At 29.3% G+C, this 70,942-nt stretch overlaps 1 protein-coding gene across 2 annotated transcripts; it reads right to left on the minus strand.

The window, feature by feature from the left end:
- Positions 1–13,422: 13,422 nt before the first annotated feature.
- XRCC1 (DNA repair protein XRCC1) lies at positions 13,423–42,552 on the minus strand. Of its 2 annotated transcripts, XM_087149914.1 has the most exons (14): positions 42,372–42,552; positions 39,990–40,187; positions 36,613–36,771; positions 34,971–35,057; positions 34,649–34,763; positions 33,353–33,429; positions 30,322–30,589; positions 27,494–27,653; positions 25,711–25,827; positions 24,339–24,445; positions 23,029–23,218; positions 20,297–20,539; positions 17,702–17,777; positions 13,423–13,763 (listed from the first exon to the last, which is right to left on the minus strand). In XM_087149914.1, exons 1-14 carry the CDS (start codon positions 42,420–42,422, stop codon positions 13,650–13,652), a joined length of 1,962 nt encoding a protein of 653 aa, XP_087006040.1. In that variant the 5' UTR covers positions 42,423–42,552; the 3' UTR covers positions 13,423–13,649. The 2 variants fall into 2 exon arrangements, with proteins under 2 accessions (XP_087006040.1, XP_087006041.1); XM_087149915.1 differs by lacking the exon at positions 39,990–40,187 and having other exon boundaries at positions 42,372–42,549.
- Positions 42,553–70,942: the final 28,390 nt, after the last annotated feature.

The raw sequence follows: 70,942 nt of genomic DNA on the forward strand, positions 1-70,942 counted from the left end.
TAGCTATTATAATAATAATTTATTATAATTGTTATAGTTAATTATGATTATTAATTATTATAATTGTTATAATTAATTATGATGATTAATTATTATATTTAGTTATTATAATAATAATTTATTATAATTAGTTATTGTAATAATAATTTATTAATTAGCATATTTGAGGTGAACTCTTTGAATCATTAATATAGGTCTTTAGTAAGTAAAAAGCCGATCATTAAAACAAAAATCGTTCAGAGTGATGTTTTAAAAAAACCAGTTATACGTATTTTATAAGCAATGGAAAATGAGAGAATCATTTTTTATAAAGAAATATGTCAGTATTTTTTGCATATTTACTTTCTTGTTTGTTAACAATAGCATTTAGATTATTTTATATGTACTGATGCTATCCAAAAAAAAAACTATGTAATTAATGTTATTAATCTACAATAATTTCGAAAATTTAGAACCAGAATAGAAGCTTTATGTTCATAAATTACTAAATGAGTTTCGAAACGTCAATACCGTACCATACCGTACAATTTCATACACATCATATGTAACTGATGAATTGGTTACTGGATAAAAGCTATTAATCAACGTAAATGGCCGCTCTTAGACTAAACTTTTATGAAGTTATGGAACGAATAATTAATTCCATTGAAACCAATTTCGTATTCACACTAGAAATTAGATATTTTATTCCATTATAACATCTAAACAGTTTTGTTAGAATCCATTAATGCGTTCAATTATTCTTCATTCAGATGCTTTCATTTGTTCCAATTATTATTGTAAACGTAAAATTGGACAGGAGATTAATAGCGTTGTTTACTAAAGCAAATAGGGTCCATTAATTAGATTAAGAAAATGACGCATTTCTATATTGAATGAAAATATTAATTGTGAAATAAATTAAATATTTGTAGTATTTCAGCTTTTTTTTTATTTATCCGTGGTTTTATATTTTACTTCAATCATACTTGTAATTTAACTGACAAAATTTGACTTATGAAATATGCTGGAATTAGATTTTTTTTATTATTAAATTGAAAATCGATTTCAAAATTTAAAAAAATGCTACATTATAAGCGCTTTTTTCGAAAAAAATTATACCGAAAATTGAGAAATAAATAAATGCCTTTTAAGACGAGCTTGAATAGAAAAGATAGTTTTGTATCTAATAATTTACAAAATTTTTCTTTGGTTCAACTTTTCTCCCAAAAAAAATCTTTTTTTTTTAATTTTGAAATATATAGAGCTACTTTGCCATATAAATTTGATTTAGAGGGTTTTAAATATATTTTTAATGCTCAAACGCATATAAAAGCTCACTTATGAAATTAAGTAGATAATATGGTATTTTATAATATTTAGTGAGTACGTGACAGTTATGAAATAACTGTTTTCGTAAATGCTTATATGTCTGATTAAACCTTGCACTTATATCAGTTTACTTTTTTACTTTAATAATTGAAAAGACATGCATATTGAAAAGATACATTGTTCAAGCTCATAAAAATAAGCTTAAATCTACAATGATTCGTTGACTATATCTCTTTTCAACGAGATAAAAATATCTTGCCAAATCTAAAAAAAATATTTCATTTTTCATAATGGTCGTTAAACAGCCGATCCAATTTTGAGCTTATGACTACCAATGTTCCAACTCCTTAGCCTTGTAATTTTGAATTGACTCCAGAAGACAAAAGTACTCTTGAATCAAGTATTGAACCTAACCCGCATATGGAAAACCACGAACATCTTACGGTTAGCCTGATGGCAAGGGGACTCTAACCTATAATCCGTCTACCACTGAAGATATTTTACGTCAGTACTGTGGTCGATGAGAGCTGGATGCGAAATTTGTTTCGACAAGCCATCGTTGGGATTCGAATCCGGTTCACCTAATTGGAACGCTCTATCCCCTGAGCCACCACGACTCATACATACACTAATTCTTAAAATAAAATGTGTAAGTAAATCAGACAAGCGAGTTAACAGAGAGAATATTAAGTATTCAAACTAGGCTTAACAGAACCGGAGCGAATATAAATTTAATATTATAAAATTAAATAATACAGTTTACAGAGACTTGAAGATTAATATATAAATATCCTTAATACACATCTAAAAACATACGTACGGTACGCCAAAAAGAAACTGACCACCCTGAATAACTTTTGATTTAATGATAGGATCATCACGTTCTAGGACTCAAACTTAATGGTTCGAGGGAGTGACCTTGAATATGCTATATAATTTGTGCAAAGTTACGAAATCAGACACAAAAACGTACTTTCTCTTAATAGATATAGCTTTTTTTCCGGCGGATTCGGAATTTTCAAACGCAAAATATAAGTGATATCTGGGTAATATAGTCTCCATAATTCGGACCGGAGAGTGGTTCAAAGTTTGGACCCCTTAGTGTTAATTTTACTTTTTGCATATTTAGACATCTGGAGAACTGTTTAAGAAAATTATTGCACACAATAATAAAATTTGTTCAAAGATAATTCTAACGCAAAAAATAAATTTTAGTAAATATTAATTATTTTTGTATTTTATTTAAATAATAGCCGAAAATTTTTGAATTGTAAGGCACATAATTTTTTACATCATTTTAAAGTATCTGAAAGAAGTATCTGAGTATTTTAAAGTATCTGAGTGAAATCGATCGAATAGTTTCTGAGAAATCGAATTTTAAATACACGACTTTTTTAAAATATGATTTCCTAGGAATTATTCAACCGATTTCGATCAAATTTTGTATTTTACTATGTAAAATACTTAAGAATGAAGCAAAACATTGTGTTCACAAACAATTCAAAATTTTTATCGCCTATTATAAAATTTAATAATAAATATTTGCTGAAATTTATTTTTTGCGTGGAATTATCTTTGGGTGAACGAATTTTACAATTGTGCGCAAAAATTTCTTAATTTAATTAAAATGTTCTCGAGATAGGGCAAAATAAGAAAAAAGTTAAAGTTAACATTAAGGGGTTCAAACTTTGGTCCGCTCTCCTGATCAAGCAATGGGAACCATATTTCCCAGATTGCGGCTGCCCCTTTATTTTGGGCTCAGGAATCCGAATCCGTCGAAAAAAAGGTATGTTTATTCAGATAAAGTACGTTTTTGTGTCTGATTTCGTTACTTAAAATATCGTCTGAACTAATTATTTAGCATATTTAAGGGTCCCCCTCTCAAACCTTTAAGATTGAATCCTAGAAAGTGAAGATCTAAAGTTATTCATTTTGCTCTGTTTTTTTGGGGGGTGGGTACCTACTTTTAACGGAGAACTTTAATTTTTGCGGATGAAAAGCAACATTGAAGATAGTATCGATTGTAAACAATTGCATCGAAATCAAAACGCGCCAACATGGGAGTTTTCGGATGGGAAAATATTTAACGTATGGTGTGAAGGCGATTGATCTTAGGGTAAACTTTTTGCGTATTTGATACTTTCGGCTTTCGAACACCCTTTAAATTTTGTAGGAAAGTTAGATTTGGTGCTTACTTGAAAAAACTTTTTCTTCATTCAATTTTTAGTGTTGCTTAACATCAAATTCGAAGATATATTGGACCACAATTTTCACAATATTATGACCTTCATATCGTTTCGCTTTTTCTTTTTTTTCCTTTTTTTTTTTTTTTTTTTACTATATTACTACATAACTCCGTTTTTAGATCTATTACAAATCTTCCTACTGCATTAGCGCTTATTGTTTATACAAAAAAAAATTTTAACCGGTTTTTTTTTAACAGTTACTTTTTCTGTTGACGTCATTACTTCCTCTATTTACTTTTCTTTTCTATTTTGTATTTATTTTAGTAAATTGTGCTTGAAATTTAAGCTATTTGTGTTTACCTTTTATCTTTATATTCACTCCAACGTCATCCCTTTCATTTGCTTTCGTCCTATCATAAACATGAGTCTGAATCCAGTATGTTTTTGTAGCATATGTTCGATAAATCTCCTGGAGAGAAAAAATCGCTAAAATCCTTTAAACGGGCAATCTACAGTAAGTGTCTTTTCAGCGAAAACTACTTTTCAAAAACACTCCTGCATTTCGATGCATTCTATCCGTGCAAATAGTTCTCACTTTCGAACATTTTTGTCCACTGATAAATTGCAAGGCGTAAAGAGAGACCATATTTGGAGACATTGACATGATTTGCCTCTAAAAGGTTTTTCCTGCATGATTTTCTGTGTTTTCCGGAAATTCTTTTCTGGATAATATATTGGTTAAGGCATTTAGATTTTTTTTTCTCATTTCCCCGCCCGTTTTAAACAGGAATTGTTGAAGAAAATACGGGCATGTGAATTTTCAGAAATTCAAACTTGTGAAAGTGAAAATTCATTCTTTTAAATAATTTTTAGCTTTGAGATCAGCGGATAGAGCACTCGCCTCTCAATGAGGGTTCCCGGGTTCAAATCCCAGCGATGGCTGGTCAATGTGAATTCTGAACCCACCTCGCACCAACCACAGTGTTAACGTAAAATATCCTTCAAGTGGTAGACGAGAGTGTCCTTGCTGCCTGGCTAACCGTGGGAGGTTTTCTTGGTTTTCCTCTCCGTGTAATGCAAATGCGGATTCGTTTCATCAAAAGGTCTTCCAATGCTAGTTTCTCCTAGTGCTTGATCTTGGAGTTCCAGTATCTTTTGGATTGGATTCAAAATTACAAGGCTACAGAGTTGTACATTGATAGTTCTAAGCTCAGAATTGGGTGGGCTGATAATTGAGTCGGCAAACGGATAATTTTTGAGCTATTTTCATTGGTTTCGGAAAGCTTCAAGTGATACAAATAATTGTCTTCAAGTGATATTAAGAAAAGGTTACAGCCAAGGTAGAAAATACTGAAAATGGTGTACATGGCGTTTTTAGGCAAAGAATGAAATACGGAAATCATTCTATCTTTCGCCCAGGCATCATGTTCCGTGGCATATGCGTAGTATCACGGTTTTGCTCATGTGAATCACAGAAAGAAAATAACACATTTTTTTCACCATTTTCATTTTTTTTAAATAAAATATTAATAATTTGACGACAAAATGAAAATAATCTGTATTCAATCAGTAATTTTTTTTTTAATGAAACGCAAACTTTACTCGGCCGGGATAGCCTGATCGGAAGGGCGCAGGGCCCATATATGAGAGTTCGTGGGTTCGAACCCCGCCGGCCGATGACTCCCCGTGTAGACTGATGCACGTTAAATCTGTTGAGTCGCAAAAGTCCTCCATGTTCCCCCCATAACAAATCAATACCTCTGGAGGTACTGGATTGGAGATCGATCGTTCTTTGATTCAGGTCAAAATTACAATCTGTGGATGAATGAATGGATGTATGAATGGGTCTGCCCTATAAGCGGGTGCGACGCATGGTGTGTCAGAAGTCGAATTCTTGGCCATAGATGGCGCCACTGAAAAGAAGAAACGCACACTCTGCCTTAAATTTGCTGGGTTTCACCAAGCAGGCTTGCTAGTGTGGCAAGTCGCATTAGAAACAACAATAACAAACTTTACTTTAACGTGCTTATTTCGAAATAATCAATAATATCCGATTAGGTCTTGGACTATGGGTAGTCACACGATTGACACTCGTTATTCAGATATCAGTAGGACAGATTCGTAGAACACTCCTTCAGGGTCATCATATTAGGTGGATCAGTTGCTCCTACAATAAGGACAGATAGTACAGAGAATAAAAGAACAGCCATGCCTCGCCTGGGACAGAGAGCCCATGACCTTTCTGATGTAAGGTCAGTTCCCTGACCACTACACCGTCCTGTCGGCCAGATACAAGAAGTTTATTTGCAATTGACACTTAAAACATTTTTAAAAAGTAATACGTCGATTCCCACAAAAATTTCAAATTGCATTACTTTTTGTTTATGAAGATATATTATTTTTTATGGTTTATAAACCAGAAAGAAAGAACGAAAAAGTTGTCGTGTGACGCTTTTTTAAAAGACCTATAAGAATTTATTTTACGTATTCAATGGTGAATGCATCAAAAGTCAAAGATAAAATTTTTAATGTAAACTAATACGAAAAAAAATTATGCAAAATTAAAAAGGAACATCGATTTCCTAAAACATTGTGTATTGGTAAATAATTTAAAGGAAAATAACAAAGCAAAAAATGAAATATGGAATTATTTTTTTAAATTATTTCATATTAACTTTTCGAAAAATTTTGACTTTAAAAGATTTATTATTTAAAAAAAATCGTGAACTTTCAAGCTAGCAAACTGCCCAAACAATTTTCGAGAGTTTTTTTTGAAATGACACTAATTATACGGGACTAGCAAGAAATATTTCTTCACGTAAAAATACCAAAAATAATAATAAACTTTAAAAAAATAACGTTTTAAAAATTTCAAGATCTTATAAATAAATTATATAGATTCTCGTATGATAATGAATTGTAATAACATCTTCTCACCACTTGATTAGGATTTCTAAAAACGAGAACAAAATACTTAAACACGAATTAAGTGTGTCTTTTCTTTTTTTTTTTTAATTTTGTTGTTTGACTCAACATTGTTGATAAAAATAAGGCCAAGATATTTATTGTAGACATGAAATTCATATAATTAGATTTTCAATGAATCGCACAAAAAAAAAAGACTTTGTCTAGCATCGATAAAAATAAAAACATCAATCAAAAAAAAAATAATAAACATGCATGTTATGTTGTAATTTTTAAGTATGAGATTAAAAAAATTAAATGAAAGACAAAGTACTTTTTGTACTAACCTGTCATCGTACCAAAATACATAATTTATAAATCTGGCAAATACTTTTCGGTGTGCGAACTCACTATCTTTTTTGGGAGATTTTTCTCTTGGTTGTAATTGGTCGCAATTATTATGTAAGTTTTCATTTCTTTTAAAATTTGTTACCTGAACTAAAAAAAAAAGGCCAGAATCAAGTTGTTGTTTTTTTTATGACTATTATTTGTTTTTAAAAAATGCCAAATAGGAGAGCGGGTTGTTAAATGTCGTTGGATGGAAAAATTGCTTCCGGTACTCATCATACATTTCTTATTGACTTTATTTTCAACGGTAGGGGGCAGTATTTGCAAAAGGTTGCTTTAACTTCCGATAGAAAATTCCCTAGTATTGCTTCTTTTTTTCCCCTATTTTTTTAATACCATCTTTTGACTTATTTTTGAATATAATTGTTTTCGAAGGCGAAAAATTCGTTTGCAAGTGGCGACTGTAGTTCCGTTTTTGAGTGAAATATGCATCGAAATACTAATTTATCTAAAATTAAGATGTTTTAACTCCCAAAAAACCCATAATGGAGTAATGTAATAAAGAGTAAAAGAAATAGTCACATTCTTTTATGACGTCAGAGTAGGACAGCAAGACTTCTAGTAGGATTTGCTTGTTTTTTTAAGATGGATGGTGAATCTGTAGTTTCTGTTTGCAGTCTTTTTTAAACTATAGAGAATGTTTTAAACGTTTTCTTTTATTTAAAATTTTACATTAATTCTCATAACAAGTACTTTTTTATATCTCTTTTTATATAATACCAGATTCCGCGTTAAGCATTCTCCTCCTCGCCAAATGCGATAAAATCGTAAATTCGGCACAAAAAATTGTGTAATGGCGAAAGAATTGGCCAATACTTTTTCTAACTCGATCCTGAAAAAGAAGTCAAAAGGAATTTCTCTGAACAAATCCTTTTTTTTAAAAAAATAATTCTATTGCAATAATTTCCGTTAGAAACGTCGCATAACCAATTAGAATTATATTAAGTCCTGATAATGTAAGCATTATGCAACTACAGAGATTATGTAAACATGATACAAACTACCGTAAACTACCGATGATTACGTTCGTTGCTGGATCACGCGATATCAAGTGACAAAATTCTTTCTTGTAGTTTGTGTCACTAAAACAGATTAAGTGGCAGCAAGATGCATATTATCATCCAACTATTTTTGCAAAAAATATGTTTTCACGTGACAATAACATAAAGTTGCTTCATTTTTATCCTTACATTAATGCTCTAGTCTAAGAAGTGATCAAAAATTAACCCCAACCTCTGGTACCTTGAAATTTGGATAATACTTATGATATTTGGCTAATTTACTGACAAATAATTTGAAGTCCTTAACACGGGCCCTGGAATACCTAGGCAATTTATTGGTTGCCTTAAGTTTTTAGGAAGCATGAATTATGAACATTTTTATGTACTTCATTACATAGAAATTGTATATTATGTCTAGGCATTATATAAAATGACAAATGTTCTTTAAGGATAGTAAGAAAAAAAAGGGGGCCAAATAAGGTAATAAAGACGGTCACACATTAGGTTTAACAAATGTAGACTAATCACAAAAATAAATTTTTTTAAAAATTACGAAAAATTTTCATAACGAGGCCTGTAATAAATGTTCAAGACAATGTGATAACATGGAAAGACATTCCCTAGAATAACAAGGCATTTAATAAAACATTTGATAATAAAAAATAATTGTTATTCCATAGAATGCCTTAGCATAATATGCAATGCCTATGGAAAAGACATAAAACTTCTCCTACATTGCCTAAAAACTACAAGCATTCTATAAATGACATAGATATTCTATAGAATATAGGTGTTTCAGATAGTGAAAATAGTATGAAGAACTGGGTGAATGAAGGTTTTAACTGGCATTTTAATGAGATTGAGTAAATTAATTTAAAGTTCATACGTCCACAATATAAAATAAAGATTATACCTTGCATACTTGATTTTCTTTCTTATCTATAAGCTTTCAAACGGCGAAATTTATAAACCCCTAACATCATTTAAATTAATCTCTTTCTTGGCGTTTTGATTTTGCTAGAATAGATTTGTGTAAAGTTGTTCATCGAGGGTTTCTTGCCAAAAGCACTTGAGACATTCTTCCACTCCAAAAACATTCAATGATTGTCAACTTAGTGCCGACATCCAATGAGATTTAAAAACTTCGTTGAATAAATTGATGTTGCATAATTAAATATGATAAAAACAAGATCTTTCCCCAAGAAATTTTAACTTTTCTCAAAAATGTCGCTTCGGACCTATAACCACAAAGCAATTCATATATATAAAGCATTAAATGCTGACAGGTAAATATAATAATAATACCTCACTAGATGGAAAATAAAAATTCCTCCATACCGAAATAATCCTTTAAAAACCCGATATAAAAAAAAAAGTTGTGATAGTTCGAAAAACAAAGATAAGCCATTTTTTCAAAACTATAACGGTACCGTTTCATTTTGCGAACGCACTATCCTCACATTCCAGGCAAAAGATATTTTTTCAAACGATTTCTTTTGTTTCCGATTCATCGCTCAATTCTTTGCACTGAGGCGAATTTCCTTTTTATCACAGTTTTCGTGGAACTTTTTCAAAGAACAAAATGGCTCAAGTAAGAAAATCTTCTCTTCCCCATGTTATGTAAGCACTCTTGTCGGAAATGATTTCCTTCAAAGTATTTTCACCTTTTGAAAATATTTTCACTTTTAAAAGAATTTCCGTCTTAGAAAATATTGAGCTTTTGATGTATCATGTAACACCAGGGGGGAAAAAATGTTGTTTGAAATATCTGACTCTGAAGTGTTTTTTTTTTTTTATCATTATTATATCTTACTTGGAAATCACGAATTTTCATTCTTCAGTGGCTCTTTGCTTTCGGCGAAGGTCATATAAAAAATAGTTCTGTTGAAAAAACTTATTTTTGATTTAAAAATAATTCAATAACAAACGCTTCATTAACTTGTTTCCATGAATTTTATATATCTTCAGTAACCTTTATCAACCCTCTACCTGGGTTGAGTTTTTACAGGAAAAACTAGACTTTACAGGACATAACAAAACCAGGTTTTAGCTATAAAAATCATTGGGAAAATTGCAAGAAACTAGTAAATTTTGTTAGTCTCTGTTCATTTCCTGGCAGGTAGTGTTTTACTATTTTTAACTTATAACTATATATTTATTTTTAGTAATATAAGTTACAAGTAATATAAGTTACTTCGTAGTTATGCATATTATATGCAACTTATAATGGTCCGATTAATATATTCAAAAGCCTTTTATAGGTACTAAAATAAGCTGTTTAGGTTTAAATATATACTTATATTTGTGAAGAAAAAAAACATACAACAGGGCAAATATAAATAACTCTTAATTAATTTCTTGTATTCTTTACTACTTGCTTCAACATTTGTTTTTAAATGTAAAATTACAATTGAATTATAACTAACACTTAATAGATTAATACACAAATGTTTTAATTTAGCAGGCCAAAAGTTAAATAATTCCTTTATTCATTAGTATGTGGTAAACGTTATGAAAAGGTATCTATGGAAAAATATTTTAGAGCATTGGTACTTAAAATGTACTTTAAATATTCGAAGCCTTAAATTTAGATTTCTTTTTCTTAGATTTATAGAAGTGGCAGAAATAGTAATTTTTTAAGGTAATAAAAACCTTGGGAAGAACATTCTTTAAAAAGATTGTAAATTAGTGAAAAAAATAAGTTTTTCTCATCACTGTTAAGACTACCGAGACGAGAAAAAAAAAATTCTTTTCAGATTTTTTATGTTGATAAAAAAACTCAAAATTTTTTCTCAAAAAATAATTAGCAAAATTTAAGCAATTTCTGCATTAAGACAAAGTGATCGAAAATTTCTATGTATTTATGATGTGTATTTACAAATTTTAATATCGCTATATATTGTCAAACATATGGATGTTTAATAATATAACACGATATTTTTCCAATTTGATTTAAATTATTTGTACATAGGTCAATTGTGCTCACAGTAATATATTCAATAACCATCTTTCTGTATAATATTCGCGATATTATCTTTTTGATATATGTTGTCTATATTAACAGCGATACTATCGCATAAAATTATAGTTATTAATCATCGCGATATTTTTTTCAATAAATATTGTTATAGTCAATGATCGCGAAATTGATACACCTATGGATGTTATCGGTAGCAGATGGCCTGCGTGTAAACCAGACTAGGGTATTTGTCTTACATGTTTTATAACCGTAAGTGTATGACACTGATGTTCAACTCCATAACCTTGTTAGTTTGAACCCAATCCAGAAGACAAGAGAACTCTTGGAACATGTATTGGGAGAAATTTGCTTTCTTGGAAGACTTTTTGATGAAACTAACTTGCATTTACGTTAGATGGCGAGGAGAACCATGAAACGACACGGTTTGCCAAACGACAAGGGGGCTCTAACCCATGATGTCTACCACTGAGGATATTTTATTTCAGCACTGTGGTCGAGGCATGCCGGGTGAGGAATTCGTATTGATCAGTCATCGTTGGGATTCGAGCCTGGGTCACATCATTTGGTCTTACATTTTGATGAACTTGACTTCAAAGTCCCTATAGCCTTCACAAATTTGCATTTAAAAAAATTCCGTTATAGTGCGCTGACAGTAACTCCACGAAGATAAAAAAAAATGAGCTACAAGAGAGATCCTCTTCGCCCCACATTTTTTAGTCAATAGATTTAACTTAATTTTGTCAGAAAAAGGAAATAAATCTAACTTGACTTATTTTCGTCTGCAAGACGAAGAAGTTTCTGCTAAATTTTGATTGACGATTAATTCTGTTAGTAGCGGTCAGAAAACGATTGAAACCCATTATCTAATCTGACGGAAAACCGTGGAGCTGCTGAGAGCTCTAGCTAATCTGAAAAAAGTAGAAATACAGATTGAAAGATTTTATCCTCGTAGTTACGAAAGTATGTAAATGAAATGTAGTACCGTTACAAAAACTATTTAGATATCAAAACGGATATTATACAGGGATGAGAGTAGTCAGAAAGCAAAAAAGAGGAAATCCCAGAATATGTAGAAGCTACGACATCCAAACTTCTGACCAAAAAAGGTGCGATTTTTAAACCATGTTAGCATAAATTCCGATGATTAATTTTAAAACTGTATGAATATGAATCACATAAATATGAATCGCATGCATGATTTTAAAATTGTGTGAATAAGTATTGTAATATTTGATTTTAAATTGAGAGAATATGAATCCCGATATGTGGCTCTTAAATCACTTGAATATGAAACTCTATATCGAATTTAAAAAATGCGAAAATAGAAATCATGATGCATAATTTTTAAATCGCGTAAATACCAATCACAATGTCTAAGTTTGAAATAACGTATAAATACGAAAATCGCTGTTTGATATTAAAACAAATCACGACATTGGATTTTAAACTCCAATGCGTGAATATGAGTCGTGACATAGAGTTTTAAAAACGCGTAAATACAAATCGCAGTATTGGGTTTTTAAATCTTGTGAATAAGAATCGCAATGTACGATATTTAAATCACGAAAAAAAAAACCAAACTTTTAGAGAATCGGATTTTTTTGATAAAAAGGCTGAAATTCGAGAGACAAAAACGAAAAAAGCGGAAATCCGCTAAAAAGCGGAAAAATCTCAACCCTGATTATAATAAAGATATCATAGGGAGCAATTTCAATTATTTTGGAACAGTTTAAAGCAGCATTTTTAGACTTTTGAAATTGTTCGAATAAAAAATTTAATTTTCCTAGAATTAACTGAAAATCAAAATTTTTCCCCGAAAAGTAGAGTAGATTATGCATCAAAATTAACAAAAATGTTCTTTTTCGGGCAACTTAAGTACAATATTTGAAAACATTCCTTTTTTGTGGGATTAAACAGCAGTTTACAAAAGATGTTACCTAGAGTTCCGTGAAAGGGTCAAAAGGGTCCTGACAGTTAGGACATTTCTTGCAAACCAGTAGTGTTTTCTGAAACCTGTAATTATATTTATATCAACCAAAAATCCATATTTTATTTTATATTTTATTTTTTTGGTGAAATTATTTAAGAAAAAAGCCAATAAAAAAACAGCAAAATTTATATTTAAAAAAATTCCACAATTTATTGAATAAATTACGAAAAAGATAAGAAGTTATAAAAGATTACATTAGTTTTTTTAAATAAAATAACCAGCTTTTATTGCTCTACCAGTGAAAAAAAAGAAAAAACTTTGATCTCCACATAGAGCATGCGCCTCCCAATGAGATGATCCAAATTCAAATCCCAGCGGAGGCTGGTTGATAAGAATTCTGCTCCTGGCTTGCACCGATTATAGGGCAGATGTAAAGGTTCTCAGTGGCAGATGAATCATGGGTTAGAATCCCCTTGCCGTCAAAGTAACCGTGTGAGATGTTCCCTTATATGTAATGCAAATGCAGGTTAGTTCTCTCAATAAGTTCTCTATGAAGACTAGTTTGTCACTATGTTTGATCCAGGAGTTCCCTTGTCTTCTTAATTGGGTTCAAAATTACAACGCTACAGAGTTGAACATTATAATCGTAAACTCAGAATTGGGTTGGTAATAAATTAAATCTTACTGAAAGGAGACAATGAGTTGAACTTTCAGAAACATTTTTTTTTATTTATTTAGTAGTAGAACATTTTATTCAGATACAATTTTTACAATATTAAAAATTATACTTATTCAATAAGTTCAATTTACATACACAAAATAATTACATTTAATGACTAAAATTTACAAATCAATTGAAAAAAATTTGTACGATAAATATTTACATAGTGCAAATGTATATATAACAAATGATTTGAAGAAAATGTAACTCATGAATCAGGTATAATTATGTAAGGCTGATAAGGAACAAGTTTTTCTTTTTCGTGACATTTGAAGATCCATTCAGGTTTTACAAATATCAAATCCTCATTTTCTGCTAAGGCCTGCAACCAAAAGAAACTTTTTAATAAATTTTTATTGGATAGCTCAATTTATGAGAAAAAGCAAATTAACTTTTATATAAAGAAGGTAATGTATGTACAAGGTTTAGAAGCTTGCTTGATTGTTCAATTTTGAAGCTTGCCTGACATTTCAATTTTGACAACAGTAAACCTATTCACTGCAACTTTGAACCAGGCTATCTAAGCAAACAGGCATTTATAAAGGGTTTGGCAAACAAATCATCTAGTCATCGACAGGATTAGAACATTATTTACAAATTGTAACGGCAGTTAACTTTCAAAACTCTGATTAAACATCAATGCTGGGGCAGGCAAAAACAAAACCCACCACATTTAAGTAAAACATTTAATATTTTAAAATTTTTTCTTTCATCAATTTTGATGGGGCATTTGATGTTTGAATTCACTCACCTTCATGGAACTGGCATCAAAAAAGAAAAAAGAAGACAATGTTTCCTAGCTCGTACCCCCCAAACAGCACTGGTACCAGAGTACCTGTCCAGGAGGTGCACTCAACATTCAGTGTGATCGCAAGGAACAGACGGCACTTACCAGGCTTATCAGCCGCCACCTTAAGTCCCTTTCTTTCGAGGGTAGTGTTAAAATCTACTCAAACTGCTCCAGGTGCCACAACATGCAAGCTTCTCATCAACATATCCTGAACTGTCTTGGTCTGGACAAAAGGGACATTCTGAATAACCCACTTTTGGTGGCCGACTTCCTCCAGGTCATGAATTTCATGGACATTGTTTAGCCCTGCTAACTTTGGGGATAAGGAAGAAGAAGATGTTTGCAAACTGGGAAGATCAGAATGCTAAATATTTATGATTATCAAAGTTATAAACTAATACAATATTTTATTAAAGTAAAAATCTGTTGTCATCAATACTTGGTTTTTAGTCACATTCCTACGAATTCATAATTTTTTCAGTGCCCTTTTTTGTCTTATTCAGGGGTGATTGTGAGCCCAACTCAAAATATTAGTCTTTGTAAATTTAAATCATTGCTATTTTCAAAACATGAAATTCAAAATAAAGTTTACTAAAATCACTAATTACTCTTATTATTATTAAACACATAACTACAATAATAATAAATAAATGAATAATTAAAAAAAACAATCAATTGGAAAAAGTATGCTTCATCTACAAATAAATTGTATGTTTGATTCAATATTTATGAGGCGCAGTCATACCTATGCACGCACTAGTAATAGTATAAATAAATAAATTCATAAAATAATCGACTGCAGAAACAATTTCTAATAAAAAGGAAAAAGTTAGTGCTAAGCGATATTCTATTGACTAAAAAAAATAATTAAAGACGGATCTGTTTATACTGCAGGCAGGTTGCCAACAAAGAAGGAGAAAGTCTTTCGAAAAAAATATCAAAGATAAATAAACAGAATAAAGTTTAAATAAAAAATATCATTTGACAATATAAGTTCTTAACATAACTTGAAATGCCTGGACCTTGGAACTCCGGAAACCTCTAGATCGTAGTTAAAGAAAAATCCGGAAATTCGGATTTTTTCCGAAGCACAATCATCTCTGAACTTATTACTCTATGGGGTGTCTATATTTTGAATTGAAACTATGTAAGAATAAGAATTACTATAGAAGAATAAGTGAGACTAATATAATCAAGCAATGTAATAATAATTTTTAAAAATAAGCAAATTAGACAAAATTACCTATTTTAGAAAATAACTTTTCGTAAGTTAAGTATATTTATTCACTAAAATGGTTTTTTGCAGATTAACAAACAAAAAGAGACTCAAGCTGTTTGAAGAGCTGAATGGGTGAAGGTTTTAAGCTCCATTTTCATACATTTGAGTAAATCAGCTTTTTTAGGTTTGTGTCAAAAATAAGAAATAAAGATGATACCATATCTTTATTTCCTGTGAGTATGATTTCAATTGGCAAGATCTAAAATATTAATTTATTCCCAGTGGGTGTTTCAATTTACAACGAAAAAAAAAACATCTTATGCTTAAAAAGATTTTCACTGAGTGCCTTTATTCATTAAGATCTGGGAAATTTAAAGACTTGCATCAACAAATCAATGTCCCATAGTCAAATTTAGATTTAAATGAAATTGGTTCAATATTTTTCTTAGTTATATAAAAATTCAAAAATGAAAAGTTCCAGAAAAATAAAAATACAACCTATTTTGGATTTTTTATGATTATTTCTAAGCTTAAAATGGTGTAAAAATATTTATTTTTAAATTTAATGATAAATACAATTTTAGCCGCCTTTCTGACTACAAACTGAACTATTTTTTTTATAAAAAAAATTTCTTTCGCCATGTTTTAAAGATCAGCAAATTAATCACGAAAGTTAACTGCAATCACAGGGCAGACACAAAAAAATCTTAAAATATAATCATAATTTATTTAATAAACACTTATTATAGACTTATTTATTGAAATTCTATGGTATTTTAATTGATTTGTGAAAATATTTGCTTATACGGAACACTGTCTTATTATACATTAGTTTCTTAGATAATTGGGTTTACTTTTCTCCATAAATAATGATTATACAGTTGAAATACTTTTATTTTCTTAAAGATACTGGGGTACCTTATAGTTTGTCTATGGAAAGAACTTCCCTCACCACATAGTCCAAGGCCATTTGCTGCCATGGAAACAGGAAATAGTGCATTTTAAGGAAGGGAGCTTCTCTCATCTTAGATTCCCTTTCTTTCGCAGACACCAAACAAAGCCTCTCTTAAATATTGCCCTAACACCCCTTATTGAAATAGTTAAACCTCATAACTATAATCCTCGTCCCTGATCTAGACAAATGACGAGCCCTTTGGCAGAATTTTTTCAGGCCTCCTGCAACAAAACTATCTAGCACTCATATCCTTCTGCAAGATAGTTTCAATAATAACAAAGATGTATGTTATTGATTTAAATTAACAAAAAATGCTGTGTTTACAAAAAAAAAATTTTTTTTCATTCAATATATAATATTTTTTTATTCTTATATTATGGGCGATATTATAGCATTTTGTTGGGGAGAAAACCGCACTAATTCCTTTGCATTTCGAAAATCATCACATTAAAAAAATATAATCTAAAATCATGAAACCCTTAGCTGTAATTACTGAAAAACAAATTGACGACGAAGTCACTCGAATTGGACTCTTCAAATTTAAGTTCGTGTTTCATTTCAAGATTTGATTGTTGCAATAAATAATATCGGATTTTAAAAACTATATGTAAGTCAAAAGCAATAATTGCCGAAAAAAATGATAGAAGTGTTGCCTTAAAAAGTAAATACTCGAATGCACGATTCGAATTTCCCATATAGTCTGAAATATATCAGGATAATTAAAAAACCATGTGAAAATCAATAACTGCCAAAAATATAATCGAACTTCTCTATGGATTTATGATACTATCGGCGTAAATTGAAGGCCACAATAAGTGATTATTTAATTGCGCAATTCAAATTTTACACGTACATTTCTGCAGAAATGAAAACAAAATTTTTTCTTCCTAAAAGAAAAATCTTTCTGCAAGAATGCTGTAACGTTCTGTGACAATGTCGCTGCGATTCTGCCACAAGGATGACGAGGGGGAATTCTTTCTATAAGAAAAGGTACCTTATACCCAAACCTACCTGGGGTACTGGAATACTCACCAAAATACCTTCAATCATGTTAGATATGCAGTTCTATTGATACATTTCTATATAGCTAACAGTGAGATGATTAAGTAAGGACTTAAATTGAATTAAATTATAAAAAGTCAAAAATAATCAACACTTTCAGTGAGTTATTTTTTTGAATTACAGAACAATAAAAAATGAGGAACATTCAAATTCAGAATAAAATACATGCATTATATCATTAGTCTATATTAGATTAAGATTTAATTAAAATGATAAATTATCAATGTATCTTACCTCTTCAAAGTTTGAGTCCCACTTTGACTCAGTTATGACATATTTGACAGAATCACTCATATAATCTTCAATTTTTCTAAAATTAGAAGAATTTGAAATCAAACAAAAAGATAATGTATTTTTATAATTCAATACTTTATCAAGATTTCAAATACAGTGAAGGAATAAAAGTGCAAAAATATTGAAAAAATAAATTAAATAAAATTTATAAAAATAGTTAAATTATCTAAAAGGGAAACTTTTCATTACTTTATAACAAAAAATAGATTATCAAAATACTAATATGCTTAGTTTCGTAAAAAAAAAAAATAAATAAATAAATAATACAGTAGAGAACCATTTATCCGGTATCCAGATAACCGGGAAACCAGAAAACCGGGAAAAATTTTGCTTGATTTTCCCGCCATTTTAAACTAGAACGAAAAAAGCGGAAATTGGACTCATCCTTGAAGTTGAGTAGAGGAAAATGTAAGGAAGGGGAAATTTTTTTTCCCCTTTTACCCAGAGAAACGTCATTTCCTCCGTGACCTTGAAGGCAGGGAAGGGAGGAATGTTTTATTTTTTCCTTTAGGCCGTCAATCAAACTCAAGGGTGTGGCATGCTGATTTCGTTTTCTGCTTGATTTACGAGGGGGGTGGGGAAAATGCATTGCATGCATATCAGTGAACAGAAAAAGAAAAGAGAAAAATATATTTATTTGACGTCGACTAATAAAAGTAAAATCTTTTTCTTTTGAATAAATTCTCATTCTTTGGAAGTGCGGTATCAATTGCAAGTTTTTCTTGGTGTGGAATCACATCTGCTGTAATTAAAAATCTTGTTTTTATCAACAAAAAAAATAAAATAAAAGGAGAATTGTTTATTAATTTAAACATAGGATTATTTTATGAAGCAAATTGCAGTTTTGTTTTTCTGATTCCACTACGTTTGATTTTTTTTCTTTTCGCTTTAAATTTCGCACTCAATAAATTAATTCTTTTTATTCAATAAATTTTATCATTAGGTTTTTTTTTTTGAATTCCGTTGATCTTGCCTTGTTCCGGGTTTTAATATTTATGCTAGTGCCTTTTTTAACTATCGTTTCGGTTCGATAATTTTCAAGTGTTTTTATTTAGATTAATAAGTTTTCTTTTTATTTTATCGTTTCCCCCCGTATAATTAGGTATGAAATATATTGCGTTATTTAATCATTTGTTTTGTTTATATTATTTAATTTAGGAATTCTAATTATTTTTAAAAAATAAATATGAGAATTTTGTATTTTTTAAACTTGATTTTCTTGTCTAAACTTGCAAATTTTTTTATTCTTTTAAATGTTATATTTCTACCATTTTTTTTTTCTTTTTAAAGTTAGGAGTACCTTTCTTTTTTCTCTTACTTTATGCATTACACTTTTTCCTTGTACTTCGGGTTCGATAAAACATCGATTAACGACACTTTTTGGTCGATCCAGAAAACCGGGAAATTCAGATATCCGGGATAGCGATGGTCCCGAGCATCCCGGATAATTGGTTCTCTACTGTATATACTGATCCTAACAACTATGAGAATGTTGGCATACGACAGATTTTTTACTCCCACAATTACATTTGTATGTATTAACGACTGAAATTTGAAAAAAATTAAAGCAATTTTTTTAAAATTTATGAAAAAAAGATTTATTCTAGGTAGGATTTTATAAACAGTTCAAATGCATGTAGCTTCGGAAAAAAAATTTCTACCTCTAGGTAGCATGAAAAGCATGCACTTACCAGGGAAGTACACATACGATAAATTCCTATTGAAAATTTTAAAAATTACATTGTAGCTCTATTCCAGCTGATGACTTGGTTTAATTTTCATTTTTTAATACTGAAATTTGGGCTATATTTTTTTTTTTCCATTTCTTCTTTAACAAAAACTTTTTTAATTACTCACTTTCTAAAGTAAAGTTGTTTTTTCCCCACTGAAGAAGCTTTAAGTATAAAGTACTTCATTAAAATTTATAAATGTTTTTACTTTAAATCTTATTTATTTTAATAACAAAGGAAAAGTAGATATTTTTCAGAAAGAAAATGGATATTATTATTTTGTTTGTTCTTCATTCAAAAAAACATTTTTCAGTCATTAAAAAAAAGTTAAAATTAATAAATTTTAAAAAAATCAGTTAAAATAATAAGTTAATAAAAATTTGTAATTTAAAAAATTGGAAGATTTCACACAAAAATATAAAAAAAGTTTGTGTATTTACATTTAAAATAAATAAACACATTTTTCAGTATTAAGAATGAAAATTGAAAAACGTCATACGTTAGGACAGAACCATAGTTCTTATAACTATGAGTCAAACATCTTAACAATTCAGGCAAGCATGCTCACCTTTTTTATGTACTTATAACTTTAATAAATTAACTAAAAATTTGAAGCATCACATCTGCAAATTTTTTTCTTACCATATGTTTTAGACACTGCTAGTTAAATTAAGCTTTGTTTTATTTCGAAGTGAATTATACAGATGTGTACTTCCCTTGTTAGCAGAAATTGCTTAAAAATAACATTTTAAAACAATGATTAATACATATTTGAGTAAACAAAGTAGTGTTTAACCTTACTTACCCATTATAGGCAGTTATATATCGCGTCAAATCGTGCGATTTAGACTGAGAAAAATTTCCAAACAAATAAAAATGTTTTGCTTTAAATAGATTTGGTAGTTGAGGCAAAGGTAAATGTGAAGTATCAGGTTTTGTCTGTAGAAGTGACCCTGACTCTTCATCTGACTCAAGACAGTCATCTCCTTCAAGACTGATAACCTCTGGAGAAAACTTTTCATTTTTTTGTTTTATTTCTTTTTCGATTCTGAAATCATAATAATGAAAGATATGAACAAAAAAAAATTTGATCAAAAATGCTTTAAAACATTTCATAAAATGAAGTACTTTTAAAACTAAAAAACACAATACAAAATCTGCAAAACAAATTACTCGAGCTAAAAATAAAGGAAAACTTTTTTATGAACTTGAACAGATTTGCAATTACTAACTTAAATCATGCAAACTACAAATTTGCAATAAAAATACAAAATTTTAAAAAAAAATTATTATTATTATAATGGAAAAAATATTATAATAAAAATATTATATGCAGGGTATCTGCTACATAATATCAGTGATAGGTATATATACTATACAGTATATATTATAAATACTATAGAGATTTTCAAATTCATGACTTTTCATGACTAATTCAAAGAATTTCTCATTTTCTCCGACAAAAACACAACAATAAATTTAAAAAAGCATTATAATAGCATTGATTGAAATGATAGGTATAACCAAAACTGTTATAACCCGCATCTTCATATTTATAGATTTTAAATTTAAAAAATAGAGCAATGAAAGAGTTGAAGCAATAAACTAGCTGAAAAAAATACAAAAGTAAATAATTTTTCTTCTTTTTTTCTGCAGAATTATATTCTACAGATACTTTTCTTGATTTATCGGAAAGGAAAGAAATACTCCTGATTTCCTGTTCTCATTTCGGAATTAAAAAATTCACCAATGGCTGGCTTGCTTCAGCTAGAATTTTAAATTGATAAAATAAAAAAAATTTAAAATAACAAAAATTCTGAAATCACAGAAGTTTAAAAGTTACTTTAGAAATTATGTTTTTTCCTTCATTTTTTGAAAGAACAGTAATTATTAAAGAACATGATAAAAACATTTTATATTTTAATCAAATATGACTGTGATTGGGGATTTTGTTAGAAATTCAGATATTTGAAACACCATGAAATTGGAGGGGAGGGGGTAAAATCCATTTCGAAAATTAGACTTTTTGGCGGCCTACATCCATGAATTTCCTTGACTTTTTTTTAAAAAATAGTTAAAATCATGACATTTCATAACTATTTTTGCTCAATACCAAAATTCATGACTTTTCATAACTTTCCAGGTGCGGGGATACCCTGTATATAATAAAATATTACATAATAAAAAATATTATAATTATTATAATCATACTATATTAATTAAATACTATATTATAATAAAAACTATAATACTATATTATAAAAAACTATAATACTATATAATAAAAAACTAATACTATATTATAAAAAACTATAATACTATATAGTAATAAAAAATATAATATATAATGGGAGAGATAAAAAAATATAACAATCACGTAATAAGATGGTTATTATGATACAATTCTTAATTACAAAAAAAGTTAATAATTAAACTATAGCAATGGGCTATCAGGGGCCTAACAGTTGAGTAGAAAACATTTGCCAACACTCACCTTTTTTAACATTTCAGTTTAGAGTTTTGAGGTGATATTTTAACGCCTTATTTGAAAACAATTTTTTTCCAAATATATAAAATAATGTGCGACAGAAAATTACTATAGAAGTACAAATTAAAAGCTTTTATAGAACCATTCACTATTGATATTACTTTCATTTTTTTCACTATATATGCATCAATTTTCTGACTTATTTTCTAATAAAAAGTTTTCAGACTACCCAGAATAACAATTACAAGCAACAATGTCAATATATTAGTAAGGACCCAGATGAGAAAAATATTTGGGCAAAAAAGATTACTTTTTATGGCTTAAAATTTAAGTTAAGTTAATAAATATGAATACAAAATCACAATTATTCCTAAATAATATCTGATTGCACTATACAATAGCTATAATTAACAAACATATAGACTACAAATAAAATAAGTTTTGCATTATTTCCTATGTTTTTAAAAAATTTGAAACAAAAGACCATTTTTCATTAACCATTTACAAATATCGCCTTAAAGTCAAAGTATAAATTAAAATTCCAATTAAAAAAATTATACTTCAAATGATTATTTAAACATAACAGTACATACATTTTTATTAAGTTTCAAATAAAAGCCTTTTCCAGACCTAAAATTGTTGTTTCAGCAGAATTAATCTCATGACACATTTGAATTTCAAAACTTACAAATTTGTGAAAAGTTGAACAGAATAAAGCCAATGTTAAGTAAAAACAATAATGACTATTTTTTTTAAATGTACTGAAGAAATTTAATTTTTTTCAGGCTTTTGGTAAACATATTTATTTTTTTCAGAATAAAATCTAAATTTTTAATCCAATAATAAAACCCCCAAGTTTTTCAAGTTCACTAAATTTACTCAGGGGAGCAACCTGTTAGGTGAAACAAAAAAAAATTAGGTTTAAGTGCATAGTTAAGCAATTATTAAAAATGCTAAAAAGGTACTAAATCATATAATTACTAAATTTGGAGAAAAATTAGTGTTTGTGTTTATTTAATGTCCCTCAATATAGAAAATATACAACTCACTTTCGAATTTCATCTTCAGTATCACCTCCAGAATCTTCTTCTTTGTCAGTATCAGCTAAATAGTCTTCAATAGCATCCTCATCCTCAGTCTCACTCTCATCATATTCATCCGTAAGGACTCTTTTACTATTTGTTTTATCTGCTTTTTTTGGAGCAGGGGATGGCAATGGGCTGTTTGTTTTAGCAGAGCCTTAAATATTAAAAAAAAGTGCAACCTTTATAGTAACTGAATTCTCACTTATATAAAAATAAAATTAATGTCCCTATGTAACAGAATATTCTGATTTAAATCAACTTTTATTATATATACTGAAAAATGACTTTTGATGTCCGAAGCAAAAAGTTTGTTAAAACAGAACAAAAATACATAACTATAAATTTTTTAACTCTGAAAAGATAAATGGTGAAAAAATAAATGCAATCTATTTTCATTGACTTTATATTAGCTAGTAATAAGCAATTTAACTCTTGTATCCATTTGAAAAGTTTCTTTTTTTTTTTTACTTTTTTTTCTAAATTATGAGAAATTTCTCTTTAGCTTGATTAAAACTATATTAATAAAAATTATCACTCTTTATTTCGGTACTGTTTTTTATTATTGAGATATTTTCACTGTGTTGTAACAATAGAAATGCTTTATGCCTCTGCTGAGAAAAAAATAAAGGAAAAACATTTGTGGTGTCAACTTCAACATTTTCAATTAATTAGGATGAAAAACATTTTAACAGCAAATGAGATTTTTGTGCTAAACTCACAAAAAGAGATAAGTTGGATTGTTAAATCTGTAACTGAAAGGTTATTGATAAAAGCTACAAATTAGAAAGTACTTTTTCTAAGAATTATGGTATCCCACAAAAATTTTAATCATAAATATTTCCAAAAAAATATAATAATACCCTGAAGTCCTAAGATTTTGAAAGAAAGAAAATTTAAAATTTTATCACATTTCTCATGACATGAATTAGTAATCTTATATCAAACTCCATGTGCTGGGTAAATTTCATGTGTTGGATAAAATTCCATGTGCTGTATCATATACTAATACTATATCATTAATAACATATTATTCATGTAACTAATCCTTTTAAGATCGTAAGTAAAAGTCTAAATAATCAAGTTCCATTTTTGTTGATTTCAATCGGGAGGAAAAGAAAACAAAAAGTTATCTATTTATAACACAATCACATTAAAAGTTCTAATTAAAAATCTATGTGTGTGAAGTAATTATATTAATTATCTGTGTGTAAAATAATTATCAAAGAACAATACTTTAAATTTCAAAAAAAATGAAAACAATACAAGATATTTACCATTAAGAACTGGACTAGTTATTTTCCTCATTGGTTTTGGTTTAACTACTTCCTCTTCACTTTCAGATGATTCAGAACTGTCCCTTGCATACCTTCCTAGCATATACCTGAAATATAATGAGAATAACTTAACAGTATTTCATACTTGAAAAATTAACTACAAATTTGTTATAAGTTTGAAAAATAGTTCCAAAAAAAATTTTTTTTTCAATTACTTTTTCTGAATTTGATCTTTTATTTCTTTTAATTCACTGACAAAATTTCTATAAATTGAAGATGAAAATATACCATGTATCAATTTTGTTCAATGTTGTCAGTTGGTAACTACTAAAAAGTTTATTACAACACTTTTCGGTGGTAATTGTGGGTAGTTAATATATTGAAAGACTGATTGATTGATCGAATTTAGGGTTTAGTGGCACAAGGTCCAGATGAGGACATGCTGCGCCAATAAAAACAATAAAAACAATAAATTTAAAAACCTAAGTGCATACAAAATTTTATTTTAACACAATTACAATTGATAAAATAGTACTAGTAGGTGATTAAGACAAGATAATCTAATTAAAATCAGATAAAAGGTATGAATAAAATCAGATAAAAAGTATGAATGCAGTATAAAACGCACGAAGTGAGTAAAATGTACAAAGGTGGTAAGATATTTACAAGAGTGTATAAAACAGTAGATGTGTTAAAACTTTTATATGCTGTTAAAAATGCAAACGACACGTAAAAATGCAAAAATGTTAAGTTGGTGAATGTCATCCAACAAATCTCGAATGCATAAAATGGAACTCCTAAATAACTTTAAACGATGTTGATTAAAACATGGTCAGTTTATTAAAATATGATGAATTGTGAGAAGAACGTTACAAGTACTGCATTCAGGGGGAGATATTGAAAGACTGATGAAACACACTAGGGACAAACTTTAAAATAGTCCTGAGTAAATATCTTTATCAGAAATTAAATTTAAAACATAATGATTTCCTGAATTCTATATTCTAAAATTATTCTTGGCATGACAGGTAGTCAAAAACGTCCCTTAATACACAAGAAATTTTGATAAGGATTCTTTTACATTCTCCCCCCTCCCCCAATTTTATTCTTTATTAAATCTGATCCTTAAATTTTCCCAAAAGATGTTTATGGTACTATCCACACCTGCAGCTTTATTCTTCTCATTCATAAACAGCAAACTGGAATTTAAGATTCATTCGAATTGGAGCGAAATTGGAGTACCATCAGTTTAGTTTTAAACACTTCGTACAGGGCAACGATATAGGTTTTGAAGTTAAACAAATAAATTGAAGGGAAAAAATACTCTAGAACTTTACCCAGACTTAAAGAGAAATAATTAAGAAAAACTTACTTCTTCCAAGGCAATAAGGCACGTTTCTTGTGACAATCAATAATCCAGTCTTTAGTGACAATTTTCCCATTTTCGTCTTTAACTTGAACGTATTTTGGGGTATTTATAAATGCACAACTAAGATAAGAAATAAGTATTAATATATGCTTTTTAAGTTGATTAATGAAAAAAAAATTATATGGATAATTTTTAAAAATTTTGAATACAAAAAAAGTCATCCAATAGCTTCTAGTAGATTTTTGAAAAATTTCTGAAAGCTGATCTTTTAAATACATACACCTCGAATACATGAATATTTAAATATAGAATAATTAAAGTTTAGCAAATATGTTATTTCACTACTCTTTTACTTTAATTTTGAATTATTTAGTTGATTTCCTAGTTTTTTGAAGATTCCATCAATATATATTCCTGTATAGAGCTTACACTTGATTCCTTCCACACTACTGTAAAATGTTTTCGTTTTGTTTTGTTTTGTTTTTGTACATAATAACATTCTCTATTTTAGAAACAATAGAAGCCATTATAGCAAAACTAAAACACTGGCTGTAATGAAAAAACAAATTAAACAAAAAAAAATCTTTTTTTTTTCCTTCTGATTTCTACAGATAAATCAAAGAACTTAACTTACAAAATAGTTATTTATTGCTCATATAAAAAGATAAATTCTATGTTTAAAAAAAATTTAAATAGACTTCAGTTAGTGGAATTATTTGAATAATCAAGATTTTCAATAATTGCGAATATAAAAGCAACTTGGTGGCAACAAATTAATTTAGTTTATTATGGGTGACACAAAATTAGTTCAGAAATCTTTTACAGAATACTTGAAAATTGAGCAAGAGAAGTTATTAAGGGAAGCAAGACGTTTTCAATGTCGAAAAAATTATTTTTTCAACCATATCGACAAGCCATTTTTTCTTAATATTAAACACATTTTAAAACTTTAAACTTTACATTTATGAAAACTACATATTAATATCATTCAATAACAATAAAAAGGAATTGAAAATTTAATGTATATATAATTTTTTTTTAACCAGACACAGCTTTCGGTACGCTCAAAAAATTTTCTACATGAAATATCCACAAAAAATTGGTATACACTCATGTAAATATGTTTGAAAAATCAGGTGAAATAGTTTGTTTCATAATATGTACAAAATATATTATTTATAAGCAAAATAAATGTAGTATTTCTGAAAAAAATGCAAAATTTCGTTCAAATTTTGAAAAACTTCCCCTGTATAACAAAATTATAATGAAAAAAATAAACTTTATATAGTTAATTAAATGTAAATAAGGTATATGTACAAGCATAGAAATTTTCATAACTTTACAATGATTTGTTTTTTGTACGAGCGTACCGAAAGTTGTTGGTAAAAAAAAAATTATATTTACATAAAATTTTCAAATATTTATAAAAATTAAATGTATAAACATTTTAAATTCCTTTTTATTGTTATTGAATTATATTAATATGTAGTTGTCATAAATGTAAAGTTTAAAGTTTTAAAATGTATTTAATATTAAGAAAAAATGGCTTGTCGATAAGGTTGAAAAAATCTTTTTTTCGACATCGAAAACGTCTTGCTTCCCTTAAGAAAGTGAAAAAGCAAATATGTATGGTATTATAATACAATTTTAAAATTACATTATCAAATAATCAATACATTTTATCAATTTCAATGAAACAATGTTTTCATTTTTTTAATTAATCTCATTTAATTTCTTAACAACAACATGCGTCAATTTTTTGTTAAAAATTAATACTCATACTTACACAAGATGTGTACAAGTGCGATCCCAGTCTCCTTTATATTTGGCACCCATTTCTAATGCTTTGTCACGTATTTCACTTCTTAGTGGATTGACAAAACCACTTATTACAAAAACAACTCCTTTCATCAATTCTTTGAAAGGGGGTTTAGAATTCGTTCTATCTACAAAAAAATTATTACATTGTAATGCTTAAAAAATAAATACTTCGTAAAATTAAAAAATAACAAATGATCTGTTTTTGTGAAAAAAGTAATTGACAAGATTTAAAAAAAGCAACAACAAAAAAAAATTTCAAATTTTCATTAAAAAAATACAGAAATACATAAATTTTTCTCACTCATCTTTGATTGGCACTTTGATAAAGTCCTCGATATTTATGAAATTTTCAAATATTTTAAGAATAAAGTCTTAAAAATAAGTTAAATTTCCGCATTTCACTTTAAGAATTATTGTGAACAATTCTGATAATAATCATATCAGAGCATTAAAATTTGACTCATAACAAATATCTATTTGCTAAGAAATAAAAATTTAGCCAATTGCTTTAAAATATGAAGAAGAAAAAAATTTTAAAATAGTTAGAAAAAATTTTAAAGTTGAAGGATAAGAACACATTAGCCATATTTAAGTACATAAAAAAGGTAACAAGAAAAAAGAAATTTTCCACACCCTTCATTCAAGAAATGATAAACTAAACTTTCTGAACAAAAAAGGTTTCTTAAACTTCTTTTTAAACAAATTTTGTGTTATCATTTCTTTATCAATTTTCAACTGTTATCATTTTTCAGAAAGCTTGTATGGATTCCATTTCAATCTTATCTACTTTATGTTGTTTTAAATAGCAAAATATGAATTGTCTGATTATATCTATGACGCCCGGTGGCTGAGCGGTAGCGCTTCGCGCTGTCGTGCCACAGGTCCTTGGTTCGATCCTTGGGCCGGGCAAGGCCGACTCAGCCTTTCATACCTTCAGTGGGTCGATAAAATGTGTACCAAGCATGCTTGGGAACTAACACTGGGGGTTCCGCGTTCGGCTGACCACCTGACCGGAACATATGCTCCTGCACCCCAGAGCCCAAGGTCAAGAAAACTGAGATGGGCACAGTCGGCCTTGGCCCTCTTAATGGGCTGTCGCGCCACTGAGTTAGTTAGTTAGTTTAGATTATATCTATGCATAAAAATTTTATCAAAATATTAATAAGATGGCCAGAAACACAAAAAAAAATCTGCTGAATTTTCCTTTTCCTTTTTTTTTTAATCTAAAGGCATTAATATTATAAATCATTTATTTATGCCTCATGTTTAGATATTACAAAACACTTTTACTTGTTTTTAGAGCTGAAAATAAACTTTTTTTTTTTAAATATTTCAAGTCTAATTTTTTTCAAGTTAAGACTTTTTGTGAATTTTAAATAAGAGTGCCATAGATTTTTTCTCATTTTCCAGAATGATAAAACTCTGTTTTCCCTGTTCTGAGCCGCCCTGATTCAAATAATAGCAAATGAATACCAATGAATAATAATAGAAACATGGAAGTTTACTAAAATGTGAAATTTTTACATCAAATAATTGTAATAAATGTTAGAATTATTTAAATCGAATCTCAATAACTAATTTCCCATTATTGACAATTCAAAGACTGGTCGTTTTCCAGGCATGATATAGGAGTTTACCAGATTTTTGTAAATAATTATAACTTTCCCTGACTATTCCCTGCCTTTTAGAGTTAAATAATTTATTTAATTTAATTATAACAGAAATAAGAATGATTAAAAAAAATGAAATTTATATAATTAAAGAAATTTTAAAAACTAGGAAATACGTAATACCAATAATAATGGCATCATAGCTATCCTCAAGCAAGGAAAAGTAGAAAATGAAATAATTAAGTTACTTAGACTAGTCACTTCTTGTAAATATTTGGTTAGATAGACTTTCTACATATATAAGTTTGATTCTCATGGGTTTTCATTGCATCCAGTTATGACAAAAAATCAAGGTGACTTTAGTTAGGACACCTGTACCAGTAATATCAAGTATAAAGGATTAATTTTGCTTCAAAACTCTAGTTATAATAGCAGATCTATTTAGATTAATCACCAATTAAAATAGGGCCGGGATAGCCTGGTTGGCAGGACTCTCGTTCATGAGAATAGACGTTCGAATCCTGCCAGCCGGTACAGGATTGGAGATTGATTGTCCTATGGTTTAGATCAAAATTATTATCTGTGGATAAATGAATGGACGTATAAATGGGTCCACTCTATAAACGGATGTGACGTATGGGTGTGGTAGAAGTCAAATTCTTGGCCATAGATGGTGCCACTGGAAAACAAGAACAATCGCATCCCCCACTGCCTTAATGGACTACGACAACAACCAATTAAAATAAAACAGAATAGGATGCCTGAGATAAAAACAAATAATTTACTAACATTTAAGTTAACTGTTATACTTAAATAATAGTATAATAAACATGATACACTAAAACTGTTAAGAAAAAATTTCTAAAATTAAAACATGTATGAAAGACAACAATACCAATAATTCTGAACAAAATATATCCATTTATCGTAAAAAAAGATTTATTCTATTTCTATGATGCAATTTTTATGAAACGAAACATACTTAACAGAATTAAACTTTTTTCTGATTATTCACTTATTGTTTTTTATAGTCCTTTCCTTTTTTTTTTCGTAAACATGCTAGTCTAATAATATTACATTCAAATGGGATGATGTGGTAAATATTAGTTCATTGTAGTTAAATATTAAATAACCAAATGAAGATAAAATACAAATAAAAAAACATATCAATAAAAATTCATACCTTTAGTCAATGCTTTTGAGGCCTCTATCATTTTAGAAACTGGCTTTCTTGAAGTAGTTGGTGAATTTGAGTTAGATGTATTCAAACCAAAAATATCTTTGGGACCAAATTTTTCTTTCTTAGATTCATTAGAATTTGACTCCTCTGAGTTTTTGCTCCCCAAAATATCCCTGTAACCGACTTTCGCCTTGTTTACTCGAACTGAAGGTGATTCCTTTTTTGCAGGTTTTTCAAGATCCGAATCTATATATTTTCTCTTCACTGGATTCTAAATAATAAAAAAAAAGGCATTTATAATATAAAAATTTACGAAAAATAACATATATAAAATATTAATAGATCACTGGCATGTGCATACAGTAATTGAAAATCAATATGAATGGAAAAATCAGAGCTCATTTTAATTATGTTATAGGATAGATGTCCAACTTAAGGATATCCATCAGTTATGATTAGGGCTGCAAGTTTGTCGCAGGAAAAAAGACCCCAAATTCGCGGAAAAATAGCGGGAAATTTTGAAAATTACACAAATTCTAAACATAAAAGAATTTATTATATAAATGATACAAAAGACAGAAATTGCGCAAATAATAAAAAAAGCTTAAAAATACACAACAAAAGTATTTCTTTGAATTTCAAGCAATATTAATATTTTTATTTAAATGAACAGAATTTTGGTACCAAGTATTGTACATTGTCAGATTATTCTCATTTATCTTTCGTCTTTCATCACTTAATACATTTTTACACTTAGAAAACGATCTTTCTGCGTCAACGCTGTTTTTAGGTACCGACAAACTTCGAATTGCCACTTTTGCCAATTTAGGAGCTTTCGATCTTTGATTTCCAAAACTCGATCAATTTTCCTTCACCAACGCGCAATTCCTTGACCGTTGCTTTGTAAGAAGTAATTGCTGTGAAAACTCAAACATTCTACATTCAAACTACTAGTTACAAGTCCCTACTAACTACTAGTCCCCCCCCCTTTATCTCGAAACTGATCCATATTTAAGAAATCACAAGAAGTCGTCTAGGAAAAATTATCTGGATATGTAGAAAGGCAGTAGAAATTTCATTGCCCAGTGCAATAGCATGTATAACAATTTTTCTGTCTAAGATTTGATTTATAACATTTTCCTTCTTTTGTGATTCCAATTTCTTTCGTACTCTTACTGACTTCAGGAAGGTAATTACCCTCCTTTGGTGTAGAAAGACCACCTTAGTTGACGACATTGTGATTATCTCTTATCTCTGAACTATTTTCATGTCATTTTGCTATTGATTCACTCCCCTAAATATCTAATCAATTTTACATGTTCAATTTAAAATAAAAAAAATCTGTTTAATAAAAATAATAAATTTAAAAAAATCACATTTTAAGCAATTTTTGAGCAAGTCAAGACATATTGAGAAATTCGCGGATTTTAGGAAAAAAGATGACAATTTCGCGAAATCATCGCGGAAATTCGCGCCGCGACAAACCTGCAGCCCTAGTTATGATTCATAATTACTCATTCACATACTTGAATACAATAGAAACCTGCAAAATCGGAATTCTGGGTTATCCAAACTGATTTTATTTTTCCATAATCAGAATTGAACAAAATATTTTAAAAAATATTCATATGTAAAAACACAGGAAAAAACAAAATATATTTTCCCAGCTAGAAATGGTTTGATTATCGACTTTAATGGTTCGATTTGATAAATTAGACTGAAAAAACTGGTCAGGTTTCTATTGAAGTGATGTTATCCTTGATAATTAGTCAATATTTCACTAACTTATGAATAAAAGAATAAAGCTAGTATGCTAAACTAATGTACACTAAAGTTTAATTTTAGCTACGTTGGTACTTAACAGTTTTCTTTTTATATTTATAACAGAATTTTGGAAAATCCAGATTTTTCCAGATTCTATAAGATACATGTTCAAATTAGTCTGTGGTAACATGAGAAATGTTAAAAAAGTAATTAAGTTTTCCTCAAATATTTCATCCTATCAATAATTATCAGAAAAAATGTGTGATTAATATGCTTTATCAACTAACTGAGAATTTATAAATTTATATTGAATCAATTTAATGATTCTTCAGTCAACTGTAATTGTCAGCAGACACTGATTTTTTGTTTTTTTTGGGGGGGGGCTAGAAAAATTGACAAAAAATTAGAAAAGAACACTTGCCTAAGGAAAAAAGGTATAGATAAATAAGAAAACCCATTACTTTTAATCACTTTTATATTTTAATTGCTAATAAACGTTTTCAAAACCTATTGAGAAATATTTTGAACACTTTGTAACACAGATATTATAGTAATTGAAATACTAAATAAATGCTTTCAGTGTTCATAATTCTTTTTTAAACTACAACTATCACAAAACTATTTATTTAGCTTGAGAAATACCCACATAAATAATGTTTCTTCCAAAATGGTTAAGTGAGATTCGCCGAATTATTAGAAATATATATTTTATATCAAAAATCAGCATTATCACTAAATATAATGCTATTTTTATTTTCAAGCATACTGTTATTCAAAACGAAATAAAGAAATAAATTTCTTCCCCTATCTGAACTAGATATAAATTTTATATTCATACAAGTTGTCTGCTTCATTTGGGTAATATTTTTAAAAGTTTTGATTGTGTTATTATTAACTACACTATTAGTAAAGGCAAAATAATTTACCAATTTATAAGTCTATTTACGAACTGCTGTAATGCTTTTACACAGAGTAAGGTCAACACAGTATTGTTTGTGATGCTTTATGATTGATGTGTGCATAGTAAAAATCAGATATTTCAAGCATTGCTCCCTGCCAAATAATATGTAACAAATATAACCAATAAATAACAAAATTATAATATCACGTTTCAGCAAATACTTGTTAAAATAAAAGTTTAGACAAGTAAATTGATTAAAAAATAAAAATGACTGGATTAAGAAATCAAAACTTATATAAAGAGACCAAAAATTAAAAGCAAATATCACTTTTAATAATAAAAAATTTTATCATTTAAACAAATTTATACCTGAGAAGTAGTCTTGGAGGAATCGTTTGAAGACAAAACCATTGCAGCATAAGATGGTGAATCTTTATCAGTTTTTTCTAGAATTACATAGGGGGGAAATTAATAAATTGGTTACATTTTGTAATTTAAGGTATTGATAAAACTAACTAAAAAGATAAAGAGATAACTAAAAAGATGAATGATAACTTTTTTATAGTAAATAAACTAGTGTTTCAAGTTATTGGAATATATAAAATATATATAATATTTAAAACATATAATGCTCAATAAAATGTCATATTTATAAGGATATCATCTTAAAAGTAGCAACTAAAGAAGGTAATGAAAGAACTATTAATATATTAGCTGATATTTTGATATTTTAAAAAAAAATTATTGAAAGAAATCTTAAAAAAATATTAAGTTTGCCTCCGTGGAGGACTTTTTTGATGGAGCTAACACGCATTTGTGTTACATAGAGAGGAAGACCGCAAGAACCTCCCAAGGTTAGTCTGACAGCAAGGGGACTCTAAGCCATGATCTATCCACCACTGAGGATATAGGAAGGTGACAAGAGAATGATTGATTCTTTAGTAGGGAAATAGCTTAATATTTTTAGTTGAGATAAGACGAAAAATTTATATGCTTTAAAAATGGTGGAAAGTTGTATAGTTTTTTCCTTAAAATTTAAAGCAGAAATAGTATTTTTTTTTATTTATTTTTTTTTTTCAAATTCAGAAAAATCGGTGTATGGGTAGAAGAATAGATTGAAAATACCATTTATGACATAAATGACTGTCAGGACATAAATGACTATTTGCATCCGGTTATGGGAGTGTCCGCTTTGCGGAGAAAGTATATAATGTTTAATTCATAGAAGATTAGTGGGGAATTAAAAGTACAGTTAAGTCTGCCTGTTTATCTCAAACCTCTTTGACACGAAAAACTCTATCTCAAAATTTCTAAAATTCCTCACATTTACTATTTAAAACCAATGTATTTTCTATTTCTATCTCAAAAGTTTTTTTCAAAACCTCTGTTTCTCGAATTTATTATAATGGAGCACAAATGCCCAAACAACATAACAAACAAAGAAGGTTAGAAGTCAAAAATCTTTAATAAGATTATTTTCAGTGCTGAAGGTATGGTAAAAATTTTACGTAAATAGATATATATGGTATAATTAACTAACAGAAATGCCTATATTTTTTGACTAAAATTAATTAAAGCACTTTCAATCGATAGTTGATAACAGGACCCCTCAAAAAGAAATCCAATGAAGCCTGAATAAAAAGCAATCTTAGAACAAATACTTACTCAATGAAGAATTGATGACTTTATTCTTCCTTTCAAGCCAAGAGCCTACAGGAGGTGAATCCTCTTCTTCATCGTCATTGTACTTTATTTTGAAGGCACCAAGTTTTGCTGTAGTCTAGAAAAATGAATTTTTATATATACAAACTAGGGAAATTATTAAATATAAAAATTATATTTTTATCTAGAAAATTCAAAATAAATAATAATACTAATTTCAATTGGTTATCCATTAAAACACAAATGAAAAAAAAAAAGGTTTTTACACTTCAGTTAGAGCCTGACAGTAAAAAGATACAACAAAAAAGAATATTTAAATTCTTACAGTTTTTGATTCAGGTTCCACTGGACGTTCAGCAACCTTTTCTGGAGGTGATAGGAATTTAATGAAACTCAATCCGTAAGTTATATTCTAAAAGTAAACATGAGAGTTATAGTTTTTCTCAATCAGGTTAAAATATACAATAAAGTAGTGTATAAGACTAAAAAAATAATAATAATAACAAGTAATAATTTAAAATAATCCACAATATTTTCTAAAAGCAATAAGAATATAATAAAATTTTATCCATAAGTTGAATGCTAAGATAAAAAGATTGGTGTTCTATTTTTTAAAATTATTTCATATTAAATAATGAATCATAAATTGTATTCAAAATAATATATTGTAATAATAATAAAATGTATTCATAAGAATGAATATGTTGTTGAAGACAGAGGTGGCGGTCTGTCACATTAATACTAGCAAAAACCTTTTTTAATTTTTTTACTATTAAGAATATATTGAAATTCATCAGAGAAAGAAATTATTAATATAATACATATTTCTTGCTTTGCAAAAGAAACTTTTTTAAAAGTTTTACAGCTATTTTTCGGCAAAAGAAATAACCATTTTCAAAGACCCCACAGTTTTAGGTTACCAAACAGAATCAAGCTAAAATATCATAGATTTGAAAAGAATACATTATTTATAAAGGGTACTTTTATAGTAATTTTGCTTCAATATTTTTGACTTCATACAATTTATGCACTCTGTTATGATATATGCTTATGATTTCTATTTTTCCAATCAACTCCCTAAAAATTCTCTTTTCGACAATGTAAGTTGTTTGATGACAATAGGAATGTCCTCAAACATTATTTTTCTTGTAGTGGATCCAGTTTTTCACTTTAGCATCCAGCTTTTCGTGAAAAGCTCTGCAAGAAGAATCTTATGTCGCATACGATTTTTCAAAGACAAGATTTTGCTGATCACTTAGAAAAAAAGAATTATATGTTATTTAACATAAAAGCCTCATACATTCACGAAGAGTTATGTTTGTCCCAAGATTCCGTATGAGGAACTGCACTACATAAAAACTAAACCATGAACCATTAATTATTTCATATATTGATCCACTATAGCTGTGCTTCGTGCCCGAGTGGTTAATTCTTATCTTATTAAAAAGATACATATAAAAACCGCAATTGATATGAATAAATATGCTCTCAATTAATGTGAAAATTACAGAAACAAAGAACAGTGGGATCACACTTCTATTGAAACGAAAAAGAAACTAAATTACGCTTTGCTAAACTCTGTTGTAAAAATTCTTGAATTCTCAATTTCTAAAAATTTTAGTGACATATACATAGCAATGAGGGTGTACTTCTTAAAATATTTAAAAAAAACTTATCACAAATGATTTTTACTTTCAAAATAAACAGTGGATTATCTTAACATTGAAATTTTATACCACTTAATATGCTGGCTAGAAAATATCACTGCTAAACAATTAAAAATAAATTTTATGAACTCACAACAATTGCAAAAACAAAATATTATTCAATAGGTCAAACATATGAATCATCTAGTAACTGCAATCATAGTTTTTTTCACTCTAAGTAGAAAAAATAAATATCTGAATAGTACACATCAATTTTTGTAAGTGAACTTAAATGACTTAAAGTAAAATTTGAATGCACACCTTATTAAATGGTTGAGTACAAACAACTTGAACACAATCCCATTTCTCCTCTTTTAAATTCTGCGCCAACTTTTCAGGGCCAAACATACGAACTCTGTTGCTATGTTGTTCATTTCTACTTTCAATGGGGCTCATGAATGATGAAGCAACTAATAAAACCTATTAAATGTAAAATTAAACTTCAAAAGATGAAAAAAAATCACTATTTACATTAGCAAAAAAAGGCAATGTCTATGTTAATGCTTGATTTTTATGTACTTTTCAGTTAACTGGACACAAACCCCATAAACTTTACTTTATTTATTTAAATTTTAGAGGTTTTAGAACTATTTATATAAGTGACCTGAGTAAATAATCATTACACAAAACAAAAACAAAAATTTTCATCAACATGAATATACATAACATATAGTCCAAATCTAAATTATATGGTGACTTTCTGCTTGAGCCCAGTTAACTGAAAAGTACCAATTTCTAATTTAATGCAAAACAAAAAGTTATTTAAGTCATTAGTGATCTATATCATTATGAAAGTCATCATATTTATCATAGAAAAAAAATATTTGTATATAAATTATATAATGTTTTTCAACATGAATATACAAAAAAATTATATGAATACATAGCTGTCAACCTCTAGTTATAAAAATGCAAAAGATAGACAAAAAAAAAAAAATGCTGAAGATTCGCAACTGCATACCAGGGTTTAAGCTGAGTCTAAAAATTCATTAGCAAAAAAGCTAAAATCTGAAAAAAAGTTTTAGCAAAATGCTAAAATGCCATTAGGCTTATAAAATTACTTTATATCAAACAAGTACTGTAAGTTATCTGACAAAGAATAGCTTAATGTACAAGAATATCAAAAAGAATACCTATAACAAAAAAAAACAACACATTTATTATTTATCAAAACATTTTGGTTCCTAATTAACAATCTTCCTTTCTTTCATGTTTGCCCATTTTACAAATGCTTCTTGAAAGTTAAATGCACTTTCAGGGCCCTCAATATTAATCATTAGCAAATTGTTTACATGGTTGATTAACAACCTGTTTCGAATATTAGTTTTAATCAAATTAAGGCAGCTAAAGCCCCTTTCACAGTCAACAGTGTGCATTGGTATTGTTGCACAATACTCTATAACAGAAGTTATTAATGGGTACTGTTCAGACACATCATTGGTATATAAAAATAAAAGTAATTCATTAAATGACATGTTTTTACATCGTTGCATTAAGATGTGTTTAAATAATCCCCATTCACAAAGTAATTCAGTTTCTGTAAACTGAAAATCTTATCTGGGAGGTTCCGAAAACAAATTGAAAATGCAACGGATTTCCTTTACACCATAATGCTGTAATTCTTCCGAACTATGGGGCATCCTGCTAGGTATAAATATATTGAACATTTCGATTTTATCCAAATCTCCCAATCTATCAGTAATATTTTCAATGATACAGTTTAAAAAATTGTGCATCAAATTACGGAATCTTTCCCTCTGTTTCAGTCCATCTAAAATTATATGGCCCTGAAACTCAAATTTTTCACTTTCCTTCTTAGGCACATCATCTAAAAAACTCATATAATGAGTGAGTTTTTATTTCTTCTAAACTTGAAATACAAGCCTTCACACTTGATTGATCATATTCAAAATTTAAATTACATTTTTGAAATATGAGGCTTAATTTATTAATGTTGAACATGATATCATTCAAGATGGCAGTGGTTGCTAAAAACAAAAAAGTAGTTATATTTTTTAACAACTCTTGAGCAACAGGACGTTTGTCTTCCATTAAAACACTAACAAGAGCTTTTCATGGATGTTAGCGTCATGGTTTTTCGCGGAAGCTTTTTTTTAAATGGAATTTAGTAAAATCCTTTAGCAAAAATGCGAAAATGCTTTGTTGAATTTTAGCATTTTTGAGGGGTCTTTTCGCATTTTGCGAAAAAAGCTACCGTAGCGGAAACCCTGCTGCATACTAATAAATTTTTAAAAGAAGCAGATTTTAATTAATTATTTATTTATAAATCCACTATAATATGAGCATAAAAAAGCAATTCTCACCTTTTTTCAAAGCAAAAAAAGGAAATAATTTTTTAAAAAGCTTTTGACCAGCTACTTGACGGTACAATATTTATTTATTAATTTTTGATTAAAGGCGTAGTTACGGCCCTGTCTAAGGCTGTTACAAGAGGAGTAGCGACGTTTGACTTAAAGAAAATACTAACTATCAGGCAGTCGTGTAAAATGCAGAAGATCTTATCCTCTGCGCGTAAAAGCGGAAAAAATAGTTAAAATAAGTATAAAAGTGCGGAAGGGTTGACAGATATGCGCATATATGCATAAAATTGAAACATTTATTTTAAAAAATATATATATAATCTACTTTACAAAAAAGAAACATATTTGCAACATTGAGAAATTTACTGACATAAAAATACTAAAAAATACATTTTTTAAAAATTATAAGTTTCTTACACAGATAGTCATGATAAAATTCTAAAAATACCCGAAAAAAATTAAATACAAATCAAAAATAACATTTTATGAAAAAAGTTGTAAATATGTTTTTTAAGGACAATAAAAATTTTATCTCTAAAATCCAATCAACAAGCTAGATTTCATTATTATAAATCTAGATTTTAAAAATATAAAATAACCATTTTCATCAGAATGTATCAGAATCACACATATATGAAAAATTGTAAATAGTACTTCATTCAAGGTAAGGCTTTACAATGTTTTAATCATTAGTTATTGCCATAATCTTTTCCAACAATTTTTCAAAAAAAAAATATATACATTGCAGTTAATCTTGTTTTATTTTCATTCTAGGCAGAGCAGGACAACTTTTCTCTGGGTGTTAACCACTGAATATAACATCAACATAAACCTATTTTGATCTAAAAGAATTCAGGTTTCCATCTTTATCTCCCTTTAAATGCCACTATAAAACAATAATAGAATGCAACGAACATAGATACTTATCCATTAGCTTAAAACCAGCCAACAAAACTCGCCAAACCTCCTCATTGATGACTCTGACAATTCCTTTTTTTTTTTGGACTTAGATAGACATTTATTTTTATCATCACATTTATTTCACACAAATCAAATGAATCATAGAGAAAAACATATTATACCAAAATAATATTCTATAGAACACTCGTGAAATAAGTTTTCTTATAATTGCAGCCTTCTGTCCATTACTTGGGATTTCTGCCTATTACACAGCTAAAGGATAAATATTTATATAATATATGTCTCTTTATGCTCAAAAAAAAATAACCAAATGCATTAAACAATTAATAAATCCTTAAAAAAAATTATCACAAGTAGATATTAATTTGTGAAATACATTTTGTAACCAACAATCACCTTATAATCATTAACAGAATCTGAAGATCTCCCCACAAGAACTTCCACAAATGCAGAACTTTCATTACCAATATCAATAGAATGAATCTTAGTAGCTTTTTCAAACTGCAATATTACACTAGCATTCTTTTCCCCAGGTGTAGCACACTTCCATTTTCTGTAAGTCTCAGGATTTAAGAGATTCTCAGATTTATGAACCTAAATATTCATTGAAAAAATCATTAACATTTTGAAGTACAAAATTCTGAATAAAACAAGCCATAATTTTTTTTTTTTAACCCACTGACGATTCGGCACATATCATTTTAACCTGCAGTCTTCTCCACATAGCAAAACCGGATTTTCCATGTTAATAGATAGGGAAATAATGTAAAGGGGAGAAACATTCTCCCAATTTTGCCCATTTTCTAAACCACCAGAGGGTTAAAAACAAATTAGCGAGTGATAAGAAAAAAGGAAAGACCCTGATCATTACTTAATTTATCGATTTGATAATTACAATGGGTACTCGTACTTTTTTAAAAGACAAAGAACTCCCAAAACTTTAATGGATATATTACTAATTTTCTCGTAATGGTTTTAAAAATTTTATTTTTTTTAAAAAAATCGTGCTTTCCAATGACAAGGAAATTCAATTATTCTTTTAAACTTTTTTTAAAATTCAAACAAAATTTCTAATATTCATTAACAGTGAAAGCTTGGCTTAACTTTTGCTAGTTTATTGGAATCATTTTTTCAAATATTTCAAAGAACTTTTAAAACTTGTTAATTCAAGATTAACTATAGAATTTCTTTCATGTGTTTTGAGCATGTTTCTACTTTTACTATGTTGATTACAGAGAAGTATGTGCAATTTGAACTGGGTTGTAGCTTTAAATTGATTCTGTCAGGCAATGCTGCAGATAAAGGTTAATAAGTGAAGAAATAATGCACATTTTAATCAATAATAAAATTAAAATCACGAACAATTTAAATGTTTATTTAACACTCTGCAGATGAAATATATGGGGATATTTTTGTATTGTGATGACAACTAAATTTGACAAGGCGCAATTCAACTCAGGCGATCCAGGAAGCACCTCGAAAGTCGAAACTGTCCGCAGGGATAGGGTAGGGCAGTGTTTCCCAAAGTGTGGTATGTATACCCCCAGGGGTAAGGGAACTGTTTAGCGGGGGTACGCGTTCGTATGCGAAATATCTTACAACATACGAAAATTTCAAAAATTTTTATTTAAAAACAATGCTAGCCATGAAAATTTAAGATTACGTATTTTTCCATTGGCTATTTTTTGCAGAGTAGTTGCAGTTAATAATTAGTGGTGTCAACAATCAGTTGTGATTTTTAACTTAAATGAAATTTTTTTATAGTAAAAAATACATTCATTTTTTAATAAGTGATACGCAGCGCTACGAAAAATTTAGAAAGGGTACACCAAAGTCCTAAGTTTGGGAAACACTGGGGTAGGGCATCACTAAAGAGGGTGAACACGAATTGCATGATACATGATTCTACATTAGATTCTGACGCAGTTGCTCTCATGTCATATATCACATGAAACTTGTCATGACAAGTTTGATTTATGATTGCATTAACTTTTTTCATTACTTATTTTTTCTCTTTGTTCAGTAATATTTTCCTTTAAATGTGCTCTTGTGTCAGCACGCTTTAAATTATCCAACAAAAATAAAAATTTACACTTCCAAATAATATTCAATAGTTTAATTCAATATTTAAATTACCTCAAAATAAATTCAATTTAAGTTACTTAAAAAAAAATTTTAATTTTTAAATAATTTGAAAATTGAATTTTAAATTGCTTAAAAATAGTATTTCTATTTAAATCACTTAGAAATAAAATTAAACATAAATTTTAAACAGCTTAATGATGTTAAGTTTAATTTTTCAATGCCCTAAAAACAAACACGAAATTTACTTTATTAAGAATTTTATATTTTAGTCTTCAATTTCTAAGAATTGGATTAGATCCAAATGTTAAATTAATTAGTAATAAATGTTTAATTGATACAAAGAGTATATATTTAAACAAATTCTCTTGTCTGGTAATTATTAAGCAGTTAATCAATGCTCTGAGTGTATCATGAGTTATTTAACCAATAAAATATAGAATATACAGAGCTTTTACTATGTGCAATACTATGCTCAATACAAAACAGTGTAAATTTGGAAAGAATATAGAACAGTTGTCCGTTTCATATTTATGTAGTGAAGGAAATAATATGAGAAATTTTAATACTTAATTTATTCAACAAATAAAAATGACATATAATTTGAATGAATAAAGAAAAAGTAAAGTTCCTTATTAAGAAAAATAGTATCTGACAACAGAATTAGTAATTAAAACCTAAAATTATCATTTGTACCTTATCTTCACTGCTAAAGGAAACAACATGTTTCAATTTAATTTCTGGCATTTTTTAATTGTTCAGTCCACCTGAGAAATTGATCTGATTTGAATATATTTCAGTACAAATTACAACTCGCTGCGCGGTAAAAAAAGAACTTGCTTTTTCCATCACGTTGTTTACAAAACATGTCATAACAGTTACAGTTAACAAATATTATTAGATGTCAAATAAAATGAAATTTAACTTCATTTCAGGCAGAATTCTGACTTCAACAATTTCGCCATCTTGTGAATAATTTATAAACTATTAAAAGAGGTTTTAAAGCTTTCAGGTGTTCACACACTTCTTATCACCGTCAAGAGATAATGAGAATCTGATTGGTGAAAAATATTTTCCCTCAAAATACTCCCAACTCAGGTTTTCCATTTTTCTCTTCAGCTATCGAAAGTGCATGAACCGCATTCAGTGAGGGCCATAGAAGACTTAAATGATTACCATTGTGTGTGGTTTTTAGATATTTTTATGGGAATGACAATTTCAGGACCGGCAAATGTGGAGTACGTGGGGCATTAATCCACAACTCCATATTCATCGAACGTTGGGAGCCTAATGCCCTTGATATGTTGAACAATATAATTCCAAAAATTTAAAAGAAATCTCTTTAATTTAATTTTAATGAAAATTCAGAAAACTACTACTTTATTTTGTTTTATTAGGTGAAGCACAGTAGTAACTTGAAAAAAGAGGTAGTCTAGACATTCAACGCAGTTCCCTTATACAAAAATGCTAATTTCCAAGCCCTAAGAATTTCGTGAATTCGCAATCGCAACGCTTAAATACGCTCTCTAATGGAGGGAATATTTTCAGACTTTTATTTATTAAGTTTTCATTTAGTTCCAACAGAATAATTGGTAGAGTAGAACATTTTTAGCAGTAAATAAGAAGCAAAATTCCTCTAAGGAAAAAGCAGAAAAACTTGAAAAAATGGTACCAGCACATTGGTAAATCTTTCGGAAACAGAACTAGCTGAACATGTGAAGAACAATTTCTCAATAATTTTTTTCATCTATTACCAACAAACTTGAAACCGATAACTTCCAATTTCGTGATTGCATACTGTTGAAGATTTGTGTATTAAGATAAAATACCATTTTTTTTCAATTCCATATAAATTAAAGGGAAATTATTTAAGTCCACGTTGCTTACTTCATTCCAATGAATAAATGTGATTTCAGAACGTGCAGAACTGTAATAATTATAGAATATTCTTCTTTTTTATAGAATAGAATATATTTCTGTATGTATATAATTCGGTAGACAACAATTAAAACATCTTACATTTACAAAGTTTTATTGTGCGGTTTGTCATCTTAAAGTAATGAAGAAATATTATATGTATATACTATTTGAGAATAATATTTTCCAACAAAGAGCATTTCATTTTGGAATTCACTGGATTTTTGAAGCAGGTAAATGTTATGATTTTTATTAAAAAAATATTTACTTGCAAATAATTTTTCTTCTAATTTGATAATAGCTCTATACAGAGTGTCTTTCTACATCTGGTCTGAGAATTTTAAGTAAAAAAAATATATATATATATGAAAATTCTTTATCAATATGAGAAATTTTCAGGATCGTTTTTTTTTTTTAATCGTAATCATCTTTTATTTTACGTTTTCTTAGTTTCTAAAAAATGAAGTTTTATTAAAACTTTAAATTTTTTGATAAAAATTGTTGTCAAAAAAAAAATTTTTTTTTCTGTGTATCTATATGCGTCTGTGTATACTTTTTGCATATTTTCGTGTTTGAAGTACTATGATTCAAAAAAGCATAGAATGTAAAGTTTATATAAACCTTTCGTATTAGATCGTTAAATTTAGTAGAGCGATTTCACAGACATTAGGTCTTAACTCTAATAAGAAGATAGGATACATTTTTTTTTTCTGTTTCTTTACAAATAATTTTTCGACGTGTTTGAGATGTTCCTTCTCTAAAAAAAAGAAGAAAAAAAATTCTATTTTCTTTTTGCTTGCATAAGAAAGAATATCAGATTTTATAGAAGTTGATAAAGAAAGAGTTGATAAAGAATATTTCTATTTTAAATTTAATAAGCCACAATAAAGAAGAAACGTTACCATGCTACACTGAAGAAATCTCCGGTGCAACTGATGATCGTGTTGTTCTGCTGGCAGTCTTTCGTCTCAAATAACAACACCTTGTATTCACGAATATGAAAATTGAGCAATAGAATAATATTTAAGATGCGTGGATTTAGAAATAAAATTTTTTAAAAAATAGCAATATTTATTTTAATATTAGAAAATTATATTATATACTAAAATTTGGAGTCCTATAAAAAAAAACACATTTAGAAAATGTAGGAAAGGCACCGTGATATGTTATAGTAAATAACCTATAAATACGCTATAGGTTATCTACTATAACATGTAAGGGAAATATTCAGAAGGCCTCACAAAGTCTAGCGATGAACAATCAATTGTTAATATGAAATAAGTCTAAATAATTTTTTCTTATCTACATTTAAAACTGTGAATGACGGTTACAAATTTTATGCAGCCATTCGTCATTTTTTTTTTTTTTTTTTCGTGAGTATTTGTCTTTTGATTTAAAAGAATAGTATAGAATTATTAAGTAACCAAAAGAGATTTTAAAAAAATTCACAAGTGTTTAAAAGTGTCATGATGTTTCACAAGTGTTATGATGTTTAAAAAAAATATTCAGATGTTTCTTGTTCAGAATATTCAGATGTTCTAAAATTAACCTTTTTAATTTATAAAATTAACTATTTATATAATTTAAATAGAATTGGTAAAAACTTTCAAAAAAAATTTCCCTACTTTCATTGATAAACTGACTTAGGAAAACGATCCTCTCTGTATTATGATTGACTTTGGAAATTGGCTTTGCAAATTGTAACTCTAAACATACCAACTGATTAACTTATTCTAAACTGTATTTTTAAAATATAAAATATCACAGGAAAAATAATTCCTCATAAATTTGAGTACATGCTTTTGATGTAGTAATACATTTATTACAAATATTTATTTTATGAAATTAACTATTTTACTATTAAAATTAACCTTTTTAATTTATAAAATTAACTTTTATATAATTAACTTTTTATATAATTAACTTTTTGTATAATTAACTCTTTATAAAATTAACGAACTATTTTTTAATATTTAATTTATAAAATTAACTATTTATATAATTTAAATAGAATTGGTAAAAACTTTCCAAAAAATCATTTCCTTCTTTCATTAATAAACTAACTTAGGAAAACGATCCTTTTCGTATTATGATTGACTTTGGAAAGTTGCTTTGCAAATTGTAACTCTAAACATAGCAACAGTTTACAATACCTTACAGCATGCAAAAGACGGTAATCTAAACGCTTATGGTATGTTTAGTGTTAAATAACTGATAAAACTTTGAGACAATCCTCGTGATTTTCAAAATAATAATAATAACAAATAAAAAAAGTAAATAAAATAATTATTAAAAACTGTATAATAGCTCCAACACTTGCCCCAGGCTTTACTTGAAAATTATTTAAATTTTTTTTTTAAGAAAAACTCAATTGTCTTTTCCTTTTTAGACGATTTTAGATTTCATTTAAAATAAAATTAAAAAAAATAAAGAAAGCAGGTAAAAAACAGAAACGAAAAAATTATTTAAAGTACAAATCTCACTTACAGTGTAATTAGAAATTTCGATTATGAAAATCTGTTACGCTTGTTGGGATTTTCATTGAAAATAATTGCCCAATTTTTTTTTTTTTTTAAATTTTATTGTTTTTTTTACTTTAAAATATGTAATCATTTATCACAGAAAATACCCTTTAAAAATTAGGATTTATGTGTATGTGTATTTTTAAAAAACACTTTCTTCCGTCATAATTCGAATAATGGTATATTTTCATTAGGAAAATATGTATCGTATAACTATGATAGCTTGCCGGGGTTTTCCATTTAAAAATTGTCTAATTAAAAAAATAAATTTAAAAAAAACATTCAATTGTCCTTTTCATTTTAAAAAAAAAAATCAAAACTTTTTTTAAGGAAACACCATAGAAAATTTAAGTCTCTTGTATTTTTAAAAATTCTTTTCATTTTTTTCACATTTTAAGTAATAAAAATTTTTATTATGAAAATCTGTATCTTAGCTGAAAATATTTGCCGAGTTTTATATTTAAAAAATATCTTTAAGAAAAATAATCAACTTCTTATTTCAAAAGTGTCTGTTTATTTATTAATTTATTCTTCTCATTCACTGACACTCCAATCCTAGGTAGGACCTGGTCTTCTCGAGAAGATTTTTCCCAGTGTTTCTTCATTGGGCGACTATCCTGCAATTTCTGGTTTTCAGAATATCCATTGGTTCAGAATGCCTTTTTCGAGAAAGTCGATCCATCTGAGGAAAGATCTGCCTTTTCGTCTATAGGTTTGATTAGAAATAGTTTTTAGCAGTTTCGATCTCCTTCGATTGTAACCTGATTTCCAACCCATTTTATTCTTTGAGTTGTCAAGTTTTTCATGATATCAAGTTCTGTAAAAATCTTAAATAATTCTAAACTTGTTCGCCTCCGCCATAAGGCGTCTACCTGAGTTCCACCCCAAATACTTCTAAGGACTTACTTGTCTCTCGAAAATTGCCAACTCTTCATGCTACACATTGATACCCATAATAAGCTGATTAATGGATATTGATATAAACTATTCACATTGATAGCCACCTATCACGTTATCAACAAATGGTGACACCTTTCAAATAAATTGGCAGAAAGATTTTTATAAGAGGAGCACAGAAGACTTATTCCGTTATAGTTACAGCAATCAAGCACCTCTCTTTTCTTATGTATCATACGTATATTCTATTTTCCATTCCTTAGGAAGCGATTTTTTTTTCTTCTTCTAAGCTGGATATTTGTTTATTTGTTGATTTCCTAAAACCACATTGTTAGCCACCTATCACACTATCAAAAAATGGGGACAACCTTTCAAATAAATTGGCAGAAAGAATCTTATAAGAGAAGCACAGAAGACTTATTCCTTTATAGTTACAGCAATCAAGCACCTCTCTTTTCTTATGTATCTTACGTATAGTCTATTTTCCATTCCTTAGGAAGCGATTTTTTTTTCTTCTTCTAAGCTGAATATTTGTTTATTTGTTGATTTCCTAAAACCACATTGTTAGCCACCTATCACACTATCAAAAAATGGGGACAACCTTTCAAATAAATTGGCAGAAAGAATCTTATAAGAGAAGCACAGAAGACTTATTCCTTTATAGTTACAGCAATCAAGCACCTCTCTTTTCTTATGTATCTTACGTATAGTCTATTTTCCATTCCTTAGGAAGCGATTTTCTTTTTTCTTCTTCTAAGTTGAATATTTGTTTATTTGTTGATTTCCTAAAACCACATTGTTAGCCACCTATCACACTATCAAAAAATGGGGACAACCTTTCAAATAAATTGGCAGAAAGAATCTTATAAGAGAAGCACAGAAAACTTATTCCTTTATAGTTACAGCAATCAAGCACCTCTCTTTTCTTATGTATCTTACGTATAGTCTATTTTCCATTCCTTAGGAAGCGATTTTTTTTTTCTTCTTCTAAGCTGAATATTTGTTTATTTGTTGATTTCCTAAAACCACATTGTTAGCCACCTATCACACTATCAAAAAATGGGGACAACCTTTCAAATAAATTGGCAGATAGAATCTTATAAGAGAAGCACAGAAAACTTATTCCTTTATAGTTACAGCAATCAAGCACCTCTCTTTTCTTATGTATCTTACGTATAGTCTATTTTCCATTCCTTAGGAAGCGATTTTTTTTTCTTCTTCTAAGCTGAATATTTGTTTATTTGTTGATTTCCTAAAACCACATTGTTAGCCACCTATCACACTATCAAAAAATGGGGACAACCTTTCAAATAAATTGGCAGAAAGTATCTTATAAGAGAAGCACAGAAGACTTATTCCTTTATAGTTACAGCAATCAAGCACCTCTCTTTTCTTATGTATCTTACGTATAGTCTATTTTCCATTCCTTAGGAAGCGATTTTTTTTTCTTCTTCTAAGCTGAATATTTGTTTATTTGTTGATTTCCTAAAACCACATTGTTAGCCACCTATCACACTATCAAAAAATGGGGACAACCTTTCAAATAAATTGGCAGAAAGAATCTTATAAGAGAAGCACAGAAGACTTATTCCTTTATAGTTACAGCAATCAAGCACCTCTCTTTTCTTATGTATCTTACGTATAGTCTATTTTCCATTCCTTAGGAAGCGATTTTTTTTTTCTTCTTCTAAGCTGAATATTTGTTTATTTGTTGATTTCCTAAAACCACATTGTTAGCCACCTATCACACTATCAAAAAATGGGGACAACCTTTCAAATAAATTGGCAGATAGAATCTTATAAGAGAAGCACAGAAAACTTATTCCTTTATAGTTACAGCAATCAAGCACCTCTCTTTTCTTATGTATCTTACGTATAGTCTATTTTCCATTCCTTAGGAAGCGATTTTTTTTTTCTTCTTCTAAGCTGAATATTTGTTTATTTGTTGATTTCCTAAAACCACATTGTTAGCCACCTATCACACTATCAAAAAATGGGGACAACCTTTCAAATAAATTGGCAGAAAGTATCTTATAAGAGAAGCACAGAAGACTTATTCCTTTATAGTTACAGCAATCAAGCACCTCTCTTTTCTTATGTATCTTACGTATAGTCTATTTTCCATTCCTTAGGAAGCGATTTTTTTTTCTTCTTCTAAGCTGAATATTTGTTTATTTGTTGATTTCCTAAAACCACATTGTTAGCCACCTATCACACTATCAAAAAATGGGGACAACCTTTCAAATAAATTGGCAGAAAGAATCTTATAAGAGAAGCACAGAAGACTTATTCCTTTATAGTTACAGCAATCAAGCACCTCTCTTTTCTTATGTATCTTACGTATAGTCTATTTTCCATTCCTTAGGAAGCGATTTTTTTTTTCTTCTTCTAAGCTGAATATTTGTTTATTTGTTGATTTCCTAAAACCACATTGTTAGCCACCTATCACACTATCAAAAAATGGGGACAACCTTTCAAATAAATTGGCAGAAAGAATCTTATAAGAGAAGCACAGAAGACTTATTCCTTTATAGTTACAGCAATCAAGCACCTCTCTTTTCTTATGTATCTTACGTATAGTCTATTTTCCATTCCTTAGGAAGCGATTTTTTTTTTCTTCTTCTAAGCTGAATATTTGTTTATTTGTTGATTTCCTAGAACCACATTGTTAGCCACCTATCACACTATCAAAAAATGGGGACAACCTTTCAAATAAATTGGCAGAAAGAATCTTATAAGAGAAGCACAGAAGACTTATTCCTTTATAGTTACAGCAATCAAGCACCTCTCTTTTCTTATGTATCTTACGTATAGTCTATTTTCCATTCCTTAGGAAGCGATTTTTTTTTTCTTCTTCTAAGCTGAATATTTGTTTATTTGTTGATTTCCTAAAACCACATTGTTAGCCACCTATCACACTATCAAAAAATGGGGACAACCTTTCAAATAAATTGGCAGAAAGAATCTTATAAGAGAAGCACAGAAGACTTATTTCCTTTATAGTTACAGCAATCAAGCACCTCTCTTTTCTTATGTATCTTACGTATAGTCTATTTTCCATTCCTTAGGAAGCGATTTTTTTTTCTTCTTCTAAGCTGAATATTTGTTTATTTGTTGATTTCCTAAAACCACATTGTTAGCCACCTATCACACTATCAAAAAATGGGGACAACCTTTCAAATAAATTGGCAGAAAGAATCTTATAAGAGAAGCACAGAAGACTTATTCCTTTATAGTTACAGCAATCAAGCACCTCTCTTTTCTTATGTATCTTACGTATAGTCTATTTTCCATTCCTTAGGAGGCGATTTTTTTTTCTTCTTCTAAGCTGAATATTTGTTTATTTGTTGATTTCCTAAAACCACATTGTTAGCCACCTATCACACTATCAAAAAATGGGGACAACCTTTCAAATAAATTGGCAGAAAGAATCTTATAAGAGAAGCACAGAAGACTTATTCCTTTATAGTTACAGCAATCAAGCACCTCTCTTTTCTTATGTATCTTACGTATAGTCTATTTTCCATTCCTTAGGAAGCGATTTTTTTTTTCTTCTTCTAAGCTGAATATTTGTTTATTTGTTGATTTCCTAAAACCACATTGTTAGCCACCTATCACACTATCAAGAAATGGGGACAACCTTTCAAATAAATTGGCAGAAAGAATCTTATAAGAGAAGCACAGAAGACTTATACCTTTATAGTTACAGCAATCAAGCACCTCTCTTTTCTTATGTATCTTATGTATAATCTATTTTCTATTCCTTAGGAAGCGTTTTTTTTTTCCTTCTAATCTGAATATTTGTTTATTTGTTGATTTCCTAAAACCACATTGTTAGCCACCTATCACACTATCAAAAAATGGGGACAACCTTTCAAATAAATTGGCAGAAAGAATCTTATAAGAGAAGCACAGAAGACTTATTCCTTTATAGTTACAGCAATCAAGCACCTCTCTTTTCTTACGCATCTTACGTATAGTCTATTTTCCATTCCTTAGGAAGCGATTTTTTTTTTTTCTTCTAAGCTGAATATTTGTTTATTTGTTGATTTCTTCCTAAAACCACATTGTTAGCCACCTATCACACTATCAAGAAATGGGGACAACCTTTCAAATAAATTGGCAGAAAGAATCTTATAAGAGAAGCACAGAAGACTTATACCTTTATAGTTACAGCAATCAAGCACCTCTCTTTTCTTATGTATCTTATGTATAATCTATTTTCTATTCCTTAGGAAGCGTTTTTTTTTCCTTCTAATCTGAATATTTGTTTATTTGTTGATTTCCTAAAACCACATTGTTAGCCACCTATCACATTATCAACAAATGGGGAAGAACTTTCAAATAAATTGGCAGAAAGAATCTTATAAAGAATCTTTCCATTCCTCAGGAAGCATTTTTTATTTATTCATTTTTTATTTATTTATTTATTTTGAAAATAATATTCAAAATTTAAGCCTCATTTGTATTTTAAAATCTTTTCACACTTTAGAGATTTTGGATAACGAAAATAAAATATATACCTTAGTTCCAAAAGCTTGTCAAGTTTTTTCACATACACAGCAAATAAATGTGAAGCGAAAAATTTGAATTATTATTCCCTCTCTAAAATTGCCGATATTTTTTCTCATTCGCTTCTTTGTTGAGAAGGAGAGAAAAAACATTTTAAGTAGAATATTGCGAAAGCATTTGGGACACAACATAGATTTAAGTAAAGATATTTCAGATTTCTCAATAAGGTCATAAGAATTAATTCGTAAATCGTATGACTTGAGGTAAATGAACTTATCATTCTACAAATCGAACTATTGCATTCGTTTTCATACGAAAAGAAAAAGTTTCTGAGCTGAAATGTTATCCAAGATTTAATATCTCACTTAGACTTCCTTGACCTGAGACCTCCCACCCAACTCAAAGGGCACACGTATGAGCACAATAATCTCTCCATAATCTTCAAACAATTAGTAGCTATCCAGATAGGCGCCTAGAAAGATTCGAATGGAACAAAAGAAGAGGCAGGTCTACCTCTCTTACATCGTTTTTATGTGATTCTGTGTTTTATTGATCAAGCAGTGCTCGTGTCTTGTCACGTGATACGGTGGCTGGGGAGCAGTAGTAAAAAAAAAAGTTATATCTTCGCTAAGTGTACTTTATTTTTATAATGGTGCCTTTTAAGTTTTCATTTATTTTATCTGTAAAAGAACATATAACCAGACTTATTTTGATTTACGGCAATTTCTGTCTTAAGACTGACTTAAGAAGTTACTTTAAACTCTGTTGGTTCATCATCATAAATTATATTAGTCAAAAATGGAAGAAGAAATTTTTTTTTAGAAAGATGTACTTAAAGCTGTTTTTCGATGGCTATGTCGTGGCATAAAATGATACCTTTTTGCGAATAATATGATGATTTCATAACTGCTGTGAGTTTGCAACAGTAACTCATCACTGATAGGTCAAGTTTAGCCTATCTTTTGCAGGGCCCTTAGTTTTATTTTGAAAATGGCGCAAAATGAAGAAAAGTCACAGTTTTAATAAAATGAAAAGCGTTTAAGGTCTAATTTTTTAATATTGAAAAAAAAAGAATAAAGCATTGATTTTGGTAATTGCCACCTGAGGGAGAAAATGTCACCGAATTGGCAAATATAAAAGAAGTTTAATAAATTTTAGAATATTTAAGTTATTTGTCCGGTCTAAAGCCAAGATATATAATTTAAAGTTATAGCTTTTTCTTCAAGTGAAAGGAGCTTAAACTGGGGCTTTTTTATTTTCTTTGCCTAAAAAAGCTTAAAAAAAACCATGTTAAAACATCCTGCGTAAAATAGTTTTAACAGGGTTTTTCGAAAATCTGTAGCCAATGAAAATGTAAAGAAACAAAACCACAGTTTAAGTGTAAAAACCACAGTTTACACTTGAAGCAAAGCGATGATTTTGAACTATATATATCACCTTGCCATATGGGCTTTAGAGTAGACGAAAAACTTAAAAAAAGATAGCAAACGTTCTGAAAAGTCTCCAATTCGATGACATTTTTTCATCAAAAAGAAAATTTTTAAAATCACTGCCTTATTCTCAACTTTTGAAAATTTTAATGATCCCAAATAGTACAGAATTGGAGGAAGATTTTAAATATCAAAAAATCAGACCACAAACGCTTGTCATTTCCACAAAACTGTGGCTTTTCTCCATATTGATGTTTTTGTGCCATTTTCAGAATAAGAATTGACAGCGCTAACTTTAGGTAGGATAAACTTGTCCTAACACTCATGGGTAACTGTTGCAAACACACAACAGTAATAAAAATAGCATATTATTCTCAAAAAAGCATTATTTAATATGACGACGAAGCCTTCGAGAAACAACCTTAAGCATGTGAGAAATGAAAACATTCAGAAATATAAATATATGACACAGAAATGCACAAATCCAACTTCCTAGAGAGATGCAGAACCTAATCGTAGGATGCAAAATATGCAGGATGCCTCAAAACTCCGGCATAATTCATTTTGGCAGAAAACTTAGGCGTTTAATTAAAAAGTCTGTTCTATTTATTTTTATTTATTGATGTGTAAAGTATCCAGTTGTAAATGGTTATGTGAGAAATAACATATCGTGTAAATGGTCTGTATGGTTTCGCTGGATTATATGCACTCTTTTGGCGAAATTTTCAATCACTGTTGAGTTTCGTTTAATTTCAATTAGATTTATTGTTGAATTTCGTTTAATGTGGCTAAATTTCGACGATACGGCCTTCAATTCCTTCTACAAAGTGTATGTCATTGTTGACTTGTTGGAATAGGTCTTAGACGCCCATAATAAAAAGTCTTACGATGTTTAATCGCATGGTCTGGACGACAGATTCTGATAACAAAAACGGGGAATTATACGTCATGGGAATCACTCAATAATGAAAACACATTGTCCTTTCGTATAGTGTTAATAGTGTTCTCTTGAGCCGTGATGGCTCACGTGATAGAGCTTTCGCCTTCCAATGAGGTGAACCGGGTTCGAATCCCAGCGACAGCTGGTCGATACGAATTCCACAGTGCTGACGTAAAATATCCTCTGTGGTAGACTGGTCATGGGTTAGAATCCCCTTGCGGTCGTTTCAAAAGTTGGAGGCTTTCGTAATTTTTCTCTCCATGTAACACAAACGTGGGTTAGTTCCATCAAAAAGTCCTCCATGAAGGCAATTTTGTCCCATTGCTTGATCCAAAAGTTCTTTTGTATTCGGGATTTGGTTCAAAATTACAAGGCTACAGAGTTGAACATTGGTAGTCGTAAACTCACAATTAGGTAGGCTGTTCAACGAGGGTTATAAAAAAGAATAAAATAATGATCCCTTTTAATAACCCCGAACTATCAGTTGTGCGCATATTATTTTCACTTTGGTCACATTTTTTAGTGTATATATGGCTCGAATTTTAAATCTTGGTTGAATTTCGAAACATCGTTTAGTATCTTTTAAATAAATGATAGTCATTAAATTTCAACTTGCATTCACTGCATTTCCATTTTTGCATTAACTTTGAAATCGCAGGTTTTGAAAATAAAAAGCTAGACTAAACAAAATATTCTATAGTATATTCTATATTATATTCCGTTCTATATTATATATATATATATATATATATATATATATATATATATATATATATATAATATTCTTTATTAAATTCCATATTAGCTTGATGATTCGCTATCTTCTGACAGATTTAAGCTTGTTTCCACATTTACATTATTCTTTCTCCTTCGTTAACTACAAATTAATTACACTCCTAAATTAACTACGCTATTTTTTTTACGTCAAAATGTTTTTTGTCCCTCCAAGGAACGAAAGAAAAATGTTGGTACAAAATAAATTACAGAGTATGGAACAGTTTTGATGTAGCCGGTGCAGTTCATATCGCAGGTGTGACTTCTTACAATGTTCGTCGACCAACCACAAATAACCATTATTAACTGATCAGTTGTATGTTCCTTTTCTACAGCTTGTAATGGATTCCTTTTCCTGTAATCTATGTTGTGATTAAACACTGCAAGTTTTTTTTTTTACACGAATATACCTTTTTTAGATTTTAGGCTTTTATACATTATAAACAAGGTTATTTCGGTTAATTCATGCAGCCAACTACTATTAGATTTTTTTTCTTCCTTTTTTTTAATACTGTCTTACTGTTACAGCAATTGTAAATGGATGGAAATGCAAATACCAGAACTGAATTAATTTAAAAATGTGCATCTATTTTTGTGTCATAAATAGTCATCTTTGTCACTCTACCCTTCTAAAGCAAGTATCTTTATAAATCCTAAAACAATACCAAAATGTGTCGGTAAATGCAAATTGGGACATGTTAGAGATTATTCAGAAGCGAAAAGTTTTTTTTATCGCTTTAAGAATTAAAATACTATTTTCCTTGTATTTTTAAACTCTTTCTCATTCTTATTTAATTTTTGGCGGTGGTAATAATAGTTGAAAAAATTTTAAATTCATAAAAATATTCCACTTCCAATATCTTTCCAACATTTACAGAGATGGTGGAAGCAAAATTTATGTTTCCGTATATTCTTGGTTCAAGAAATTTATTTTAAAATTGGTTTGCCCACCACATATAAAACGCTTTTTTAATCCCGTTACTCGTGATGAGACTTTTAATGGATTTAATTTTATTTTATAACCGCCATTGAACAGCCGACTCAATTTTGAATTTACGACTACTAATGTTCACCTCCGTAGCCTTGTACTTTTGAACCCAATCCAGAAGACAAGCGAACTCTTGGATCAAATATTGGGGAAAATTTGTCTCCGTGGAGGACTTTTTTGATGGAACTAACCTACATTTGCTCTACATGGAGGGGAAAACCACCCACGGTTAGCCTAACGACAAGGGTACTCTAACCGATGATCTGTCTACCACTGAGGATATTTTACTTCAGCACTGTGGTCGGTGCGAGCCTTGTGAGGAATTCACTTCAACCAGCCATTGCTGGGATTCGAATCGGGGTCAACTCATTGGGAGGCAAGTGTTCTATCCCCTGAGTCACCACGAAAGCATTAGTGGAATTAGCCAAATTTGAGTTAGTTAAAATTTTTATTTCACTACTACTTTGTAAAATATTTTGCAGAAAGCGGAAAAGTTGGCCTTCTTGCATTTAGTGATTAAATGAAATATTTACCCCGACCTACCCTAATTTAGGGCATACGGGTAAATGTTTATTAAAATCAAGAAAAACAGAAAAGTACATAAAATACAAAAAGGGCAAAAACAAGAAAACATTACAGAGTATGATGAATGCAACAGCCGTAAAGCAATTAAAATGCTCCGAGAGTCCCGCCTTATAGTGCCGAAGCCGACGGGACCTCCCTTATAATGAGCCAAAGACACAAATTAAAATTTTACAACACATCGCAGGATTTTAGTGATTAAATGAAAATTTAAATAAATAAATAAAGCAATAATAATAAATTCCATTATCGGGTTGAGTTAAGGTACTTTTCAGTTAAAAATTGACAGGCCATGTATCCTTAAATAAATGCTTGTCCTATTGCATTTTACTTGAAGGGGATTATTATAAAGTGAAAAAGACATGTTAAAAAGAAGTCAAACTATTGTAACGTATCAAGCTATATTAACAAAAAGCTCTGTTTTCTTTCTTTTTTTTAAAATCAAAGCATTTATTTCACACCAACTAATACAGTAGTGAAATTAAATCACCCGTAACGGGACAGTAAGAACTTTTCAAACAAAAATGGAAAACCCGCAACAGGCTAGTACAAACCTCAAATTCGAAAAACAAAAAATACTCTCCAAAATATCAACAACTCTCTGATGTTCCATCAAAATCTCATGCTTTTATTTTTTCTTTATCTCGTGCTTTTAATTTTAATTCATCTCATTATATGTTTTGTTTATTTGATTCATGCTTTTGCTAGTCCTATAATTTTTAATAATTTTAGACTTTATACCATTATACTGCTACTTTCACTTAATTATTATTTATGAGCTTTATTCAGCTTAATTATTTATGAGCTTTGGAGATTCTAGGATAATACAGAGTATCAATTAATAAAGAAGGGAATCGGGATGAAAACGAAAGGATTAGAGAATAGATTCCATGATCTCCTGAGGAAAAAGCATTAATGCAGAGTGACAGGAATTAAATGTTAACAGAAGTTCACCTTTTTACCTCGTGCGATGTAAGGAAAAAAACTTTACCTGGGCTAATAAGAAGGAAGCAACACTGCAGAGGTATAAAAAGAGGGGCTACATTTACTTAAAAAGCTGTTTTTCGGTGGCCCCGTCTTCATATGAACTTATGCTTTTTTCGTATAATATGCTATATTCATTGAAATGTTTTTTATCATTGTTATTATTATTTTGCAACAAGTAAATTGTTATTTTCATAGAAAAGAAAATGCATCCTAAGCCACCATCAAATACAGAAACAAGTTTAAAAAAATTATTTAACCCGAGTCAGGCTAAGTTGACCTCAATTGTAATCTATATTTCTTTTACGCTGCTGTTTAATAGGAAAATGATTATTATAAGTGATTATATATATGATCATAATAAATGATTATATGAGCAATGTTATGGGTTTTATAGGGACTTCAAAGGGTGAGATGGTGATATTCCTCCCGTATAAACTAAATAAAAAAAAAAGTCCATCAGAAAAGTGAAATATGTAGCAGATATTTTAGTTTGGATCTGCTTTACTTTTACCTCGTCAGTCCCCAAGTCCCCAAATCAATTATAGGATCAGAGATCTGCAGCGCAAAAAAAAAAGTATCACTCTGAATAACTTTTGTTCTAATGATCAGATTCTCACGTACTAAGTGTCCATCTTAATGGTACCTGAGAGTGACTTCAAATATGCTAATTAATCAAAGCTAACTATTAATTAAAAACAGTCACAAAGTGCACTTTCTCTGAATAAACACATATATATAATTTTTTTTTTTTTTTTTTTTTTTTTTTGCGTATTTGAATTTATGAACCTCAAAATAGGACGGATAGACAAAATTTATGAAAAATTTAAAACAAAAACAAAAAAGAATGCACAATAATAAAACTCTTTCAGAAATATTTGTTTTGGAAAATTCCATCTCTGAGTTTTGATCTTTTTTTTTTCTATCCGTGAGGTCCCCCTCCTGTTAGGAAAAAGAGATATGTAGATTAGCTGACACCATGTTTTCATCGAATTTAGCATAGATAAAAAAAAGGAAGGGAAAAAAACGCAGTGAGTAATCTGTTCCTTTCTTCGTATATATGCGACTTTAAATACTTAAAATGATTTTTTTCGCGATATTTAGTTACTTCCAAGAGGTGTAAGACGTATTTAAATTTTCTATCTGCGTTACCTACTTTTCTATTTACGAACTTAAAACTTAATTATTTACAAACGTGATGTATTAGCCGATTTTAAATACAGACATCTCATTGAAAAGAAATCAAGCTATTTAAATAACACATACTCACTTAGACCTTGGTTTTTAACTCAAAACATTGCTCACATAATACAAAATATACATACGAAATTTTTAATATTTCTATAATAGCATGAAGAACTTCACAAAATCAACGTTCTTCAGAAAACGCATTTAAAATACAAGAATATTCTGAAACGTAAGAAAATTCTGAGGAAAAAAATACGTAAATGATTCGAAAATTAAATTCTAAAAATGAATTTTGTCTTAAAAATATAATTTATTCAAATAAAAAAATAAAGGTTAAAATAAAGTCATAACAAAAACATTTTAGTTTCGTTTTCAGGAATTTACTTCCTGTTTCAATTCCGTCTGTTAGCATACTATTATAACTTTATTTCTAGAAATCGGAGAACAAAATTTTAAAGGGCATAGAGAAGCTAATAAGCTGGAAGTTCAAATTACGATAATCAAAAAAAAAAAAAAAAGAAAATTGAAATTTTCGCTAAAATTGCCAATTTTTAAGCGGTCTGATTCCTTGTAAGTTTAAATAAATTATTTTTTACTCATTTATTTTACATTAAACTTCGCTTTTGTATTCTGAAACTTGTAACTAAAATTCACAGCTGATATTTTTTTTACACTTTTTGCATTGTTACGTTTGGCTATGTAGTTATTAGACGTTTTCTTTCTTAGAAATAATGTAGTCAAAATTACTGCAGACCATTACTTTTTCATGATTAAATAAATAAAAAAATAACATTCATTTCTTGAGAATAATAAAATATAAAAATCATTGAAATATTTCCTATCCAACACCGCTTTAAATCCCTGTTTATTTATTAAATTTCTTTTTCTAATTTTATACAATACAGCTTACACAACAAAAATGTTTCGAATAATCTATTTCTTAAAAATATTGAAAGAATTATTTTATGAAAGGAAAAGATTTATTTTGGCGAACATACGAGCTTAATTTTATTGTAGTTGCCAAAATTCGGTAACTACAAGCATTCCGAAACACCCCTGTGGTTCATTTCTCCGAATTTTTGTCCAGAGCCGCCATGACTCATAGGATACAGCGCTCACCTCAAATTGAGAGGAACCGGGTTCGAATCCCAGCGATGCCTGGTGGTCGATACGAATTACGCATCTGGCTTGCACCGGCCACGGTGCTGACGTGAAATATGTGAGACAGATCATGGGTTTGAGTCCCCTTGCCGTCAGGCTAACAGTGATAGGATCTCGTGGTCTTCCTCTCCATATAACGCAAATGCGGGTTAGTTCCATCAAAAAAGTTGCCCACGAAGGCAAATTTCTCCCAATACTTGATCCAGGAGTTCCCTTGTCTTCTGGATAGGGTTCAAAATAACAAATCTTGAACATTAGAAGTCGTAAAACCGAAAATTGGGCCGCTGTTCAACAACGGTTATAAAATAAAATAAAATTTTTGTCGAGATGACTAATGTCAAAGGTTGTGACATCCTTCTTATCTTTCCCCATCTGCACAATTTATGGAGATAGAGAAGACAACTCGTGACATCTAGAGTACTGGAGATTGACCATAACGAATCGCTCTGCAAGTATCTTCATGGTCATTGACAAAATAGCCTTTTCACTTTCCCTCCCCCTCTGAGAAGCAGAAGAAAGAGGAAAATGAGTCATCCCCATGAGTTGCTCCCAAAAGTGCTGATACTGGAAAAGGCTGATCAGGAAATTTATCTCAGATTAATTCCAGCTAGAGACATTGGTCTGGAAATTGTTAAAAATCCCAATTTATGATTAAATGTGAAGGCGAACAAATTAAAAGAAATGGGGAGAAAGAGTCTATGTTTCATATTTCTGTGAAAATCAACGTTTGGTATCCAATTGAGGAAAAGGATATTTTTCAAGAAGTAAATTCATTTTAAATTATATAGAAAATACTCCTGTACATACGGATTTAGAATTAAGATTTCAATGAAATTAAAATTTAGTATAATGAAATTATCAACAACAAAAAACTATTAATTAAATGTGTAAAATAATATTTTTCTTAAAATTACGACATCCATCCATATATGATACAATTCTAACTAACAATATAATAAGGTAGCTAAAAATATTCATATAAATTTAAATTCAAAAAACAAGTTCATATCCCATATTTTCTCCTTAGGAACATTTATTTCAAATATACATATCATACAGTGTGTTAAATCATTTATCACTGCATTTAAAAGCAAACACCAACAAAAAACAGTTCCATCTTAGGAATAGTACTGTAGTTATAATTAGTACTGTAATCATGGTACTGTAATAATAATTCAAACTTCAAATCAACGCCTATGTTTTAAACAAATTGAAATCTCCTCTTACTTACATTTAAACAGTTACTTATATTATTGAACAAATCAACCTTCAGTTACTTATTCAGTTCAGTACAGTTACTTATATCAACAAATCAACTTTCCTAACTTAATTTCCGTAAAGATAATTAATGTAATATAAATCCTTATCACAGTTTTTAAGGGAAAAAAAGCAGTGATAAGGGAAAAAAAAAAACATTTTTAAATCTTCTTTATTTAAATCTGCAGTATATACCATGTTCAAATGAATGCTCTAAAACGCAGACGAAATAGTATCTTTAACTTTCTCTACCGTTAAGACGATAATTCTAAAGTAATTAAATACATCAAGAGTTTGGTAAGCGAACGCTAACGGGGTTACCATTTTCCGTGAAAAGTGAATTACAAGGAAAAAGAAAAGATGGCGGGAAAATTGACTTATTCTCCGAAACCAAGAGCTTATCACACGCCCAAATCACTGTAAAGATGAATAGGATCCCACCTGGGGAAAATTTCTTTTCTTTTTTTCTTGACTCGTTATGATTTTCAAGGATATATGTCTTTTTTTTTTATCTTTCTTTTCTCTAGTCAAACACCATTTATTTCCTACTCTAACTTATTGGCTGATTCAAAATATTTATACATTGTATTTTTACAACCAATTATTTTTTCCGTTTATCGAGCCGAAAAGCTAGATTATGGCCAAGGCTAGATTATGGCCAAGTTTTAAAAAAATTCAAATGTTCTAATTGTTGATATAGAATCTATTAATCAATTCATTATAAAATAAATAAATAAGCTAACAGCAATATGGTTAATGTCTATATCGAGCAAATACTTTTTAGGGGAATTTAAAATTATGTTATTTTTATAAATTATAAATTATTTGATTTATTATCACAATAACGAAAGTTCGAAAAAGGTTAGTCACATATTTTATTTTATTTTATACCCGGCTTTCCAATTCTGCGTTTACGACTGTCAATGTTCAACTCCATAGCCTTGTAATTCAAAACTAAACCCAGTAGACGAGAGAACTCCTGTATCAAGCAACGGGACAAACTAGCCTCCGTGGAGGACTTTTTGATGGAACTAACCCGCGTTTGCGTTGCACGCAGAGGAAAATTACAAAAACCACCAGCCACCGCTAGAATTCGAACCTCGGGTCCCTCCTTAGGAGGCGAACGCTCCTATCCCCTGAGAGTTGCTTTTTTTGAAAAGTTTTTCTTCTATTATCGAGATCGAGATTAAAAAATTTATACACTTTACTGAAAACTAAGTAGGAAGGAAAAATGGTTCGCCTTTTTCGTTAAAATCAATCTCGCGATAGTCCCAAATATGCCCTGATATAATTCCATTTTATGCCGTGTCTTATTATGAAGCTTTAAAGTTTGGACGTCATAAAGTTTTTATGCCGTGTCTTATTATGAAGTATACTATGAATCTTAAAGCTCTTCTTACAGAGCAGTCCAGTTCAAAAAAAATTGGAGAATATCGAGCTTTAGTTATTTAAGTAGAATCTTTCATGCAATATTTTGTTACAATTAACAATTTTCTAGTAAGACGCAGAACGTTTTAGTATTTTCAATTTTTTATTTATATATTATTTTCTTTTAATGTAGTGTTATTCAATAAACTGTACACGTCTTGAGTTCAAAATCAGAAAATTTTGAATTAAAGTTTTTTTAATAATTTATAGAATGTGCTATGGAAGAATGATAAACCAAGGAAAAAAATTTTAATTATACTTGTTGTAATAAGCTGGGAAAACAAATTTTCATTTAATTCATATTATTGTGTGTTCGGATATCGTTTATTAGATAAATTATATTTTTAAAAATATTTTTTCAAAAAATTTGAAATTTTAAATGAATATGTTTAAACTAAAGAGTTATAATCGTTGACAAGAAACTTCAAAATTAAAAAAATGCCAAAAAAATAAATAAAAAGTCCAAATGCATACTACATAACACGGACTTCAGGGCTTTCAACAAACTCTAAAAATAGCTTTTATGTTCAAATTTTGCAAGCATTCGTTACAAATAACGATTTTAAAATTTACTACATATTTAGAGTTCAAATTTTATTTCTATGTGTTACATATTTTTAAACAAACTTAAAAAAGAAACGCAAAAAAGAAAGCAAAACAAATTAACTCCAACGTACAACGATTAATTTACATATTTTTTTTTTAAGGAATTTTATAGTTTGAATGTAGCGAGCTTATAGTATATTTTTTTCTGATAAAAGTTTTTTATTTCTTTTACCATACAAAGAAAGAGCTCTCCTTTTGAAATGAAAATCAGTTAATTATTCCAAGTCTGTAGCAGTAAAAAATAAAAATAAAAAGATTTTTAAGCATATTGATTTAGTTGGTTTATCTGTTTCGACGATTTCCATTCTGACGACCTGTTTTGGTTTACCTGTTTCTACAATGCCTTTTTTATACACACGTAAAAATGTTATAATACAGTATTTTCATTCAAATGGCATCTAAATGAATTCCCTTCTGTACTTATGCATCTATTTTTTTCTTCTTAAATATATGGAAAAATATGGTTGGGACCCTGCTAATCCGTACCCATTTTTGATCCAACCCCTCGGATAATCCTACTCCAAACCGAACACGTAAATTTCTGACTAAATAACTATAAATACACATGCAAACATCACTGGGCAGCTTTAAAAATTGTCATTACTAAACTGAAAGGATTAGTGTGAATTAATTATCAAGCTAAAACTTGGGAGGAAAGGAAAGTACAAAAATTTTCCAGGTGTATGAACAATCATCTCTCATGGTGTCAGCTTCTATGCTGATTTTGACTGAATAGTCTCACTTCATTCAAACAAGTTGACCTCCTCTACTTAAAAACTGTCTCAAAATCACTGTTTACACAAAAGTTTTCACACGGGGGGAAGGCTGTTTTCCCCCTGACCCTCATTTACAACCCCTCTATGATATTCCCTGGAGTGATTTAATAAATAGGAATAGCACTATAGCCATTGTTGTTTTTATTGTTGCAAAACTGTTTTTTGACGCATTGACTAAAAGAGTCTGGCATTAAAGATTCGCCAAGGACAATTTTCTGAAAAGACGGAGAAGGGTAAGAACTGATCATTTTTCAATTTAAAACAAATAAAATAATTGCAAAAAAATTTACTGACAAAAGAACATTCGAGATGGCATGGGATATTGTAAATAAGACTAAGAAAACTGGAACCTTTACAAATTATGTGAAGGATTGAAACTTTTTTAGCTGAGAAAACAAACATGCTTACTAATACTTTTTTTTTCTTGATGTTTCATAACATTATAATATTATTTATTTATTAAATTTAGTAATCATCAAAAGCTTTTGAGTTGTAATGTATACATATTTTCTAATAATTTTAAAATTTATAATTTGTCGCAGTATTTTGAAATTTTTATTTCACAAGAGCAGTTCGATCATTTAAATCTTATTTTGTAATTTAAAGCAAAATGCAAAACTTAAGCAAAATCGTGTTTCAGCAATAAAGGTTCATGAGGCGGTATTTTTAAGTTTTTATTTCTTAAGCACTGTTCGATGATTTAAATTTGGTATTTTATTATTTAAAATTACATAAGTTAAAACTATTAAAAAAATTCCGATAACTTATAATTAATAAATTAATTTATAAAAAAATAATAAATAATTGCCAACAATTATTTGTGTATGAAATCATTTTTCGATAAGCAAGTTTAATAATTATGGTTTATTTATAGTTGTAACCCCAGGTTACCCATATTTTCAATGGCAATAATCCAAATTTTCTGAAAAAAAAGCTATGTTTATTCAGAAAAAGTACGTTTTTGTATTTGATTTCATAATTTAAATATCAAGCACAAACTAATAAGCACCCTTCGAACAAATTAATAAGCATATACAACCCTTCGAACAACTTTAAAACTTAAAAATTGGATCGTTACGCAAAAAGTAGTTAAATTTTTACTCTTTTTAATTTGTACACTCTACTGTTCAACAATTTCGCTCAAAAAAAAACAAAAAATATTGCGTAAAAAAATTTCCATGTCAGAATAATTTCTGTATTAAAATTTAAAACTCCAAACCTAATTGGGAATAAAATCTTTGATGGTCAATCTCTTCAAATTCCATTTTTTAAAAAAAAAAATGAGAAAATTTCATATCTAACCATCCCTATAACATGTAAAGATTCAAGAAGATTGATTTTTACACAATTGAGCATGGCAACATCTAAAGCCTCCGATACCAACGGCTAAATGGAGGAAATTTGGGAACCATGGGAATGCTACAATTTAGATGTTCATAAAGAATAATTCACAAAAGCAATTGCTTTTGGGTATCTTTGCTTTTTAAAGTTGTCAGAAACATATCATTATCTAGTGAGAATGATTGTCCTCATTCACCTCATTCTAAAAACTGCTTTCTTTGTCCACCCCTTTTTGTTGGTCTTGGTTTCTTAACAATAGTTTCTAAGAACTTCACCTGAAAAGTGTGGGAAAATATCCCTAGGACGAATATGTTACTTATATTATTGTCCATTATTAGTTACTATTTAGTTACCCATAATCTGTGAAACACCCTAATGTGTTGGGTACAAAGTAGAGAAGTTTTATTCCATTCCCTTTCAAGAGCTGCATCCCTTTTCCAGAAGTTAATTCCCTTTTCAACTGATTGTCCACGGGATTTTTTTGTTCGTTGCTTATATCACAAATGATTATAAAATCCATTGCTTCTTGCACTTGGGGTTTTTCTTTGAATACCAAAGATACGGAATACTCTGGGATAAGGAAAAAAAACTCTTTGTTTTATTTCTATATTAGCTGTAATTAAGAAGCTCTACTCCCTGCTCGATGCACTCAACAACCCCAAAACTGTTTTCGATTTTTTTTTCTACTGTCTTATTGGATAGTTGAAAGAATTTTACTCTAATTTTGACTGGTAGTACTCTTTTTAGGATAAATTTTGAAATTTTTTATTACCGGCTTATTAGGTAATTTTACTCTAACTTTGACTGGTAGTACTCTTTCTTAGGATAAAATTTTAAATTTATTCAACTTAAGCAATGTGTATTACACGTAGTTCAAAACTTTTGCTCACATACACTTCATTTCATTTTTATATGTTTTTTGGTTTTATTTACTATGTAGAAAGTTTATATAAAGATACTTTACATATAATCTGATATAATATAGATAGATAATAAAATAATATTTATATAATGTAGATTACAGGATTATATAATATAGATAATAAATAATCTTTATATAATGTAGATAATTAGGAATGCGATTAAAACATCATTATATGACAAAATGTCATTATTTTAAGAAATATGAAGATATTCCGCCGCATTTGCATTAACTTAAAATTACATTAACTTAGTTTATTATTTAGGGATTTAACTATAAAAAATGTTTTTACCAATTAGCGGCCAATCAAATAGTGTTTATTTTTGTTGACAAGGGGGAAGGAAGGGTAGGAGCAATGCTTAGGTAAGACATTAAAATTCCCTTATTTCAAAAAATCTCTTACAAAGTAAAATAAAAAATTTAGTACAAAATTACACATGAAAAATTTTAAAATGTGGAATAAAAGTTTAATTAGACGAAAGAAAAGATTTGAAAAAAAAAAAATTCTTCAGACATCAACACGATTTTTTGTTTTGAGTACAAAAGAAAAACTTATGAATGAACATATGAGAGTAGTGGTGGCTTAAGAGATAGAGCACTTGCCTCCCAACGAGATGACCCAGGTTCGATCCCAGCGACGGCTGGTAGATACGAACTCTGCAACGGCTTGCACTGACCTCAGTGTTGACGAAAAATATCCCCAGGGGTATATGGATCAGCGTTTAGAGGCCCTTTGCTAACCGTTAAAGGTTTACGTGGTTTTTTTCTCCACGTAACTTAATTGTGGGTAAGTTCCATAAAAAGGCCTCCATGAAAACTAGTTTGTCTCAATGCCTGATCAAGAAATTCCCTTGTCTTCTGGGTTGGGTTCCAAACTGCAACGCTATTGAGCTGAGCATTGATAGCCGTGAACGCAAAATTGGATAATAAAAAAAAATTAAATATAGCAATTAAATTTCCTTTAAGAGGTGTCACTGTTTTTATAAGAGGAAAAAATGTTTTTTTCTTCTTTTTTTTTAAATATAAAAAGAGACTATCTTGTTTAGATTTTAAACATACGAAAGAACAAGATTTTCTGAAATGAATCTTGAAAATTTAGCCGTTAAGAACTAATTTTTGGAGATACCTTAGAAGGAAAAAAAAATCCTCGCATTAGACATGATTTCCCAAAAATTTAATGAAACAGTCCTCTTACCCACTTCTTCTAGATAGACTTGAAAGCGATTAATTAAAAAATGATAATTAATAAAAATTTGAATTTACTATTGAGGGGAATTCAAAAATTTAAGATTCACAGTAAAATTTTATTCACTAAATTACAACCTTGTACAAAATTTAAGCCTTGTCGTAATAACTCTACGAAAAATATGTCCATCGTTTAATATCCTGCCAATACTATTTAGATAAAAAAAAGTGCGAAATATCTATAAAATCATCAAATTAAATTTCGAAAAGTTGTGTTCATCGACTTCAAAAAATAGAATAGTTTTAGTTGACTTCTCGATCAAAAGGGGTCCAACGCATTAAGCAGTTTTCAAAGCCCTCCTTAGAATTATATTCCAAGTGATTAAGAGACCTCTACCCCCGCCATCTTAAATTTTAGGTTAAATTTTTAATTTGCTCTTCCTTGATTTTTTTTCACTTTTTCTTTTCTTTCTTTTTTCTTTTTTTTTTTTTTTTTGCACAAAGCAAAAAAAAAAAATTAATAATGCGATTTGTAGTTTTGAGTAAGCAATTTAAAACTACATGTTTCTTGGTTTTTAGATACAATTCCAATTTAAAATTGCAATTTCAACATACGAAAACCAATTTGTTTGACTCTAAAAAATTCTTTTAACGTTAATTGCATAAAAACAACGATACTTATGAAAAATCTAAAAACGACCTACCGTATACTATTTTATATTTTATTTTAAAACCGTCGTTGAACAGTCGACACAATGTTTCGAGTTTACGACTAACTCCGTAGCCTTGTAATTTTGAACCTAATGCAGAAGACAAGGGAACTCATGGATCAAGTATTGGGAGAAATTCGCCTTCGCAGAGGACTTTTTGCTGGAACTAACCCGCATTTCTGGTTTACGACTACCAATATTCAACTCCATAACCTTGTAATTTTATAACCTAAAGCAGAAGACAAGGGAGCTCCTGGATCAAGTATTTTATATTGTTATTTCATAATTGTCATTGATCAACCAACCCAATTTTATGGGTTTACGACTACTAATGTTCAACTCCGTAGCTTTGTAAATTTGAACCCTATCCAGAAGACAAGGGAACCCCTGGATCGATTATTGTGAGAAATTTGCTTTCGTGGAGCACTTTATGAGGAAAATAACCCGCATTTGCGTTACGAGAAGAAAACCACGAAAACCTCCCACGGTCACTCACGGCAAAGGAACTCTATCCCATGATCCGTCTGTCACTGAGGATATTTGACGTAAGCACTGTTGTTGGTGCAAGCCGGATGCGGAATTCGTATCGGCTGGGATTCGAATCCGGTTTGCCTCAATCGAAGGCGAATGGTCTATTCTCTGAGCCATCGCGGCTCTGGATCAAGTATTGGAAGAAATTTGCTTTCGTGGGGGACTTTTTAATGAAACTAACCCGCATTTGTGTTACACGGAGAGAAAAGTCACGAAAACCTCTCACGGTTAGCCTGATGGCAGAGGAACTCTAACCCATGGGCCATGATCCATGTACCACTGAGGATATTTTACGTTTTATGTTGGTGCCGAACCGGGTACGGAATTCGTATCGACGAGCCATCGCTGGGATTCGAACTCGGTTCACCTCAATGGAGGACAAATGCCTGAACCACCACGGCTCTGTATACTATTTAACACCCCTTCAACAATTGAGTTCGGACAAGACAACTTAGGCAAATATTTTTTTAAAAATAAGATGAAAAAATAAGTAAATGAATAAAAATAAAATTTCTTTAAATTTTACAATTTTTGCAATTTTTTAAAGGAGATTAATATTTCTGCTCAACAGTTTTAAATCACTTCTTGTCTTGTAAAAGTGACTCAGTTATAAATTCTAGGTGGTCGGGGAAAAAAAGCGAAAGTCACTTACCGCGATTTCCTGTCATCTAACCTTTATAAAGCGGTTAGCTCTTTGTCGGCAATTTATACTTCTTTTCCAACCTGTCTTACCCTCATTACAATATATTGTTACTCTCTCATTAACGTAAACCGATTTGCGAACATTAGCGCATTCTGCGAGAAACAGTAAACCAGAACCACACGCGTAGCATTCGGAACTTAAATTAACAAAGAAATCCACCCATTTAACAAAATAGCTTTATTAGTTCCCTGCAAAATGCAAAATTTTCCCACACAAAATCGTCTCTAAAGAACAGTAAAATGAGTCAAATTATGTTCTCTATAGTTACCTGTCCCAGAGAGAATCTTTGTGGCCTGGACCACCCACTGTAAAAATAACCGTGAATTTATCCCTTCTGGGGGTACGCCCCCTTCAACAATGCAGTATTTGCCCGTTGAATGTGATTTATTATACGATTAGCGGAGAAAGTACCACAAACAGCAATTTATGGGTTCTGACAATTCAGGAATCGCCACCTGACAAAGAGGCGGCTCCAATTTCAAAGTCTTTTAACTCAATAGGAAAATACGACTTATAAGTACCCTGTCATTTTAACAAAAAGATCACTTCAAGCATTTTTTGTGAGATTCAAATGCTTTTAGTGACAGGTAAAGGCATAACAATATTTAAGAAACTTAATTATTTGAACTTTTGTAAAGGCATCATTAGAGAAGTAATTCCTTATTATTTCATAGGAAATTTTCACAGAACAGCATGAAATTTAAAGAAACAACTGAACAATATTTCTCATAATGTATAAAACTTACGCAAGATATAAATTTATTAAAATTTATACATAGTATATACTGAACGATATGCAATCTACTCGACATCTTGTTCACCCAGGAGTTGTGTCTCGAGATATTTTTGTTCTAATTTATAAAAAAATTTCCCGCACGATAAAAAAATTGTGGATCAAATTACGGTATAAGGAACCGGTACTTTGCCTGCATCATTCGTAAAATTCATTTTTACCATAAAATATTAAACAGTAATTTTTGCGTATCATATTTAATTAGAGTGATTTGACGGTAATTATTACTGTAAAAATTACGGTAATTCAGATTTTTTGTTCCGTGATATGTTCTGGTAAAAATGGTTTTTACGGTAAAATGCACTGGCACTCATAATTTTTACAGTAATAATTAGCATAAAATCACTGCATCACTCTAATTAAATGATATGTAAAAATTACGGTTAAATACTTTAAAGTAAAAATGGATTTTAGGGGGATGATGCACGCAAAGTACACGCTTTATACCGTAATTTGATCTGGAATTTTTTTACAGTACGTTTTTACGAGAAATTTTTGTTTAAATATTTAAAATGATAGTTCACATATCATTTTTCTAATTAATAAATTTGGTTCACTAGCATTTTTACTACTACGATGCATGCATTTAAAAACTGCAGTGATGCTTTTAAATGATGTCAAAATCATTATCAAAATCAATAATGTCAAAATTATTCTGCTTACCTTAACTGTTATTTTATTAATACTTGTGGGGAGCTATAACTTACAGCAGGGGCACCTGGTCGGGAGGTCACTGTGACCCTTCACAAGCTTTTAATGGGAAAGTTGTAATGATATTTTATAACCGTCGTTGAACAGCCGTCCCAATTTTATGCGTTTACGACTACTAATGTTCAACTTCGTAGCCTTGTAATTTTTAACCCACTCCAGAAGACAAGAGAACTCCTGGGTCAAGCATTGGAAGAAATTTGCCTTCGTGAAGAACTTTTTGAGGAACCTAACCCGCATTTGCGTTACATGGAGCGAAAAACTACGAAAACGTCTCACAGATAGCCTGACGGCAAAGGGACTCCATTTCATGAGTCTACCACTTAGAATATTTTACGTGAGTACTGTGGTCGGTGTGGAATTCGTATCAGCCAACTATCCCTGGGATTCAAACTAGGCGCACCTCATTGGA

This window comes from Parasteatoda tepidariorum, chromosome 8 (assembly GCF_982258835.1).
Source record: "Parasteatoda tepidariorum strain Cologne lab strain chromosome 8, Ptep-v5.0, whole genome shotgun sequence".
NCBI classification, from domain to species: domain Eukaryota; kingdom Metazoa; phylum Arthropoda; class Arachnida; order Araneae; family Theridiidae; genus Parasteatoda; species Parasteatoda tepidariorum.

Excerpts from the sequence above, each read along its gene's own strand:
- XRCC1 (XM_087149914.1), bottom strand. The coding sequence starts at position 42,422 with ATGCCAGAAATTAAATTGAAACATGTTGTTTCCTTTAGCAGTGAAGAT. Across the intron at positions 20,540-23,028 it reads ACTGAAGATGAAATTCGAAA|AATCGAAAAAGAAATAAAAC; the intron begins GTGAGTTGTATA and ends TTATGATTTCAG. Across the intron at positions 17,778-20,296 it reads TATATAACTGCCTATAATGG|AAAAATTGAAGATTATATGA; the intron begins GTAAGTAAGGTT and ends TTCTAATTTTAG.